The sequence below is a fragment of the Bidens hawaiensis genome, unplaced genomic scaffold, assembly GCF_021521415.1.
Source record: "Bidens hawaiensis isolate Kalapana, Puna unplaced genomic scaffold, B.hawaiensis_p1.1 tig00036540_1, whole genome shotgun sequence".
In the NCBI taxonomy this organism is placed as follows: domain Eukaryota; kingdom Viridiplantae; phylum Streptophyta; class Magnoliopsida; order Asterales; family Asteraceae; genus Bidens; species Bidens hawaiensis.
In genome coordinates, this window is record NW_027496386.1 from 32,589 (window position 1) to 104,677 (window position 72,089).

Consider the following 72,089-nt stretch of genomic DNA (forward strand, 5'->3'; position numbering starts at 1 on the left):
TTTCATCGTTCCCTAACTCAACATTCTCAGTTTCATCATGGCTGCAACATGACTGATAATGTGGAACACAAATTTAAAGTAAATAGATGAAACAAGAAGCTCTAAAATTTAACATAAACTTAAATAACAACAAAGATTACATTATCCCATACTACAAAGACAATGTTAACAGCTAATCAATAAAAACACACATAAACGAAGAACAAAAACCAACTAATTCCTAGCAACATCTTCAAGCTTGTTACTTCTTTGGTTTTCATTCTTGCAAAATCATCTTTCTTGTTCATCATCTTCACCATTGCTTGAATTACCTTTTCACAACTAGGGCATGTGGGATCATCAGCCCATTTTAGCCATCCACAACACCCCTTCGTAACGGACTAAATATATCAACAAACAAACAACCCTAATTCGGTTCACAATTCACAGATTACCCCTAAAATTGACCTAAGCAACACGACAGACCAAATCATCATCGATTAACAGAGTAGAACCCTAATTCGTGAGTAACTAACTTACACAGCACAAGAATCGACGCCCCGGGTTTGCATCGGTCCTGGATATCCGGTAACATGTCGCGGCACCACATGAACATCTCACACAAACCTCATCTGCACGGCAAGGCTTGGAAGGTGAACCCGAGGAGAATTGACTTGACTTGGATTGAGACATCCGTCAATCGGGTTGCCCGATAATGCCGTTCAATTACAGGTTGAGCTAATCGCCGGAGATGGTAACATAAAGGGAACGAGGGTAGATCGAGTAGTTATAAACGAATCAGGGGTAATAAAGTAATTTCCTTTTTTAAGGGTCAACGACAGGTCAACTGACGGTAGGAGTCAGAGGAACCCGCCGGAGAAACACAGGGGCCAAACTTCGTAAAATCTTTTTCAGGGGTAAACCCATAGAATGTGGATATAAACCAGGGAGACAAAATGCAGATTTCTCTATAATATACTTGATCAGGATTCCGTTTTTTATGAAGATTTCAGTTTGCGTTTTTGATTAATCATTCATATATTCACTGAGAATGAGTTTTCTATCTTTTTTGTGAATTAAGCATTCATATATTCCTCCTTAATCATTCATAATATTTCTCCTGAATAATAATAAAAAATTAATGATGATTTATCAGGAGAGCTGCAACTGTGTACTCCGTCATGCTTGGTATCGGTTTTGAGGAGATTGATCTCCTAAACTTCTGGTAGGTCATCCATTTTGTTGTTATCATAATGCTAATTAACCACTGACAGACTGACTGTATCATATTTTATTAATTTTTGGTTGCAGCACATCCTATATGGGAATGTCATATTATTTGCTCTCTACTTTCGGAGGGAGTAGCATTTCATTCTACAAGAAGAATATACCACTTCTAATATGTAAATTATCTTATAAAAAGAAAATTGGTTTTTATTGGTCCCAACTATCGTCTTTTTTGGTTACTGTCAGTCCCAACTTTTAATGTATTTGTTGCTAACGGTCCGCGACTAACAGAATTCTAACGTCGTTAGTTTCAAGTCGCCGGAAGACCGTTTTTGACCGGAAAACACACATTTTTTTCCTGAAAAGTCAACAATTTTGTCCCAAACACGGTAACTTTGTATCGTATATTTAGGAACCTTTTTTCTAGTAAAAGTTCCAATTATTGAGGTCGTCGAAACCCTAGAACCATCATCGGAATCAGTTGATGGTACTTAAGTGATGGGGGTTGGTTGGCCGTGAATCAATTGGTGGCGGTGGCGGTGTTCAGGTGGTGTTTTCCGGAAAAAAAATTGACTTTTCCGGCCAAAAACGTTTTTCCGGCGACCTGAAACTAACGGCGTTAGGATTCTGTTAGCCGCGGACCGTTAGGAACAAATACATTAAAAGTTGGGACCACCGGTGACAAATTCGTTAGTTGAGACCGGCAATGAATAAAACGCAATAGTTGGGACCACTAAAAACCAATTTCCCTATTATATATATATTATTTAGTGCTTTCACTCCCTCTTAAACATATTTCATTTCAGCCAAGGTGCTGGAGCTGAAGGCCTTACTGTATGACTAGGACTTCATCAAAAAATTTGAGCAGATTCATTCAAAATACAACACTAAATCTTTTGAAAATATGGACTACAATGAATTTTTGTGAGTTTGAATCACTTTGTTATGTTGGCATTTATTGATTTTTTTGTTTGGTTACTAACTAGTATAAATTTATTAATACAGTGAGGTCTATTTTACTATAAAAACTTTGGCACCAGAAGCATCATAAATACAAAGTAAGTTTTATCAATAAAATTTTTTTATTACTTGCTTATTGTTTTTCTAATGCTTATATAATTTGGCAGTTGCAATGGACAAAAGACGAAAGAATATGAAGGGGATTAAAGATCATGTTGTCAACCTAATATAGAAATTGGACGAGCTTATTTCAGTTGTTGCCGACACCTGCCACAGCCAATGTGCAGAATATTAACTGCTGTATATGATCATATAAACATGTTTGATACACAATTATAAACATATAATAATTTTGAGTTGAAATGTTTAGTTGATGAATGATGCTTAAATGTTTTTGCCTTATGAAGGAGGAACTTACCAATGCTCCATAACTTAGGCTATAACCTGTTTCGCTTATTAATTTGGGTTAATATGTGACTGTTGTAAGAAATGAACAAGGTGGGATCTCAGTGACCACTGTTTTGCAGCAAGCAAGTACAGATAGCATATTGTAATTGCTATTGATGATGCTGCCACTAATTACAAGGTTGTAATTTACACATGTCCCACATTTCAATATTAATTTGTAACTTCACTTTACACTGATCCTGACATTTTTTATATTCTACTTTCATGTATTATGCAGGGACAGTAGAACTGTACCGGGAGCTGCAGCCACTGAAATTGAATTGGCCAGAAAAATGAAGGAGTTTCCTTTCACAGCGACAAGGGTATATGCTTTTTTGTTATCTTGATTTTTAAGTAATGACTAACAAGAGACGTTTATTTTGACATTTTTTTGTTACTTTGTGTATTAAAAACTAGATCAGTATGATATTGCTAAATTTGGTGAGAGCTTTGAAACGATACCAAAAACGTTGGCTTATAATTAATTTAGACAAAACTGCCATTAACCGTTCTAAAACAATGGTTATTTTATCACTAATACCAAAGTGTATTTATATCGCGAATACCTCCTAAAACATTTATTCAAAAAAGTAGGTACTTATTGAATAATAGTTTTTGTCATCATAGATGAAACAGATTATTTATTATACATTTACTCAGATGATTAGAGGTGTAAACGAGCCAAACCCGAGCTCCACTAGGCTTGAGCTTGTCTCCTTTAGCATAATCGATCTTGAGCTCGGCTCGTTTCGAGCTCTATTTCTAAAGATGGAGCTCTGCTCGTGAGTAGTTCTTCAAGCTCGATACGGGCTCGGCTCAGCTTGTTTATTCTTGTTAAAAAATTTTATGTACATCTAAAGTTGTTTTTATATATATATTTTAATTTGAATATATATACAACACTTTATATATATTGTTTAGTTATTTTTTCATATTTTATGGATAATTGTATTTGTTGGTTTTGTCCCAACTCTAATCGGTCATATAAGAGTTGGTGGAATTTGAATCTGTTTTTAATTCAATGGAATTGGAATTGAAAGTTTTTTTTAACTTCCATGATACTTGCTAAGATTTTTGTATTACTCAATGTTTTTCTTTTCATTCTAATGTTTTAGTAATCATCACAGGGAGATGTTAACAATGACGGGAAGACAGATTTTTACATGAGAGGTGTTCAATGACGAAGCCACAATTCCCACCACATGAGAGGTAATTTACTTTCAGATGATATATTAAAAATTGAGCTACATAAATGGCCCCTTTTAGGAGTTGCCAAATATATAAAAATTACAAATTGTTCTGTTGGCTGTTAGGCTTTACTGTCCTCTGTTAATTTTTTAAACAAAATGATGACTTTACCCTTTTGAAAAACTCAATCGTTTTAGGAGTTACCAAATATATAAAGATTACTTAATTCCAAGAACTAAAAAATAAAAAACAAATAACAAACTTTATGGACTAAAAGAATGAGTTTCAAAAAGGGTAAAATTGTCATTTGTTGGGTTATTAAACCTGTTGTAAACATTCTTGCCTTGGTTAGGAGTTTATGTTAGAGTGCATTTTTACCTAAAAGTGTTGCAAACCTAATCATTTTTTACTCACACTTTTGAGATATTCTTTTTAGTTACTGCATTTTTTAACTTAATTTGGATACAAATGATGGATACCGCAAGTCAAAGCAGAAAAGTGCTTATTGTTTGTTGTTAAGTTGTCCTTAATGTGGCATTGGTGATCTGCTTATTTTGTGTACACAAGTAGTTACTTATTCACGACCCATTTAGATCTTTATGGATGTATTAACTGTGACTTGTGGTGCTTTTTTGCTTAGCTTAAAACATAACTTGTACTAAATAAACAAAGCAATAACATAGCCTACTTGATGGTTCTAATCATGTTTGTGGGTAAAATTGATGAGTTTAATCCTAATAGTCATGCAGTCAAAGTCAAGTCAGCCAAAGTTACTTAAAACAATCAATATTTGATGTCACTGTAAATCGTAAGCGGGCCAATACATGTCTGTTGATACAAGTGTGTTTCGGTCAGAAGTTTAGGATGTAACTTGCTGCTGTATTTTGCTTTTTGGGTTAATGGTATCTTAAGCCTAATCCAGTTTTTTTATCCTAAGTCTTACTGCTTATGTGTGTTTAATTGTTTATATGAAAAAAAAAATCAAGCATTGCCTGTTTTAAACTGTTTTTAGAAACATTATCTAACCTGCAGTTAGTTTTTTTTTTATTTTTGGGTCAAATATATATTTGTATTACTTTTAAGCTGTTTTATACGCACATCAAATTCAACTTTTGTAAATTTAGTGGTCCAAGTTGCAGACTTGGGAACTTATTCTTTCTGAGAATGAATCTGGGAGTAGCATCATGTGTAATGTCACTATTTTACAAATACTTATATGAATCGTAGATTATATGAGTGTGTGTATATATAGGATTGATTTCTTTTGAGAACCGCTTTGAGTTTTAAGAACTCGAAAGAACTCAACGTAACAATGTTTTTTAATTTTTTTTACACGTGTGTAATACGTAAGTGTAAGTAATGTATAAAAAATTACAATATTTTTTTACTCACCGAATCGACTTATTACACATGTGTAACTAACATTTAAACTTGTGTAATCATAACAAATACTTATTCTCTCTCAATATTCATTTTTTAATTACATTTAATCTCAGCCACATATTTCATATCATTTAATTAAACTTGTGGTCCAAAATTTAGTTCTCAAAGTTCTTACAACTCATCAAGTTCTCAAAATATTCCTTCCCTGTATATATATATTCATTTTGGACAATAAATCCAGCAACTTGTCTAATTATTTTGACCTTGTGCTATTACTCTATTAGGGAAAAGTCAAACTTACACAATGTGAATCCCTGACTATGGCCTGTGCTCAGGTACGCATCTAACACCTTCGTCGTGTTTTTTTTTTATAGATGATGAATTTGTTGATTATGGTTATGAAACAATATAGTTACCAACAGGCAATTGGGTGTTTTAGTGTTTTAAGGCATTGTCTAATATGAAGTGAAGTTGTGAATATGAAACATTCTTTTCTTATTTAATTGATTAGTCTTCTATAACGAGAAGAGTTCAAGAAACTGCTAATTTACAAGTTGGAATATGATATTCATTGAATTGTAAATAGATTATATTGGGAAATGGTGGTGTAGACTTGGAGTGAACTGCCTTTATCCTTACATGTAATAACTAATAACTTAAAAAAAAAAAAAACCCTTTTTGCTACTTCTTGTTGCACTCCAACTGGAGCCAGCAACAAATCTATAGTCTGAACAAATCACTGAATAAATGCAGTCCAACTATAATATAAAACTACTGGATTGGAAAAAAGAGTTTTTATAATTATATAAGAAATGTAATGAAACCGTCCTGGAATTGAGATATCATTGAAAAGAGAGATCTCAAATATTGTATTGTTCTAGATTCATAGCGTTCATGAGTTAAGCAAATAAACAATTAGAACAGATTTTATGTCACGTATAATTAAATGAAATTTAGTGGTTACAATATATGATAATCCTGTCTACCTCATAATATTACAATCTGCTCGAAAATAATATGATCCCAAAGGCTAAACAAAAGTCTCAACAATAATACATCAAACTCCAATGTCCAATCATAAGAAAAAATCAACCGTAATTAGAGTCACCTTCTCATCATCAACTCTAAACACGAAATCATTCTCTAATGGTGTCAAAAATTCAAATCCAAACTGAAAATCCATCTACTATTCACTTTCTTCACCACCGGTGATGAAGGTGGCGAAGACTGGTCATTAGTGGTACTCACAGCGGCCCTATGCCGCCTCATATGTCCACCCAATGCTTGTGTGATTTGGTCATCAGTGGTACTCACAGGCAGCGGCCCTATAGCAAACTCAAGCCCACAAATCGAGCACTTGATGATTTCCCATGTGGTCACATTCAACCAACCTATGTTTTTTACTTTTTTTTACTAGCTCTATGGCCTCTGAGTGCTTTGGAAAGACGAGAACTGACGGTTACACGTCTTGCACTCAAGAATTCACATCATAAGCTGATTCAGTGCCCCTGAGAAAGTAGTAGTGCTGATTCAGTGCCTCGTGAAAGTACATATAAATTGTTTTAAATATTTTGATATAAATTGTATTTGATTATCTTTTTATTTAATTAAATTTCTTTTGTCTGGTAGCAGGCTTGGGTTCTCCAGTGGAGAGTCAACTTCGAATCTCACTTGTGTCATTTTTGGGTGGATATTGACAATGAATTATCTGAGCTACACCTTGTACAAAGGTTGTCAATTCAAACCCGAGCCAACTCGGGTTTTCGCCCCCACCGTGTGTTACGCTAGAGAGTTTTACTCTTGTGATGGCACAATGACTGTCAAGTGGCAATCGGCGGTATGGTTTCCTGGGGGAACGCTCAAGCCAAACTCTGAAACCAGCGTAGGCCCGGTTAAGAAAACATAGTCTACAATAGTGAGACATCAGGGCTCTCCAAATTTAAAGAGTACGGTAACCTAAATATAAAAAAGTTGTCGTTCTAAAAAAATGTTTTAAGTAAATTGCGCTACCAATAAAAAGTTGTGATTTACATTTCTTTTATGTTCATGTGATTTAAACAATCAAACCAATAAAAAGTCACTCTTATTTACGTTTGATTAAGCCTATTAAAAAATTATGTTAAATTAATGGTTACTGGTTGATTGAGAAAATCGGTCTCAACTGATGAAATGTCTGTCAGTCTTAACTAACGAATTTAATAAATAAAGATCCCACCTTTTATCATATTTGCTCCCAGCTAGGGGTATTCAAAATCGAATATCCGGGCCTTTCGGATAGTGAATTTCACTGTCCGAATCCGTATCCGAAATCTCGGATATCCGTTCAGATATCTGAAAATCTAGAAAAAAAAAAATTAAATGTTAACATTAACAATTTAAGAATATGTGATAAAAGCTTTGACAAATCTGTAAATGTAACTTAACAAATTCTTGAGACAAACTTGTAATTACATATCTAACAAAATGTAACTAACGAACTTACATCAAATAAAAATATGAAATAGGAGAGTCGACTCGACGAGGGCTATGGTGATGATTGACGACGGTTTGGGTTGCGGTGTTTGATGTTGAGACAATGACTGGAGCAGCCTAGAGGTGGTGACGGACTAACGTCTAACGGTGAGTCGACTAACAGAATTTTAACGTCATTAGTTACATGTCTTCGAAAAAACGTGTTTGGCCGGAAAACTCACATTTTTTTCCGGGAAACTTAACATTTCGTCCCAAACATCTTTGTAACCTTGGATCGGACCTTTAGGAACTTTTTTCTAGTAAAATGTCTAATTATTAAGATCGTTGGAACTCTATAACCATCGTAAGAATCAATTGATAGTGCTCAGGTGGTGTTGGTTGGTGGTGGTGACGGTGCTCAGGTAGTGTTTAAGTTAAGTTTTCTGACAAAAAAAAATGTGACTTTTCCGGCCAAAAGTGTTTTTCTGGCGACCTGTAAGGGCGTTAGGATTTTGTTAGTCACGGACCGTTGAGAACAAGTATGTTAAAAATTAAGACTAACAGCAACCAAAAAATAACAGCTGAGATTAATAATGTATCAAATTTTAACATGCTCAAGTAGAGGTGGCAATGGGAGTGGGTTGGGTTGGATTTGGGTGATGGGTCAGGATGGGTATGGGTTAGAATGGATATGGGGTCAGGATGAATTTTTAAAATAGAGGGTTAGGATGGATATGGGTCAAGATGGGTAAAAGTAAAACTATCTCATTTTGACCCAAATGAAAGTTGACATACAAAGGATTTTAAAAACTCCTCAAAAAAATATTAAAAAAAACTATTAAAAAATAATAACTTAAAATATAAATAAAAAACGCAAAATGTAAAATAACTAAAATATTTCCCCCATCATCCTCGTTCATAAAAAAATAAAAATAAAATAAAAAATAAAACGTTTTGTACCGGTTCAGGTTCGAGTTTTTCGGGGGGTTTTTCGGTTTGGTTTGTTTTTTTTTTTTCATTTCGGTCGGTTCGGTTATGCTCGGTTTCAATGATTTCGGTTTCAATTTATCGGTTTTTCGGTTTCAGTGTTGTTTTGTTTTAAACAGTTTTTTCGGTCTCATTTCGTTTTTTTTTTTCGTTTCGATTCATTTGTTTTATTTTGGTCGGCTACGTTTCAGTTTTTTTGTTTCGTTTTGGTTGTATTTCACTTTTTTTTGTTTCGTTTTGGTCAGTTTTTCGGTTTCATATTGGTTTTTTTGTATCCTTTTGGTCGTTTTTCTATTTCGGTTTAATTTTATTTCAGTTTTTTTGTTTCGTTTGGTCGGTTCGGAGTTTTTGATTCGTTTTGGTCCGGTTTTTAAATTGCATTTAGTTTTTTTTATGTTTCCTTTTGGTCAGTTTTTGAGTTTCAATTCGGTTTTTTGTTTCGTTTCGGTCGTTTTTCTATTTTGGTTCAGTTTCGTTTCGGTTTTTTTGTTTCGCTTTGGTCGGTTCAGTGTTTTTGTTTTGTTTTGGTCAGGTTTCAATTGCATTTCGTTTTTTTTGTTTCGTTTTGGTCATTTTTCAGTTTCGTTTTGGTTTTTTTGTTTTGTTCTGGTCGATTCGGTGTTTTTGTTTCGTGTTGGTCGGTTTGGTGTTTTTGTTTTGTTTTGGTCCGCTTTTCAGTTGCAATTCACTTTTTTTTGTTTCGTTTTGGTCAACTTTTCGGTTTCATATCGGTTTTTTTGTTTCGTTTTGGTCGTTTTTCTATTTCGATTCAGTTTTGTTTCGGTTTGGTCGATTCGGTGTTTTTGTTTAGTTTTGGTTAGCTTTTCGGTTGCATTTCGCTTTTTTGTTTCGATTTTGTCAGTTTTTTTATTTCATTTCGTTTTGGTCGTTTTTCTATTTCGGTTCAGTTTCGTTTTTGTTTCGTTTTAGTCAGTTCGGGGTTTTTGTTTCGTTTTGATCTGTTTTTTGGGTTTCAGATGAGTTTTATTACACACATGATAGTTTGGTATTTTGAATTAGATAAATTTTGGATAACTTGGATATTTTGTTTTGACCCATTTTAACCTATAAATGAAACTCACTTGTATATTTCCAACCCATCCTGACCCACTTGAAGAATTTTTATGATCCATCCTAACTCATTTTACTTTTAAAATTTATCTATCTTGACCCAAAACAATCCATTTGGGTTGGGTTTGCCACCCTTATGCTCAAGTTTCTCGTAATTTTTTTTTCATTTTTTAATCCCAACTCTTTAGTTCAAAACCAAATGGAAAGTATAAATAGACCATTCAGGCCCGTAGCATATGTAAAGTGAGGCCCATTTAAAAGAAATTATTTTAAATGTTTTCTAGTTAGCTGCTTTTAAATATTTGGGCCAAGTTTAAGAATGTTCTAAGGCGGGATTAGCGGTAATTTGAGAATGTGGAGTATGAACCATAAATTGTATGTGTGGTTCCAGTTGGAGGGCATCACAAGGTAAACGTAAATATAATAATTTTAAGATTAAAATCAATCTATTCTTTTTACATGAGATGTTTGAAAGTTTATACTTTATCTATTCCTTCATGAGAATTAAGGCACATTGTTAACAATCATACAGTTCATGAGAATCAATATTATTTGTTTTGTCTTTACCATCTCGATCGATTGATCGACTTTACAGTATGATTCTCGTCCTAGATACTCTCAACACTCTCAACACGCTTAATTTTGGAACTTTTTTATTATATTAAGAAGGCAACGCGGACAAATTAAATCAACATTCAAATTATCATAAACCTCAAGTAGCGTTGTCTTGATCAAGAAAATGTTACAGAAACTCAAGAAACTGTATGTAATTTTAATTTTTTAATATAATAATATTCTTTTAAGTTATAAATAGATATATTGGGAAATGGTATTGTAGTAAACTGCCCTTATCCTTACATTTAAGGAGTAATCGTACCCGCGCGTTGCGGCGGGCCGAGTTTGTACCATATGCCTTGCTAAGTTAGAAGGTTGTGTTTTACATATGAAGCTTCATTGGTATAAAAGATAAAGCTTAATAAAGATTAAATAAGCTTTTGCTACAGAAAAAGAATGAACAATCATGAATTTTTGAAATGAAACAGTTACAACTGGAATGTTTGTAAAACATTGGTGACACAGTGCAAAAGCAATAAAATTTTATTAGACTGAACTATGCAATCATGTAATATTGTACAGAAAAAGCTAACGACGACTTTGACCTATTGCAAAAGTCAAAACAAATTTCATTAAGACTCGTCCTCCTGATATTAACAACTAATAACATATTAGAAAACACAAATAATCGTAAACCAACCCATACATTCATGTTAAGCCATGTATTTATTTCTGTATAATATAGGTTACTGATTCAAACTAAAATTATATGTATATTAGACCAAAACTAAAAGAAAATACATTACCGATTCAAGTGGCTTTTAACCCTTGGATGCAGTTCTATAACCATCACCAATGCATAGGGAACGGATGCTCTCTATTCCCTCCTTTTGACATGTGGCGCTCTCACTCCCCTTCCCACTCATAAAACCCATCCGAGCTCAACCTAATAGAAAGATGTTCACTTTAAGGATCTCCCCTCTAGCCCAGCCCTTCGAAAGGGCGGCTCCATGTCACTCCATGAACTGAAGAACCGGAATGTTTGCTTGCACCTGCAATATTCTAATCAAACACATGTTAAGTCATTGGCTAAGACCATGCTGGAATTTATATGGGCCACCAGTTAGTTAGTAAGAAACAACCACTAATCAAATCATTTTCAAACTACATATTGGTTAAACCAGGGACTCCTTTTGAAGTGATTCAAGAAGAAATATTTTATTATAAAGCAGAAAACCTTCACATGTGTTCCTTTAGAAGTTCTGTTTGTTGCTTGACCTGTTGTTTTATCTGCTTCTTTGCTCACCACTTGAACACCAAAAATAATATATTATTGATGGTGTTACGCCATATTCAATGAATAAAACCTACATTAAAATCACTTACTCCATTGTTGCCTGATTTCCTGGTTGTAGTGATAGTGTAGTATGTCCCTAAACATTAGCCTAAAATCCAAATCAGCCCGTTAATGAGTAAATATTGGAAAACGTCAATGATAAAGATCAAATGAGAATTTACCTGCTGAAAATGTCACGAATGTTTTTCTGAACTTGGCAAAGAAGAAGGATAATTTCATGTACCTGGTGCAAATATGGAAAGTAAAAAATAAACAAAGCTGAAGTTCTTTAATTTGTTTCACACATAAGAAAATTCACATATATCTTCAACTAACTCTATAGGTACATTCATGTTCATATTTGATGCATAAAATAAAGAAAACATCAAATGGGGAAAATTAACAAAGGAATGTACATACTAAAATTCAAAAGGGGAAAACAAATAATACTGAAACCCTCCCTAAACATGGGTATATCGAATAAATAAAGAAAAATGTTTTTAGTAATTAGCAAGCCGTGAGTATAGTCGAACCCACCTAAAAATCATTTAAGGAACAGGGATTAAAAGCTACAATTACGCCATAAAGATACCTTAGAAGATGCTGATGACGTAATCAGAAGACAATAGGAATGATTTTGATGTCCGGAATAGTGTGGCGAGCCTTAGAAATTCCACAATTTATTTATACAAATGTAATTGATAAACCCAAAATGTAGACATTGATAAGCATCCGTATTATAAATAACCTGAACCAACATAAAACCCTTAATTTCAATCAAAACCCACAATCTTAAAAGCAAGAATCTGTACCTAAAGAACATTAGCTTGTTTGAAAGGATGAGCCAATTTATATGATCAACATCATCATAACTCCAATCTCTTCTTTGCTGCGGCTTTACCAACCGATACAATAATAATAAAATACACGAAAAAGTATGAATCAAAACAACCGTAGATCTTAAGTTTAGAGAAAATGGAAGAAGAGAAGTGGTGTGTGGATATCTCTTTGACTGCAAAATAAGTACACACGTGTTAAAACCTGGCTGCAAAATAAGCACATTCATCAAATAAAAACCACGTGTAGCACCCAAAACACAAACTTTTGGTTACAAACAACTATAGCCTAAGTCTCCTGACATTGTATGTTTATAAATAACAATAAAAAATGAATTAGGTATTTAACTTTTATAAAAACACTTTCCTTTTTTTCTACTTTTTGTTGCACTCCAACTGGAACCCAGCAACAAAATCTAGAGTCTGAACAAAAATCATGAATAACTGCAGTCCAACTATAAAACTGCAGTCTAATGAAACTGTTGCTTGACTTAAGATCGATGTATATTATTGAAAGAGAAAGATCTCAAATATTGTTTTGTTCTAAGTTCATAGCATTCATGAGTTAAGCATATAAATGATTAGAACAGATTTTATGTCACGTATAATCAAATAAAATTTAGTGGTTACAATATAGAAAATCTTGTCTACCTCATAATATTACAATCTGCTCTAAAATAGTATAATCCCAAAGGAAAAAAATATGAAAAAAAAAGTCTCAACAATAATACATCAAACTCCAATCATAAGAAAAAGTCAACCGTGATTGGAGTCACCTTCTCATCATCAACTCTAAACTCGAAATCATTCTCTAACGGTGTCAAGTTCAAATCCAAACTGAAAATCCGTCTACTATTCACTTTCTTCACCACCGGTGATGAAGGTGGCAGAGACTGGTCATCGGTGGTACTCATAGTGGCCCTATGTCGCCTCATGTGTCCGCCCAACGCTTGTCCTATAGCAAACTCAAGCCCACAAATCGAGCACTTGTGTGATTTGGGCTTAGATGGCGAGACAATCTCGTCATGATGACTTCCCGTGTGGTCACCATCAACCAGCCTAGGCTTTTTATGACTAGCTCTATGGCCTCCGAGTGCTTGGAAAGACGAGAACTGACGGTTACACGTCCTGCACTCAAAAACTCGGGTAACTGAATCAGCACCATAAGCTGATTCAGTGCCTTGTGAAAGCAGTAGTGCCGATTCAGTGCCACGTGAAAGTAGCATCAAGTAATTCGCCATGTTAGTTATCGTCGTGTCGTATGAGTCTTCTCTAGATCTCTTCATAGGTATACACACCATCTTGTAAATGTAATGTACTAATGTCTAGTTTGGTTTAATGTTGTGGCTTGTCGAGTTGTGGGGTGGGGGTGTATTTATAGGTAACAAAATAGTGCTGACTTAGCTTAGTTTGACCAAAGTGTGTGAAAGACGAAAATGACCTTTTCTGCTTGTGGGCCACGGCAATTGCTAGAGATTTTGAATTGTGAAGACATCTAAGTGGGTGGGTTTGGTAGAAAATAATAAAAAGTAAGGGGGTAAAGTGAAACAAGTTGAGAAAAATGGTGTGAAAATGAAAATAGTAGGTAGCTGCTATGAACCATGTAAGCCTGACCAAGTACGTTGTGAGTAAAAGGTTCCAAGAATGTTCAAATGGTTCTGGAAAGCTTCAACTTATTGTGTCGGTTATGACATAAATAGCTAGCTTATCATGACTTGCACCCAAAAAGGAAACAAAAAGAATTTGATATTTGGATTCTAATTTATAATTATATCATTATATTAATATTTAGAATTTTGGGAGAACACTTTCTAGATTGTTGTTTGTTTTGTAATCAACTGTTGGGTTGTGACGCTGTTTCAATATAAATCATATTCCAAAGTTTTTATAATGTGTTAAACATTAATTTTCTGCGACGTATAAGTTATTGATGTCAATCGAGTCATACGCCCATTCCCATGAACACAAGCAAAGGATTAGGAAAGCTCGCTCGGCTCGATTTTATATGTGTATAGTTGAAGTTAAACTTTTTACCGTTATTTATAATGTATTCATAAGCCATATGTTATATGAGTAATTAGTTAATTACTTAAATAACCATTCAACTATCATGAGTCAAACAATTAGCTGTAAAATGATTAAACTATTTAATAAAAAAATAGATGAGATTATCACCAGAGAGTAAGGGATATAGAATAAAATATTAAGCCATAATATGTAAAAATATTTCTGTTTAGACTAAAAAAATTAAACATGCTTTTAAAAATCAAAAACCTAAAATCTAGTTTAGTCTATAAAAAAGACAAATGAGTAAAACATCTATCTATTTGTGAACAAATTCAAAATAACTTGACCTGTTTCAGGTCAACTTAATCTCCTTTTATAATATTTCTAATAAAATTAGGATTTTTTTAATAGTATAAACTCATTTTAACCAAAAATAAAAATGTGTAATTATATTAACTAAACAAAGAACCGGTTAAAGATGAGATTTCGAATTCACATAATCCTGAATTCAATAACACATTATCGGTTAAAGACGAGAAAAAATGGTATAAATTCGTTTTTTAAATAATATCTTTAAATTTTCAAATTAAAATCTGATCAATAACATGTCAACTTAATTCTCAAATTTTTGACTCCTTCAAATATTCCATAATTTTAGCGAAATATTATTCAAAATTTAACAACCAATTTTCCTTATTTACTTTAAAAAAAAAAAGATATTTTTTTTGTGTGTAATTTTTTCATAATAACTTTTTACACACGGTTTGTTTTAAAAGAAAATCAGTACCAGATCATCATCATGTCATTTTCAGAATACCAATATAGTAGTTAAAAAAATAATATAAAAAAAGGTGTAAATACTCAAATGCCCAACATTTTTTATACTTAGCACCCTAAATAGGAAGATTAAGATAAGAACACAAAAACAACAAACTTTAATCTTTTATTAACATATAATTTTTATTAACTTTTTGGTATCAATTCTGTTTGGGTCAACTCTGTTTGGGTCGGTTTTATTAAAATATACTTTTTTTTTCATATTATAAACTCTTTTTACCAAAACTAAAGATGTGTAATTATATTAATTAACGAATTTGGGATTTTTTTTTTCATATTACAAACTCAATTTAACCAAAAATAAAAATGTGTAATTAAATTAATTAATGAAAAAATCGGTTAAAGACGAGAATTCGAATTCACATAATCTTAAATTCGATAACACATAATCGGTTAAAGACTAGAAATAGATGGTATAAATTCGTTTTTTAAAATAATATCTTTAAATTTTTAAATTCATTTCTGTATATAACATTTCAACTTAACCCCAAATTTTTGACATGGAAAGCTTTCCATAATTTTAGCGGAATATTATTAGGAGGAATATGTCAACCGATTTTCCTTATTTATGTTTTAAATTTTCAATGAAGATGAAGATTTTTAGGAAACAAATACAAATTAATTTTAAAAGCTATATCACAGAAAATCAACTTTAACAAATCACACTATTTCTGGTTTCAATATCTTTAATTTTAATAAATTCGTTATATTGACATAATGTATATCGGTTTTTTTATATGCTATGTTTATTATAAAATGTATTTTAGGTTACGTTTAAAATGTTGTAACCTGAACTTAATATTGACTTTTTTTAATAAATTCTTAATTTAACATATAACAGTATTTCCGGTTTTTTTAGATTTCAAATAAAATTGGGAGTTTTTTTTTCCTTATTCCAAATATAACTTTACCTAAAATAAATTGTAGATAACTATGGAAGCAAGATAAATAAGGATTATTAGTTTATGTCTACTTTTTTTTTTTCAAAATTTCCCGAATTTTGAGTCTTCTAAAATTATCCCATTATTTTAGGGGAATAATTATATAAAGTTTTAAAAATAACATTCCATATTTACTTTTCTCAACACTATATATATCACATAAGCTTATTTCATCTACTGTCTCACACACTCACAAAAACCAACTTCAGAAGAACTATGACAAACAACAGGTTAGTATGTTTTTTTTTCATATTATTTTTATTTTCATTTCTTATTTATTACTTTCAAATATTTCATATGCTTATATGATTGTTAATTTCAATACAGATCGGTCGGTGACAAGAGCATCATTATGCTGAATCAATTTCCCTCATCAAAGGGCTGTATGGAAGACTCAACAATTAAAGTGCGTGTGATTCGACTTTGGGAAAATCATATTCTTGATAAACCCGAGCAACTAATCTCAATGGACATGGTCTTAATTGATGAAGAGGTATGTTATGTTATGTGTTTACATATATATGTCTTAGTTTCATTATATTTTCATTTATATTGCCTTTATAAATTGATATTAATTCATTTTATATGCTAGGAAAACATGGCCCATGGGAGTATATTAAAAAGATATATATACAAGTTTGAGAGATATTTAGCTGAAAAGACATGTTACATCATAAAGAATGTTTCGGTTGGTGACTACAGTACTAAATACAAGTATGTGGACAATGACAAAAAGGTCAATCTCTTCCTCAAATCAACTGTTACACCTTGTGAAGATTTTGGTGGTGATTTACACGGATTCAAGTTTCAAAGCATTGATGATCTTATTGACATGGTTACTAAACCGAACACCATTGTTGGTAAGTATTATGTAACTCAAAAAAAATATATACATTTCAATGATTTATTATTATTATTATTATTATTATTATTATTATTATGTGTACATGTTATTTCATTTTAGTTATTTCATTGTTTATCTTTTAGATACTTCATTTGATAAAAAAAATGTGTACTATTAATAGGTAAACAACCACTACTATTTAATTGCATCATAGGTAACAGAAATGAAGGAACGTACTCAGTTTATACAAATATGATAATATGGTATATATTACTTTTTTAGTCACTTAAATAAACAAGGCAATTAGATTTTTTTTTTTAAATAACTCAACAGTTTTTACTCTAACTTAATATTAATGTAACATGTTTTCTTTATAGTAATAATGAAAATAGTAGTGGTTGTGAAAATCTGGTGCATATTTATATTAATGCAAATCTGGGTTACAAGTTTTCATTATGGTCCTTTTTAGCATTAGTATATTTAATACTTATAACACAAGAATAATTTTTCGCAATGTTGTTGAGAACGGACCGGCCGGTCGAACCGGTTCGACCGGGATTCGGTCCATCAACCGGTCCGGTTCACACAGTTCGCTCGGCTGTCAGAGAACCGGCCGGTTCGAACCGGTTCAGCCGGTCGGACCGAAAAACCGGACCGGTTGAACCGGTTTTGTATGAAAAAAAATATTTTTTAATTTGAAAAATATTTTTTAAGCTTGACCCTTCATTTTTTGACCAAATTTGTTCGGCCGGTCCGACCGATTCGACCGGTTGAACCGGTGAACCGGTAGGCCGTCCAGTTCGGTGTCCGGTTCAGTTATGAAAACATTGATTTTTCGATCAAAATCAAAGAAATAAAAATTATAAATCAAAACAGAAGATAATTCATGTACTATTTGTTTCGGTTACTTGATTTCAAACAGTAACAGAATTTGTGTAATATCTATTTGTTTTGGTCAATGAAATTTGTAAAATATTGCAACTGGTCAATCAATTTTAACTAATTCCTTACGGCTGTTTAATTTAAAAATAGGCCAAATGTGATTTCTAAAGCCATTCGGTTTTTACGGTTTTCAAAATGGGTTTAGTTTGGTTTCGATCTTTTCATTTTTACCATATGACAGTGAAAAAATGGGTTTAGTTTGTAATCGATCTTTTCATTTTTACCATATGACAATGAAAAAATGGGTTTAGTTTGGTTTCGATATTTTCATTTTTACCATATGAGCTTGAAAATTTTCGATCTTTTCATTTTACCCAAAATAATGTATCAGGGTCTATATTTACTTTTTAATTAACGATTAATTGATTATTACATATTTGGAACTATAACCTTTTGGCTACAACATTTGTTGATTTTTACCAAATACTTAATAGTTATTTAAAAAACTCAAGACCAAACCATCATTCTTTACCAGGCTCGGTTATTTCGGTTCGGTTACGACTGGATTTCGGGTTAATGGATCGGTTATTTATAACCGTCGTCACTTATTTCTAATCTAATTTTTGCAATATAGATGTGATTGGCGTTGTAGCTAAATATCAACCAATTGAAGACAATGTCAAATCTAATGGTGTTGAGACCAAGATGATGTATCTAACATTAAAGGGTTTAAGGTAACTTCATTTTTATTTCAACTTTTAATAAATGTTAAATTTTTATATGATTAAACTTGCTCACATTTTTTTAGAAACAACAAGGAATTACCTTTAACTCTATGGGGATCATACGCGGTTGACATGTCAAATTATATTTTGTCAAATCCTGATCAAGCTCCAGTAGTTGTGGTGTTACAATTTGGGTTATTCAGGATACGTGAAGGTTTGATACGTTGATTATTTCTTATTGATAATGTTAAACTTAGATACCTTTTCAAAAAATAATTTTTTATACTTCTTTATTATTTTTGTTTCTTTCAAGGGCGTCCCGCTATTTCAAATTCGCTTAATGTTAGTAACTGAAATCAATGAATCCAAGACCATGTTTTGTTTTCATTTATATTTACTACCCGTTGTTTTTTTGTTATTTAGTATAAAACTTATGCCACATTTTATATAATATTTATTTGTCGTTTATTAGGTATCTTGGTTCATTGCCTTCTGAACCTTCATCAAGTAGCCGTCTTTCTGCACAAACTATTCGTGTTCCGTTTTGCGAGGAGTTTCTTAACTCAATCGAGTTCTGTCAAATCATTGAACTCGAACAATTTTATAAGGTAACTAGATCTGTTCAAAACATTTTTAATACTTCATTACTAACATTTGTCTTTCTATGTTTTCTCATCCTAAACAGGTTATTATATGTGAAAAGATTCTTCCTATGTCGAAATATATGCAATGGTATTATGTGAGTTGCAAGGTTTGCACAAAGTTGGTCAGAGATAAAGTCAACAAAGAAGGTGAAATTGAGGGATCACATATTCTGAATCAGTTTTGTGGGAAGTATATTTGTAATCAAAAGTGCAACGGCGCTGTTGTTGAAGCTGTACCAAGGTTTTTAAATTTTGTCCTTAATTCTACTTTTTTAATAATATATCTATGGTACAACTACTTTTTGTTGTATCTTTACTAAAATAAATATTTGTCCATATATGTAGGTATCGTATTAATCTTTCTGTCCAAGATGCCACTAGGGTTGTCGATTTGAGTTTATGGGAGGGGCATGCTAACAAACTTCTTAAGATTAGTGCTTATGACTTGCTGCTTAAAGTCATAAATGTATGTTTTAAAAATATTTAAATATTTTTTTTATGTTTGTACTTTATACATATCAATTGTTATTAATAGTTAATTACTAACTTATATGTAGGGGCCTCCTGATTCGGACCTATTTTCTGAGGAACTGAAGAACCTAGAGAATAAATGGTTTGCTTTCAAGATTTCCGTTAATCAGTTTAACTTGAATAATCAAGGCTCTCAAATTAACATTTCCAAGATAACTGAAGATGCTTTTATATTAGCATTACTTCAAAAGAAAGTTAACTCTAACCAGGTACTAACCATCAGTTTCGTTCAACAAAATTTGTCTTGTGTTTTGGTTAATAATTGAATGGAATATGATTTACTTTTAATTATCTTTTCACCTTTTACAAATATTTAAAAGTGGATTAAATTGGAAATGAAATCCATTACTATAATTACCTAATGTAAATTCAAATGTAATTATTTATTTTAGGTTAGGAAATGAAATGCATTTTTTTGATAGCTCCTGCAATTGTGGCTTTTAACTTTAATTTACAAAATTATTGGTATTTTATTTTCATCAATATCTTAGTATGTTTCACATGCCATAATGGTATTTCCCTTACATATATTATTATTAGACCTAAACCTCTCCGAGGACATGGTTGAGGATAGGAATTCGTGGAGAAGTAGAATTAAAGTTAAGGATTTTTAGAGAGAATTGAATACCTTAGGGCTTAGACTTAACTTATTTAGGTCACATGCCATAATGGTATTTCCCTTACATATATTATTATTATTATTATAATTTTTATTAGCTTTTATATTGCTGTTAAACTGTGATCTTATTATTAATATTATTATAATTAGTAGTAGTTTTTATATAACTGTTAAACTTTGATTTCCTTTATTTTGCTTCATTCACATGTACTTAGAGCCGAGGGTCTCTCTGGAAGCCACCTCTCTATTCCTTTGGATAGAGGTACGGTGTGCCTACATCCCACCCTCCCCAGACCCTACTTATAGCTTTGCTGTCGGTGGGATTTTACTGGGCATGATTGATTGATTGATTGATTGATCTTAGTATGTTTCAATTGTTATTTTAAACTTTCCATGATCAAACATCGCTTTAAGATATAGATTTTTTTTTGTAAATTTCAATTCAATTGATATTCAAATATATCATTTTTTTTTAAAATTCGTTTGTTTAATTCATTCAATAGCATCAAGAATCCGACTCCACTGCTGTTGATGCGTCCGTTGACACGTTTAGTGTAAAGGTATGTCACTTTTCATTTTATTTTAGTTTCCTCTATTATACAAAAACAATCTAACTAATATACAAGTAAATATTTTTTACATCATCCATTTATATTTGTTAATAGATCTTTTTTGTATTTACTTAAATAGGATGTTATCTCGGTGACCGACGACAATCTAAAAGCAGTGGAAAAAAGCACAGCAAAGACCATCGCATCCAACAATGAGAAGACTTCCCCGACCTGCTCAACTCCAACTTTGAAAAGGAATCTTATTGATGTGTATGATGTGGATGATCCTCCGACTCAGTCTACAACCAAGTCTCATTTGGTGGCAACTGTTGGTGGTGAACAAAATGGCAAGCCCAAGCTCTTGATTCCCAAAATGGAAAAATGAGGAAAACCCTCATTTTACCATTTTTTATTTATCGTATCGTCTGTTTTGAATGCTTTAAATTTTTGGTACTTATCGACAGTTGGGTTTTTTTGGTTTATTCACGCACTATTTTAAATATAAAATTCTAATGGTTTATGTTTTAATTATTTCATGTTTTAATTGTTATGGTTTATGATTTTGTTATTTCTTTACAAAATTATTTGTATTTACATTAATCAACAAAAGTTTATATCACAAAATTGGTAAATAATAAATAGTATTATTATGTTTTCCCTTCTAAGAATTCTTTATTTTACATTAACTAGGAGTACTCTATTTGACTTTACATTAACCAACAAAAGTTTATATCACAAAATTTTTTTATCTAATTTTCACAAATAAAATACGAATATTTTTTTTGAATACTTACTATTGCAAATAACTTTTTTTTGTTTATGTTTTGTCTTTTGTAGTTGGAACTTCAAGAAGACATTTTCATGACATTACCAATGGTATTAATTCTATATTATATCCTACTAAGAATACTTTATCACTTTCAATAACTTATTTGTTAATTATGATCTATATTTAAACAACGCGAAGCCAATATCACTAACTTAAATCTTAATACAAAAAATATGAGCTATACTTAAAGTGTGATTTTTTTCCTTTAGCCGTCGAAAACACAAGAACACCTTTTCAAGACATTACCAATGGTTAGTAATTTACGTTACCGTTTATTATACACACTATTGGTTATCCATTTAACATATACTTTTTTCCATACAAATTCAAATATTTAGGAATTCTAAATATAATAAATCTAAACTTCTATTTTTTTGGCCTTTAGTTGTCATAAATGCAAGAAGACCTTTTGAAGACATTACAAATGGTTAGTAACTTTTCTTTTACGTAACAATTTATTATACTCACTGCTGAGTTTCAATGTACCATTTACTTTTTTCATGCAAATAAAAACATATAGGTAATATATTGGGTATTTCCAATGCTCAACATGCCCGAAAGGTTCAAAAGCTAAATTTAGACAACAAGAAACGAAAAGGTCTCTCACCGTCATCAGACATTCAACCAACAACTCTACGCCAGTCTCCTGCATATGTCAAACATATAAACAAGAGTAACATAATTACTCCCCTCAACTTCAATCATCACTTATAATCTCTAAAACTAAGTATTCCTTTCTTATTTATTCGCACTCTAGGGGTTCATATTGATGTTTCCGTCTCACAAGATAATCGTAGATAGAGGAAAACATTAATGGATATGAAAAGGGGTAGAAACATATCAACCACATCAAATATCCAGTCTTCAAGTACAAGTCCGTCTTCTCAAACTACAGATGAGTCAAATCAACAGCCTCAAGTATTTGATGTTGATATTTATTCCGGCGTGTCTAAAGGTTGGTAAAAAACTACTATTTACGTTGTTCCTTATATATTTTGTTTATTACATTATTTTATTAACTTTATAAATAATCAGATTACTTGGATCATGATGATCAAAATGTTGCATGTGTGATATGTCATGCAAAACTTTGGAAAGATGAAGCGAAGAGGGGACAAAACAAAATCGCAAAAGGAAGTTACTCGCTTTGTTGTCGTTACGGGAAGGTCGAATTACCATAATATATCCCATCCAACCCTGAATATGAAAACCTATTTCGAGGCATTGACGCAACAAGCAAATATTTTTTGAAAAACATTAGACGTTACAACTCGATGTTTTCTTTTACTTCAATGCGAGGTAAAATCGATACAGCCATTAATCGAGGAAAAGGTCCATTTGTATTCAGGTCGAATAGTCAAAATTATCATTCGATTGGAAGCCTTCAACCTGAACCTGGATGCAAAGCCAAATTCTCACAGTTGTACATATATGACACCGACAACGAGCTAACAAACCGACAAAAAATATTTGGGTATATAATCACACTTACAAGTATCACACATGCTTTCTTTGTTTTAGTACCACGTCACTTTATTATCCATGCGATATTACATTTTTGAGAATTTGGGCATATATTCATATTTATGTGTTTCATGTTGTTTTTCAGTGACTCGAAAAATATGTCAACTGAGGCTGCAAAAGCAATGGATCTTCAGATTATTCAACGTTTGAAAGAATGTTAGATTCACAAAATGTTTTAGCTAAGACGTATAGAATGGCAAGAGATTCTTTGCAAGAGAACCCTCATATTGATTTAAAACTACGTCTTATTGCAAATCGACAAAAGGATGGAAGAACTTACAACCTACCAACAACATCTGAGGTTGCAACTTTACTCATAGGAGACGTTTCTGACTCCCTTCAGCCTCGTGATATTCTTGTAACTACCATGGCGGTAAAATAATACCTATAAGTGAGCTACATCCTTCATATGTCCCTCTTCAATATCCAATCATATTTATTAATGGTGAAGATGGCTATCGAGTTGATATATATCATAGAGGTGTTAACGAGGGTGATGACAGCAAACGGTCTTTTACTACAATGAGAGAATGGTTCGCCTTTAGGATTCAAGATAGGCTCAATCAGTTCTCAATTCTTTTAAACTCAAGGAGGTTGTTACAACAGTTTTTAGTTGACGCGTATACGATGATTGAAAGCGAAAGCTTTTTTTTATACGTAGTCAACAGACAAAACTAAGATCATCAACGTACGAGAACCTCATGAATCTAAGAGACCAGGGAACATCCAGTGTTTCAAAAGTGGGACGCACCGTCATATTACCTTCGTCATTTACAGGAGGTGCTCGATATATGACTCAAAACTACCTGGATGCTATGACACTATGCAAATGGTTTGGATACCTTGATTTTTTTATAACAGTAACGTGCAACCCAAAGTGGCCCGAGATGACAAGATTTCTTAAAGACACCACTCTTAACTCAGAGGATAGGCCCGACATCTTGTGCAGATTGTTTAAAATCAAGCTTGATGCCCTGTTAAAAGACCTGAAAGATAAGGCGGTCCTTGGCAAAGTACAAGCAGGTATGAATCATTTACATATGTTTCTTTCATCGTATTTTCTAATATAATATAGATTACGTTTTTTATAAAAACATATAACTGAAACCCGTTAATGTTTTTACTTATAAACAAAAATTTTCATGCAGTTGTTTATACAATCGAGTTTCAAAAGCGTGGTTTGCCTCATGCTCATATGTGCTTATTTATGCATGCCGATCATAAGCTTCCCGATGTAGAACACGTTGACCCTTTTATTTCTGCGGAGATTCCTGATAAGAATGAGGACCCTGAATTACATTACCTTGTGAGTGAATTGATGATTCACGGTCCATGTGGTGCCCATAATCGGACCTGCTCGTGCATGTTTGACAACAAATGTTCAAAAAATTTCCCAAAGAATTTCCGCGATGCAACATCTGTCGATTCACAAGGTTATCCCCAGTATAGAAGACGCGATTCAGGTCAATTTGTTCAAAAAGAAGACATTCAATTAGATAACAGAAGTGTGGTCCCCTACAACAAGTACCTATTAAAACGATATCAAGCACACATTAATGTTGAATGGTGCAATCAGGCGTCATCTATAAAGTATTTGTTTAAATACATCAACAAAGGACCTGATCGAGCTACTGTTTTTTTTTTTTCAAAAAACGAAACACAAGCAAACGTGGAACAACCAGAGGTCGATGAGATCAAACAATTTTATGATTGTCTTTATTTATCTGCTTCTAAGGCAGCTTGGCGTATTTTCGGCTATGATGTCCATTACAGGATGCCTTCTGTTACCCGCCTACCTTTCCATCTTCCTGGACAACAACATGTAGTTTATGGTGTGGATGATGATCTTGATAATGTCTTGGAAAAAGTTGAGAGCGTCTCCTCTTCCATGTTTACTGGTTGGATGAAGTGCAACGAAAAGTATGCTAGCGTGCGTAAATTGACTTACGTTGAATTACCTACTGAATTTGTTTGGCATGCTCAACCCCGTCGTTGGGAACGAAGAAAATCGGGGTTTTCCATAGGAAGAATTCATGTCGTGTCTCCTGCAGCTAGGGAAGCGTACTTCTTACGAATTCTTTTGAATAGAGTTATAGGTCCACAATCGTTCGAAGACATCCGTACCGTTAACGGTCGTCTTCAACCTTCGTTTAGAGACGCCTGCTACTCTCTTGGATTGTTAGAAGATGATCAAGAATACATTAAGGCAATTGAAGAGGCAAGCCATTCATCGTTGGGTCATGGAGTACGCGCGTTGTTCAATACAATGTTGTCAACTGACAGCCTTTCTAGACCAGAGCATGTCTGGATAAATACTTGGAAATGACTTTCTGATGACATTCTTTACAACCAACGACGTCTTTTAAAGTCACCAGGTATTAATACTTTGGTAGTTAGTTTTACAATCTTTATATCTATATATATAGTCATTAATATTTGGAAATCAATTCGTTATTCTATTTTAATAGAGTTATAGCTAACCGAATATCAAATCAAGAACCTCACTTTATTTGAGATTGAAAAAATCTTGCTACGCAACAACTCAAGCTTAAGAAAATATCAAACCATGCCTTTCCCCGATTCCGAGTATATATCTATTGCATCTAATAGTTTGATTCAAGAAGAGTTGGCATACGATCAAAACTTGCAAAAATTAGAGTTCCAAACTCTATTTAATTCAATTACTAATGAGCAAAAAAATGTTTTTGATCGTATAATGATGGCTGTTCAACAGAATAAATGGGGTGTGTTCTTCGTATATGGGTATGGTGGAACAGGAAAAACGTAATTATGGAAGACCTTATCAACTGCCATAAGATCAAAAGGCGAAATCGTCCTAACTGTTGCTTCAAGTGGAATTGCTTCGTTATTGTTAACCGGAGGTCGCACAGCACATTCCAGGTTTCATATTCCGATAAATCTTAGTGAGGATTCTACTTGCTACATGGATCCAGGTACAGATGAGTCGCAATTATTAGAAAAATCCAAATTAATAATTTGGGACGAAGCTCCAATGCACCACAAACATGGCTTTCAAGCTCTTGACAGGTCTTTAAAAGATGTTTTATCTTCTAATTTGCTATTTGGAGGAAAAGTTGTTGTATTTGGAGGAGACTTTCGACAAATTCTACCTGTAGTTCAAAAGGGCACTAGACAAGACATTGTAAACGCCTCTCTATGTTCTTCTTACATTTGGAGTGAATGCAATGTCTTGAAATTAACAAAAAACCTAAGGTTAACTATGGGTACGCCGTCATCTGATGTTGAGGAAACCAGATTATTTGCTAAATGGATTTTAGATATAGGTGAAGGTACTATTGGCGTTCCTAATGATGGTGTCGCAACGGTAGATATACCTGACGATCTACTTATAAAATATTCAGTTGATCCTATATCAAAACTTTTTGACTTTGTATATCCTGATATTCTACAGAATTACAAGAACCAACATTACTTTCAGGATAGAGCAATACTTGCAGCAACAAACGAAATTGTTGATGAGATTAATGATAGTTTGCACAAGTTTTTTCCAGGTGATGAAGTCGAGTACTTAAGTTCAGATACCATATGCAGTTCAGAATATATCAATGACACTGTTGATACAGCTTTATACTCTCTAGAATTGCTTAATGGTCTAAGAATATCCGGACTACCAAACCACAAACTGGTGTTGAAAGTTGGTGTTCCTGTTATGCTCCTTAGAAATCTTAACCAGCAAGAAGGCTTATGTAACGGTACTCGACTACAGATTATATCTTTAGGTACTCGTGTAGTTGAAGCCAAAATTATTTCGGGAACTAACATTGGTCATAGAGTTTTGATTCATAGATCGCCACTGACTCCATCAGACAACAAAATAGCCTACAAGTTTCAAAGACGACAATTTCCCCTTGCAGTATGTTTCGTGATGACGATAAACAAAAGCCAAGGTCAATCGTTATCAAGGGTAGGTTTGTACTTAAAAGAACCCGTGTTCTCACATGGACAACTATACGTCGCGTTGTCAAGAGTTACAAGCAGGAGTGGGCTAAAGATTCTGATTCTTGATAAACAAGGTAATCTGACCAATACAACAACAAATGTTGTGTACAAGGAAATTTTTTCTTATTTATAAAATACTTGTGTAATGTTTTTTTTTTTGTAATTATTGAAATTTTAATGTAATTTGTAATTATATTAACAATATATGACAAATGTGTTCTTGATTGTATTTTGCTTAATGTTTAAATATTTAAATTTTCATTTATTGTCCGTATAATACACGGGTCTCAAACTAGTATAATATAATTGATTATGTCATGATGATGTGCTAGTGGATCAACTTGGAGACGAAAATCTTGTAATAACGTAATATGAAGGGATTATAATATTATAAAGCTCCGTCATACACCTTCCACGCGGAAAATACACGCACCAGATTTTTCTGTTATGATTATGATTTGTGAATACACACTTAAAATATTTGACTCATTAAACTATTTTATTTGCTTCTTTTATTTATGACCGGATAAATCATTAAATAGTATTAAATATTTGCCTTAAAAAATCAGTTTGTTGTCATAAGTGGCCGGTATATATGTGATTTTGGTTTAGGATGTGGTGACTTTTTTTCAGTTGATTTTAAAATACTGCAGTCCTTATTAATAGAGGATTAATTATATCATGTTCTAAATATAAGACCCTTTTTAATAACCCTAACATGTTTAATTAGTAAGCTACACATCACGTTTAACATTATTAAATGCAATCGGTGTAGCAACGTGAATAACACGTCACATTTAGCACGATTAAATATAAAAAGTTCAATAAACGGTTGACAGGAAATAAAACATAATACGTTTCGAAAAAAAAGGAAATAAAACATAACTACCACAATAAAATAAAAGTTCCAGAAATTACGATCCATATAATTTATAAAATATGATTACACGTGATAAGGAAATATCCATAAAAGTATAATGCCACACCGCTTAAATAAACACTTTATTATGTGTCGTGTAGACTTGTTAACATATTTAAAATAATTAGTTAAACATGTTATCTTGTCATAAACGGCTAGCTTATTGAATTTCTTTAAACATGTTATTTACTTGTCTTATCACTTTTTGACTAAATTAGAGTACCCGAACTCATTTACCCCCAAACACTAACACGACTAATTTCGTCATGTTACGAGTATTGTGCTATAATTTATCAAACTCTACCAAAATACCATTTTTCTTATTTAATAATATTATAAATATTTTCCAACAATTTTAAAATAAAATAACCATATATGGTAATGTACACACCAAAGAGCTTCATGTAGTCTAGTGGCATGAACGTATATATATAGTTGTGTCTTTTTGTGAGACTGAGGAATCTGTCCTACAATGAATTAGCAGTTTTAACGGAAAAAAGGAAGAAAAAAAATATAATGTACACACTTGTTTTCCTTTTGGTAGTTAATAACCATTGATCATCTAATAAAAATATTTGTAAAAAAAACACGATATCTACGTGAAAACACATTACAACATGTCAACTAGAAACCAATCTATGATAAAATATTATTTTTACAAATTTCCTTCTACTTCACATATATTCAATATTGAGTGGTTTATAGTAGTTTTTTAAGAGTAGGTTAGCTTATCGTTAAAATATTTACCGTCTTTTTATTTCATGATAACATATATAGATTAATAGAAAAAATTGGTGGTTGTTAAAACACATTAAATTACCCGCAAATGTAAACGACCTTACGAGTCGGATTATAAAATTTAAAGTGGCTCATGTAGAGTGGTCTTGAATTTTGACCAACCCCTTGAGGAGTTAGACTGTTGTGGGTGAGGTAAGCTAGCTCCTTCAGTTACTTAAAAGGGTCACTATTTCTACACTACTAAAATATATAGTATTATATTTTTTGACCTGGGAAAATAGCATATTACTTGTCTACTTGGTGCATAATATAACTGCAATTAACAATTAAATATTAAAAAACTTTATAATTAGAAATACAATATAACTTTAATAAGTAAACGAGTCGAGCTTGAAATCAGCTAAACACGAGCTTAAGTTAGTGTTTAATGCTCAATCTCAACACAACTATTTCATTATTATTTAATAAACTTTTATACATAACTATAACTATAGCTCTATCTATTTTTCAATAGTCTTTTATCACAAAAGGACCTCTCACAATCAAGGGAGTGGACTTTAGCACTCTTAAGAGGACTTTCAGCTGGGCTAATAATACTAATAGAGAAGTAGTTGCGTGTGTATTAAGATTATCGAATACAAGAAGATAGTGGTATTAAGGTTATTGAATACAACAAGAGAGTGGACATTATTCTATATTATTTTATATGTACCGGTTTAACCAAAAAGTAAAAAACATTTGATCAAGTCACTATCATGTATGCATGAGGGCTCTCAATAACTTTCCATTAAAAACCCATAATGGTTTAACATACAACACAATTATTATCTATTTGATTATTTTATAAAGTGTGAAGGTTGAATTTGATTAATTGGATTTATAGTCTCGTAGTTGACCCCACACATTTGCGCTCTTTCCCCATTAATGCGGTTGTGCCCTTTGGGGCTAAAGCGCCCTTTACCGCCCCTTCATCCTTGGTTGTAAATGTTTAATTTGCTGTATTGTGTTGGTGAGGGGGTAGGAGCGCCTCTCCACACTTAAGAGGAGTAGAGGACTTCCACTCGCCTATGGTTTCTGGTTATCACATAAGTACATCACTAGTGTACCAAGAGGTCATAAAAAAAACATATCAACAATCGGATATGAAATGACAATAACTTTTGGTCATTAAATCCAATGTTTAATATTGATACATCTTTTTATGTACCAACAGTTTGGTGGTAATCATATTATTTAACGTATCAAAAATAACAAATATACAATTCACCTAATACCTCACTGCGAGAATCGAACACTCACCCCTTAGAATAGAGGAAGCAACAATACTGTTACGCCAAATGCCTTTTGAATTCATAATTCAAAAGTTCTATGAATAAGGTGTTAAATATAGTTGACTTGATGCTTTTATTATCAATGTGTAGTTATATATGATCCCTTTCAAACGGCATCATTTCTTCGGTAGGAAGAAATTTGTATATGTAATTATTGCGAAAATTGGAAGTCATTTTTAAACCTCTACCTAGCCATTGAAGCGTCGACACAATTTTATATACGATATTATATTTTATATAGGAAAGAAAGACTACAATTATTAACGTTTATAGATATATCTCATTATCATAATGCAAGTATAAAAACATAATAATATGCCAATAACAAACTATCACAGCAATATAACTCTTGATATATATATAATATAATATTTTCAAGTTACGTTTATATACGATGTTCTAAAGAAAAGTTACCTTTAATGGAAAACTGTATAGAAATGGAAAAATGTTCATTATATAGTAAGAAAATTATCTAACTTTTTTAATAATATAACTCAAAAAGTTTTCTTTAATTTAAAGTCACTTAATTTTCATTAGATGTATTTGTTTTTGTAAATAACTAACAAGTTTGTCCACTAAAACCACTCATACGATAGGGTGGGTCTGGTAAGACGAGAATACGCCTCTACTTTGTCCTAGCCCCTAAAAAACAGAGTGACTTAAATTTTATAGAATTAATTGAGGTAAATGAAAGTTACATGTGGTCTTGGTTACAAATCAGTGATGAATTATTGTTGCAACTAATTTAAGAAAGCAGAGCGTAATAGTGAAAAACATCAATAAATAACATAAGTTTCCTAATTATATAATTTAAGTTAAATTGAAGAAAGAAAAAAACAAAACATAAAACGGTAATCACGATTCTTATATTTTGCTTATTTATAAATATTTTTTATATTTATAAAAAAGATTACACATGATTTAAATATATATTGAAAGCTGATCTTTTATGTTTTTTTTATTTTGCTTTTTTATACTTTTTATATCATAAAAAAGATTACAAATGATTTAAATATATAAAGAAAGTTGAGTGACTTTAAGCGAATGTATATATTTTTTTAAACCAAGAAATAAAAATACATCTCTAAATTGGTCCACGTCAATATGTACGCTTATTCTTCTTCAAGTGACTTTAAATAAACGGAAAAGACTTTAAAAAAGTCACATTATATGTCAAATCATGTACATTTTCCTGATTAAATACGTATTATCTTTTAGACAGTTAAGCTTCTATTTTTAAATATATTAAGAAGTTTATTACCCTTTATAGCACATACTTCTAACATGGTTTGAGACACATAAAGTCATAAAACTGAACCGAGGAGTTTGTAACCCTTTAGTGTGAGACAAATAAAAATGTCATTACCTTTTAATATTTAAAACAGAGGGTTCCTTCGGTTAATAACAATATAACATAAAAAGCCCCTATCCTTTTTACAAATCATTAATTCAAAAAATGGAAATACATATGTTAAACAAGTTTAAGGACTTTAATATTATAAAAAAAAAGTTACAATAATTAGTGGTGTAAACAGGTTGAGCCGAACCCGAGCTCAACAAGGTTTGAGCTCAAATCTTTTGATTACAAAAGCTCGAACTTAGTTCTTTTAGCTCTACATTTAAAGCACGGGATTGACTCGTTTAGTATTTGTTAATTAAATTTTATGTAACTATTCATATATATTTTTATGAATAGTTTTTAAACAAAATTTGTCAAATAATAAAAATAAATAATGTTCGTTACTTCAAATAAATGAACAAAATAAAAGAATTAGCCATGGCAAATGAACAATTTTAACTCTATTTTTAAAGCATGAGCTTGACTCAATTCAAGCTTTTAACGAGTCAATCTTAAGTAGCTTGGCTCGTTTACATCACAACTCACAATAACCCCCCTACATGCCTACATGACCATTTTCCATCCATCGGTACATGCTTGGAACAATGTTGCATGCATCTTTTCTCCAAGTCAATTGATGAAGAAAAAACCCCTTCTTTTTCATGACTTGAAATAATTTAAACAAGTATTTCATACTCAATTTCTAAGGCTTTAGACTTATTCTACAAACAATATCCCCCGTCGTATACTTTCTCGTACTTTTATACGGTATAACTTGGCAAGATGGGAGTAGAGGAATCCAAAACAGATTTGGTTGGTGAGCAATGTGAACATCATTAGAAAGTGATTAAACAAAGACACTCTAATGTAAAGGCTCTAATTCAAATTGTGAAAGTGCTTGGTCAATGTCATGGAACTAAAATGGGAAAAAGAATATAATAAAAAGTGTATTATATAATCCTTGGTGGCGTGTGTATTAGGTACAAACTAAAGTCTAAACCGGGCTAAACAAGCCCATTTGGGATTTGGGTACACTCCAAAATGAAAATTCTTATTCGAATTTAGATGGTCGTTTAATGATAAACTAATTTTAAGACATAATTAAAGACGTATAAACATTTGTACTTATTGATTACAGCTATTAAACAACTGCATAACCGTCTCTTTTTCTCTATATCGCTATATCTAGCCAGCACTACATACAAATGTTAGGCACTACTTGCGTTTCCTACTTTGATTTTTGTATTGAACGTGCGCTACATATATAACTATATAAGTATATAACCAATAGCGAGTCAATATTTAACATTTGTTATACGTGTTTAGATTTTTCTTGTTTCCTTAAATTCCTTGGGAAATTCATGTTTTATAACAGAGATTGTTTGTCAATACCTTTTCCGTGTTCACATACACGATAATAAACCGTACCTTTAAAATCTTGGAAAATTCATGTTTTATAACAGAGATTGTCAATATCTTTCCCGTGTTCACAAAGTCAGCACGATAATAAACCGTACCTTCAAATGCTTATGTGTACGTACAAAGAGGTACAAAGGTCAAACACTCAAACTTTACGATGGAAACTTGCAAACACATGGCTCAATTTTCTTGATTGAAACCATATCATGGTGGGAACCTTGGACTGCAACTGCTCAAATCTCAACTTAGCCAAAACAATGACTCATCAAGACATGTTTGTGGTCCATACAATTGCGGTTTATAACAACCATTCCGGCTTTTGGTCCTGTGACACAAACAGATGTGCATAGGACTAATGTTGAACTTTAGGACAACCCAAAATAAAAGGAGTTGTATTTCAACTGAATGAGACAACCACAACTGATTTGACACATATATGGTATATAGTAATAAGATTAACAGCTTCCCCTGAAATTTGCGAGGAAAACTGTTACTAAGAAATCAACTGTATCGCTTCAAGATCGAAGAGTAGGTGACAAGGTAATTTCATAATGAAGAATCTTTATGACCATATACGACAAATGGGTAATATACTAATATACGGGTTATGTGCAAAAAATCTAGGACATAAATTTACCTAAGACCATCCGCAATAAGAAAACCTAAAACGCTAGAAAAGATTTCTAATCAGATCGCACATCAGAAACATACTCGTTCTTCGTAACACCCAAAACCCATCCGATATGGAAATCCAAATATATTGTCATATCATCACAACCTTCTTTTTATTTTTAACCACTCATCTCTCTCTATAATCTATAATTAAAAGCCCCATCCAATCCGGCTTATATAGTTTTTGGCCAACAAAGAAACTCCAAAACAGTGCCAAAACCGAGCTCCAGAATGGTGAAATTGGCCGAGGTGAAAAAACAAGAAAAACAAGGTTCTAGAAATGCCTTATCGGCCATGCTCCTAGAAAAAGCTAGTCTTTACTGTTAAGTAGTGTACAGCCACAAGATAATGATTGCAATGTTCGTCTGCACATAATCACAATCAGCTATTCTTATCAAGCAAACTCTTTCAATAAGGCAAGTGTATATCCTCCTTTTGAAACAACTCTATTTAGATACCCGTTATATCTCTACCCCGCATCTATTTTCTACCTTGTTTCGTAAAAAATATCTGAGTGCAGGTTTAGTAAAACATCGCCAGAATAGATCATTGGCACAAAATGTCCTACGTAGTTCCACCTACAGATCTATATATCGCAAGATCATGTTAAAACTAAGATATAACATCTTAAACCCGCTTCATCAAGCAAGCACTCATTGTCACACAAACCAAGGGCATCAATTACATGCATGGTTGCAAAAATCCCGTCTAGGCGTCAAATAATCCTCGATTAATCGCCAGTCGCCTAGTCGGTACCCCACCGATGATTGATCGGTGTTTGGTCAAATTTGAAGAAATTATATATAAAATTTGGTATGTATATGCCTATTTGAAAAGTTACATATAAATTCCAATCTGATTAATCTAGTCCCTACCCCACCGCCCAACTAGTGCCTAACGATTTCTACCGCACTAATTACATGTAAACTAAAACAAAGTAAAATTCACACATTATTTCAAACATGAACAAAGTGAAACTATAAATTCCATTTCTTTGATTTATCATTGTAAAAAGCAAAGTGAAAGTTACACATTATTTCAAACATGACCAAAACTTAAGGCTTAATGACTTAAAAGCCCTAACATCATTTCATAACTCACAACACTAAAACCATCCAAACATTCATGTAACAACAATGTACCAATTGGCTACAACTCCTCAGTTGACTCACTAGTATTTTGATCATCTAACGTTGTTCCAAACTTCTGCTTAAATGAATCTTGTCTCTGTAACCACATTATATCCAACAATTACATATTTTGTTCTTAGGGGAAAGTTAACGTACATATTAAATTAACGTGCTAACTGTGCGAACCAAGTAGTGTAATTATATATACATATAATTACACTACTTGGTTCGCACAATTAGCACGTTAATTTAATCAAATTGATTGAAATGATTAATGATTTAATGTCTTTCAAAAAAAAAAATTAATAATAATAATAATACCTGTAAAGCAGCAGCCCAACCGATTAAGAAAGAAGCGAACCAAAACTTCTTGTCGTTCAAAAGCTTCTTCACATCAAATTTATTAATCCCCATTTTCGATATTATAAACCCTAACCCCAATCTTTTATTTCAAAATTTTGATTCGATAAGTTTATGTTATAATAAATCACACAAAAGCCCTTCATGTTTTGCAGATTTGCATTTCGAACCCCATTATTTTCCGACTCTCTCTCCACAATCCGTATGGGCCCGGTAAACCAGTTTTTTCAACTAAAAACCGGTTTGGACCCCACCCAACTTGCCAGTTGGTAGTCGCGTTCACTGAAACCAATGTTGTACGCGACTCGGCTTGAAAAGAGAAAAACGGATTTTTGCTCCCAAAACGGTTTATGGTGTGATCCGAATCGATTTAACATGTTCAAACATTTTTTTCTCTTACTCTGATTTATAATTCAAACCAGTTTTTACAAACGGATTTAATATAACCTGTTGACCAACCCGGTTTGGTTTTCCTCCTAAACCCGTTTGTACACCTCTATACACAATCGCCATTTTCAATTAAACCATCGCTACTTTGGCATTTACATAAATGTAAACTCAAAATGATCATTATTTTTTTAACTTCAATTTTTAGGGACAATTTGATTTTTCAAGTGACGTTTACCATGAAAATAAATTGTACACGCAATCTAATCCACATTCTCAAAGATCAATCATGAACCCGACAGATCGTTCCTTTTTCCGGTATATGTAATAGGTGACTTCACTAAGTTGATTCTTAGAAAATCTCTAATTAAACCATTTGTTCTTATTTAACAAAGGAAACACATGCCTTTTCGATCTTTTTGTCTTGGTCGCGATTCAACATTAAACAAGTCCGAACTAACTGAATACTTGTGTCCCAAAATTACAGAATTGGGTCGTTCTAAAGGTAATTGACAACCCCAAGTTGTAGATTATCACTTTCCCAAGAGATCAACGGGGAAGACTTTGGTATCGAAAACCAAAAGTAAAATATACAACCTATCAAAAAAGAGTATGACCCACGGAATATTAAATGGCATATGAAACAGGTTTGATCCGGTTTGGTCCGGTCTTATCCTGTCAAGTCCAAGTTTTTATTCCGTAATAGACCAAACAAGGTCCATTATGAATCAACCTTGTATTTCTTTTATGATATCTTATTAATTTACATGACTAATATATCTTTAAAACGAGACGTCTTTTTTTTAGTACATCAAACATACGAGTTCGTACTTATTAAACTTGCCACCTTTATTGTAACACAACAATTGTAACCTGTTTGGTCATTTTAACATTACTGCAACACTATGACAAGTATAGTTAACTGTTAAAAATGACATGAAATTTAAACTGACTCAAAGTGGGGTCCACGATCGCTTATAGATATTCTCATCAGTATAATGTCCAGGATACCCGGCGGTGATGTTAAGAAACCTCAAAGTGGGGTCCACGATCGCTTGTAACGTCATGGATTGGTTTTTCTCTCGGTCATGCCAAACACGAGTTGACTGGTCAGCGAGTGCCATAGACATCAAAATGTGGGTGGTGTCGATCGCGCCACAGCAATTTGGGAGGCCCCCGATTTTCTCAAATTTGGATTTGATGTCCTCCATCTCGGCCTCGGTTGAAGGCCAGCAAAGATGGGAATGAATTTTTTCTATCAACGCATCCACGAAGTGTTTGGTTAGATGAGAAACAGTGGTTTTGCAAATGTTAAGTGAAGTTCCAATCGATAATAAAGATTCACCAGAGCCTAGCCGTCTTAGAGCGACAGCAACTATATCATATAGGTTCAACCCGTTCCCATCGAGGTCAGTGGGCTTAATTTTCTTGCCCATGATTTCTTTTTTAACAAGTGAGGCGATATGGTCAAATGTTTTCATTGACATCTTGAACATGGCTTCAAAAGTTTGCGAGTCCGGTGATTCTTGAATTCCCCTATGAAGTTACATACAAAGATCGAGATTAGCGTTTATCGAGATCTTTCATCGCACCATGAATAAAAAATCCAACAAGTTTTGACCTTGACAAATTAAGAAAAATATGAAGTTTAAAATGAAATGAGAACACACATGGTTGCAGCAAAATAAGGTATGATCAATTGATCATAACTGTTCTTTTTCGCGTAACATTAGATCTTACCATATAATGACTTCATATAACGGTTGTGTGTGTATTATCCGAATAAGCCAAAACGCTGACTTGAAAGATCTGAATCTAGTACTAAATGTTATTCTTAGCAAAAGTAATCCCTAGATTCGAATATAGTTGAAAATTTTGTCTGCACGTGCGTAAAGCACTGACTCTAAACACTAGATACGGTATGATGCTATCATTGAAGCGCGTTCTTGTCGTTTTTGTTTTAATGACATATTACATATTCCGTTCATATTGTGTTATGTTGTAACTAGGTGTTCTAGCAGCATTTCATGTTAAAAACAAACAAATGTAGATTACATGTCAAGAAACTTACTGATATTTTTTTTGAAATAATCAAAAGACTGATCATATATGTTTAGATGGTTTTAAAAAAGCTTAAACCCGTGACACCCGGATGCTTGTAGAGATCTACTGATATCATTGGGTCAGCTAAATATTACACAATCAGAACTTCTCAAAAAAGTCAACTGCAAGTCAACAGTTGAAATATGAGAAAGGTCATGGGTTCAAGTCTAGCAGACCGTCTATTTTCAAAATTGGGACCCAGACCGTAGCCGAACAATGAGACATCGAGCGCGGGTGCACCATGAATTCACCCAAAATAGGTGTAACGCAATTTACCCAAAATAGGGTTAACCCAAAATAGTTGTAAAATAATTCACCCAAAATATGGTTAAACAGTCAAAGTTTGACTTTTTAGTGTGAAAGGAGTTGATTCTTATGGTCAAAGTTGGTGGAAGTTTGTCTTTGTAACATTCAAACCATTAAATGGTATTAAATTAAAGCTATTTTGGGATATCATAAAGCAACTATTTTTGGGTGAATTTTGATTCTGAAAATCACTAGGTTAGAACATTTTAATCAAATGTTAAACAAACTATTAAAGATTCATGATTAATTCATTTTTAACAAAAACTCAAAACCTGCAGGTGTAATCTATGCTGCAAATCATCAACAACGGTTTCAAGATCGATTATTTTAACATCAAAAGTATCAAAAAAAGAAAAAAACTATTGAAATTGGACCAAATCACCACAAGAAACACATTCTACACACAGAAAATATATATATATATATATATATATATATATATATAATTAAATTATAAAAAGAAAAAATAATAAGCACATGAACAAGAAACATTAAATCATACCCACAAAGAATAAAATGATTACAAACAGATTAAACATCCACACAACAAGAAAACAAAAATCCCCTAAAAACATCATATGAATCATCCTCAACAATCACATTCTACACACACAAATATAAAAGAACAAGACACATTAAATCATACAAATATACAATCATACCATACAAACAGATTGAACATCAGCACAATCAAAATACTGCAAGAACATCAAACCAGACATAAGCAAGAACAAGAACACAAAGAAGCATATGAAGATAAAATAAAAATAATAAAAACATACCATGAAACCTTTTGGAGAAATCATGCCACCAATCGGACGGTTGAGAGTGAGTTAACGGCGGAGTATAAGTGGTGGCAGCATGCTTCTTTTTCGATTTAGAACCTCTGCTGGGCCCCATTAGAGCTACAGAATCAAAAACAACACAAGTCAACAACCTATGTTTTTTTTAAGGAAAAGTCAAACCGGTCTATCAATATGAAGAAAGAAAGAACTAGGTTGAGAATATATATAAAGAACAACTACAACATCGGATTATATATATATGTATATGTATAATATGATATGATGACTTCAGGTTCAGATATATTATTATGTCAGTATTGTTACAATTGTGAGAATTTGATAACTGGATTTAGTAATTTGGAAAACATTTATTAGAAAGAGAAAAGCATATGTGTAGTATATCACATGGAAATATGAAATGATATATTGTTGAATTTATTTTTATTGTACAATTAAATGTAAAGATTTATTAACTAGTTTGGAATTTGAATTGATTTCATCCAATGTGGACATAAGGGTATGTTTTTGTTAAAAGTTATTATGTTGAATGAATGGGGAAAGAGAGATAATGCACTTGATGATTAGTTAAATACTTTTATAAAACTTTATGGAAAAGAAGTATTTATTTATTTTTGTCGGATTACAGTGTTATTACTATGATAACTGGTAAATTGTTATATATATTTTTTAATGACCAGCTCATATGTCTCGAACTTATTTATAAATTTTTGCCATATTTTATATAACGGTTATAACGGGACATGAACCGTCACTATGAGAGATGAGAGACCACACAATATATAAAACCTTGGTACCATTAAGCTATAACCATTTGGTAAATTGTTATATAGTTTTAGGAATATAAACATCCATTTATTTTATTGTACAAACTAACAAAGCTATTAAACTTGTGATTGGTGGTGGAAAAAAGTATATGGGAAACATAACATCTAAAGTTCTTTCTTTAAGAAATAATAAGTTTTTTTAGGAGTAACTTTCTCAATTTCATTAAAGACATTTTTTTTTTATTAATTTGGAGGCACTTAAATTTAATGGGTGGTCCAATGTTGTAATTTTTCTTTTTAATGTGCTATTTTTTTTTTAAATTCTTAGCAAAAACTAAATGTTTTAATTAATTGCATTTCATATTTCATTATACATGTTGAGTAAATATAGACAACTAAGTATTAAATACATTTGCCTTTAAGAAACTAAATGTTTAATTCCCAATAGTGTGTCATCATCATTATTCATATTAAAACTATTTGATGATTACAAAATTTAGAATATAATGTGATACTACATGAATAATATGTCAATAACATGATAGTTAATTAAAGAAAATTTAATGTAGCAATTGTACCTTCTTTGTTCATCACCTAAAGGATTAGTTGTATGGTTAAGATGGTGAAGACTAAGGAATTTTAAATGGAAAAAACTTGTTCACACAAAAAAAGCCAATAAAATTGGTAAAACACAAGCATTGTGGCAGCTATTTGATGGAAATTCGGTATGTACATAGTGGTGTCACTTATCATGAGGTTGAGGATTCGAAGATGTGTAAATTTAGGAATAGAATTAACGAGTGTGCTTTTTACGCTCTAAAAAAAGTACTATTATTAATTTAGCAAAAATGTTCCCTCTTTTGTCTATTAATATTATAACAAGACAAAATGGCAAAAGACGTCATTTACGTTTGATCGTTTTTTCAGTGGTCGTCCTTTAGCAAAAGAAATTGCAGAAAACATATTTGATGTTTCAAATCTCTTTCACGTTATGTCCTTTATCACTAACAAAGTTAATTTTTCTTGTTAAATCTAGTCATGTGCTGTGCACATGAGGGTAATATTGTAATTTTACTATATATTTAATAATTAAAACTAAAAATTAAAATGTATCTCTCTCTCTCTCTCTCCACCCTCCCAACCATGATTTTCCGGTTCAAGGCCACCACCACCACCATCGTTCAGATCCTATTCCACAGCTACCGTCGCCGGAATCACCACAGCCACCGTCGTCTGGTGGTAGCATAACCAGACCCCTACCACCGCATCCGTCCAACTAAACCCCTCCCCCCCCCCACCGTATGTGACTGCTATTACCGCCGCCACCGTTTAAACTTGGAATTTACACTTTCTTTAACTAAGCTATTTTCACTCCTCAATTCCTGATTTATGGTTCTGCTCAAAAGTCGTCACAAGTCAAATCGGTCTTGCGCAAACAGAGATTGGCTCAAGCATAAATCAAGGTCGATTTATGGTTCTGCATTTTTTTGTTACGAATCTCAGATCTGATTTTCTTTTCTTTCAGAACGGAGAAAAAACCTTTTGATACGGCGATGTTGCGGTGTTATCGGAACTCTTCTACAACTGTACTCCTCGCCGTTTTATATGCGGTGGTGCTTCGCCGGAGAAGAAGAAAGAGAGCAATGTAGTTTTCTTGGATTTAGAGAGAGATAGAGATGCTTGATTTTTTAATACGGCGGTGGTTTTGGTACGTGAATAAGGGTTGCAGGTGTGTCTTTAATTGGAGGGTTGTGGAGCTTGAATATCACAATTGTGTTATCATCGAATCCAAGGCGGGCTTCGTTTTCATTTTTTCCGGTGAAGTTGGGACCTCTAGCTTCAATCCCCCAAATTAAAATTAGGGTTTACGATGGTGGATGTGTGTGTGAGAGAACAGAGAGTAAAAGATTTGGTTTCATATATAATTTTTTTATTTATTAAATAAAGTTATAAAATGACCAAAATACCCTTCAAATTGACCAGATTTAACGAAAAAATTAACAGAGTTAGTGTTAAAGGACGTAACGTGAAGGGAATGTGATACATGAAGTATGATTTCTGCAATTTCTTTTGTTAAATGACAACTACTGAAAAATCGATCAAACGTAAAGGACGTCTTTTGCCATTTTGTCTTGTAACAAAATGATTTATATTAGTCAAGAAATGAACCAGAGACATCTCCATCTCCAATCCAGCCCAAAAGTGCAACATGGATCCTTCTCTAGTTCAGCCCAAATATTGCAATACGGATCAACCCAGATTAATCAGTCCAACTGACCGGTTATGTGGTAAATGGTAATGATACTAGCTACTAGCTAGGTAACTAAACCCGCCACGCAAAAACGAGTATTCGGTAAGCTACGTTTAAGTTCGTTATGATAAATGGTATCGGATTACGGCACCACCATAACTAAACAAAATAAGTTAATTCTTCAACACCAAAACAAAACAAATTAGCATATTTAAAAAAACACGTGTTATGGTAGCAAACCGACGACACACTAAATCATAAACATAAATTAGCACAAGGATTAGAATACGCAATTTTTTTAACAAAATAACATATTTTAAAGAAGAAAAAAAGAGTCGTTGACATTCTACCACGTGAGCCAATCAACCATGGATCTCTTAAAAAAGCAACAAATGAAAAGTCGTACAGTTGTATTTATACTTAATTCCATAAATTTAATATGTATTTCCTTTCAGAAAGATAACATTTAACTAGTTGTCTCAAACTATATAATAACAAATGAACATACAAAGCCATTATACAACAAATCAAGCATACCAATTACAAAACAACCATTATACCCTATACCAAAACAATCAATCCCTCATAGTCCCATTGGACTCCAAATCAAGATCACTAACAGTCTCCATATCAACACTCTCGACGTCCGGAATCCGGTCAGGAATGTCGGAAATACCCCTCATACTATCCGCATCGTCCACATCCGCCCCCTGAAACTGAAGAGCATACTCCAAGTTCCATAACACATCACCCATTGATGGCCTTTGGTTTCCATTTTCACTCAAACACTTCTCAGCAGTTTCGCCATACTTTCTTAAAGATTCAAGATTCACTTTACCCATTAAACTTGGATCCATAATCTTTGCTAAATCACCTTTCTTTTGAAAGTTCATCGCCCACTCGGCTATATTCACTTGCTCTCTTGGTAAACTCGGGTTTATGGCCGGTCTTGCGCATAAAACTTCTAACATCACCACCCCGAACGAATAAACATCCGACTTTTCGGTTAGTTGTTGTCGACGAAAGTATTCTGGATCTAAATACCCGAAACTACCCTTCACTGCTGTGCTGACGTGTGTTTGATTCAAACTCGGCCCGGATTTTGACAACCCAAAGTCAGCAACTTTAGCTTCAAGATTCTCGTCTAACAGAATGTTGGTTGTTTTCACATCTCGATGTATGATCGTTTCCGATACACCTGTGTGAAGATAATGCAACCCTTTTGCAGCACCGATCAATATTTCAACCCGTTGTTTCCAAGTCAAAGGGGGGAGATTTGACCCGTACAAGTGTCGTCTGAGGGGCCCACCAGCCATGAACTCGTACACGAGTATCATTTCGTTTAGTTCCTCGCAGTAGCCGATTAACGAGACCAAGTGTCTGTGGCGGAGTTTGGATAGCATCTCGATTTCGGTTTTGAATTCGATTAAACCTTGTTGGGATCGCGGGTTCCCTCTTTTGATAGCGACCACGAGCCCGTTTTCAAGAACCCCTTTGTAAACTTTACCGAACCCGCCTGACCCTAATAGCAATGTTTTGTCAAAGTTTCGGGTTGCTTCACGGACCTCGGAAAATGATATCATTTGACCTAAACTATGTAAAACCGTGGTGGAACCGAACGTGCCTGATGAAAATTTGTTTCTTGAATCACCAACGTATGTCGGGAGAGGCGACCACTTTAAAGAATCGTCTTCTTTAAGCTTCGTTTTGCGTCGAAAACACAAGAAACATGTAAACGATAGCAAAAGTATAAAAACTACAAAAAGGCCACCCAAACATGAAACGATCAGAATCATCATTCTCGTATTCTTGCTTTTCTTGGCGTCAGTTGAATCAAGATTCACACCGAGTCTCCCATCAAGACTATCTATACGATTGCTCATTTTCATAATCTCCAAACCATTTAAAAGCGCGGTTGGTAAATACCCCGTTAAATGATTCGGGCCAACTTGAACCAAAATACTATCCGAATCCATCGACACATTGGTGAAAAAATCAATATAATAAGCAGCCTTTAACCCTTTTGCCCTTTGTGATATATCCAAAGATTCTATAGCAGATTGATTGTTTATATAAACATTAAACACCAGATCATGTAATCTTGTCCCAGCAATATCACAAAAATGCAATCTTATAAAGTAACCAAACCCGTGTTCGACTTCAAACCGCCACGAAATATTAAACCTCTGGTCACTAACACGCGCATCCGCCATTTCTTCAGCAGTAGCGTAAACCCAATTTGGGGCAATATCATTCAAAACCCCATTACGAAACCGAATCAAATTCGAGTTAACAGACACATTACGAGCCGCAGCCGGATTAACAAGAAAAGACTCATCCGATTCCCATTTCCGCCATAAAGAATCAATCTTTGGTGATAATCTTGACCCACCCATATCCACCCTATAAACAGTCTCAAACCCAACATGAACTGGCAGCTCAAAATCAAACCCTAACGGAATCGGAACCACTTTCGAGCTTAATACCTTATCGGGCACGTAAAGAACTTCGATCCCGTTAACGAAAGCAACCGAATTTTCCCATGGTAACAACCCAAGAACCAATTTTCCTGAACTAGAACCAGTAACTTCAATAACATATTCTTTAAAAACAGTTTGATTTTGACTTTGACTTTGATTACCCCTAAAGAATGCAAACTCATGAATCAATGTGATCCCATTTGCTTCAACAGAAAACACAGCAGAACTTAGGTCAAATCTGGTGCTCTTAAGAGGGTAAAAATGTAATCTTAGCCAATGCCTACCAACTTTCTTGGTACTAAAAGTATAGATAGAACTAGTAGTGAAAACCCTAGCTGAAGATAAGATTTTGGGTACACCCATTTGAGAATTGGACACAGTTGTGTGTGAAATTGGTGAAATATTGACATGGGTATTGCTTAAATCAGGCTCAAACACCCTACCATCTTCAGATTTTACTGGGTTTGTTTCACCACAAGAAATCAAGAAACTGTCAGTAATATGATGAGTGTTTGATGTGCAGATCATGAAATGAAGGTAAATGGAGCACAAGAAGGTGTAAAGTTTGAATCTTTTTGAGTAAATCATTGTTAATAATAATCAAAGATGTGTATTTTGAGCATATATGATATAATACCTTATGGACATTGCAGAGGAAGCAAGGAAAATAGGCCCATTACAGGCAAGTTGTAGGTGGAATGAAACAAATAGCTGGTTACAATTTGCAGGGGTGGGGTGGGGGGGTAGGGGTAGGGGGTAAACACACCTCATGAAGATAAAGGATTTGAGATGAGGATTAAAGGGGGTTTATGGGTGGCAGCTGGGAATGCTCTACAGTCTTTTATTAGCTTTTATTGTTTACAAACTACATGTTACTTATTAAATAAGGCAAAACATGTTGGTTTAAATAAATTTATGTTAGTATATTTATATATTTGTTATTGTTTATATTCTGACTTTATTCATTTTCTTTTAACGGTCAACGAATTCTTTAAATGGATCACTGGTTAAATTCATCACATCAGGATGCACTCGTCTTTCGATCTTGAAAAAACTCTCACCTATGGTCAATGTCCATAAACACTCGCCTGAAAGCACGATAGTGCGGTGAGATAAAGTCCGTTTAATTCAAGAATCCAACTAATGAGAGTCATCTACTCGCATAGTCTCTCATGATCACTCTGATATCTCTGAAATTAAATGCTAGAGGGCAAGAATCGAGCCTGTATTCCTATTGATGAGACTTATAAATAACTTTTGTTTAATTAATTACCATGTATTTATTTTTTCTTTCCATGTTTTATAACCTGTTTTTATTTTATTATAAAGGGCGATGATAAACATACATGATAGGCCACTCCTAAGACTTCATACCGGTATGTTTAAATGTTTATCCTTTCATACAATCAGCATTAAGTTATACGATATGTATGATTTTTGCAAACCTTGACTGTTCACACTATATAAGACGTATAAAACAAACTTTTACATCATACGAGCATGTGACTCCTCGCACGATACATCATTGTCAAATTAGTCAATGTCTATTAAGGTATACAAACACGTATAAATAGCTCGTATAACATTTTTACGGGTCCATATAAACTATTTTTTGTCATGTTCTTGGGTTCATATTATTTGAAGGAAAATAACCTGACCAGCATGACTTATTTTTTGTCATGTTCTTGGGTTCATATCACTTGTTTGTTTAGCATAGAAGAAACCAAAATTGTTAGGGAATCATTTTATTATATTGACATACTAGTTTTTATCTCTTGTATTACGGGGTTGTTTTATGTTATATGTTAATATTTATATAATTTTTTAGATTTTAATTTTATTTATTGTAAATAAGTTAATAATGTAATTAGGAAAATTGGATTTAAATAATCTCACCTTTAATGGATTGGCCAATAATAATCCCACATCCGGTATTTCCCGCTGGCAGTCCCACCTTTTCAAGGTTTTTTGTTTTATGATCCCCCGTTAAAAATAATTAACGGGGTTAAGTTTTAGCTGACTTGACATTTTTATTTTCCTACATGGCTTTTACCTATATTTTTATTTTCCTACATGGATTTTACCCACTTTCCAATTTCAATCTTTCTTTCTCCTTCATCAATCAAACCCAGATTCAAGAAAGCCACCATGAACGACCTGTTGACCATCGGACCCGACCCCCACCTTCAGATGCAACCCATCCAACTTCAAACACCAAATCCTCACCACTAATCTTAATCCCAGTGATCCCCCACTACTGGAAGAAAGCCCTAACCCCAATTCCATTCAACTCAGCGATCCGATTCTCCACGATCTTACCGGTAACCTTCTTCGAGTATGTGGCGAGGTAGTTGTCCGGCGGGAGGATGAGGCGGCATGGGCGGCCGAGGTGGACGGCGAAGTCGCCGGAAGTGGTTTTGAGGTCGTAGGAGTGGACGTCCGTTGGGAGGAGTCCGATTGGGAAGTCGTGGTAGGTCAGGATGGAGTGAGCCGTGAGGAGTGAGTTAGGGTTAGGGTTTGAGGATGAAGTCGTGGTAGGTCAGGACAGAGAGAGCCATGGGGAGTGAGTTAGGGTTAGGGTTTGAGGATAATACAGAGATGATGAAGGTGATGAAGATGATGATAGATTTGGACATGGTGAGTTTACAGAGTTGAAGATATGATTATTGTTATTATTATTGTTGGGATAATGATGAAAGAAAAGCCATGTAGGAAAATAAAAATATAGGTAAAAGCCATGTAAGAAAATAAAAATGCCAAGTCACCAGCCACATCAGCTAAAACTTAACCCTGTTAATTATTTTTAACGGGGGATCATAAAACAAAAAACCTTAGAAAGGTGGGACTGCCAGCGGGAAATACCAGAGGTGGGATTATTATTGGCCAATACGTTAAAGGTGGGATTATTTAAATCCAATTTTCCATGTAATTATGATTTGATGATGAAAGGGTTTTACAAATAAAATGAGATGTTATAACCCGTTTTAAAAGCTATATTAGGTTTGGTGAGGCCCATGACTCACATATTTTTTACTATAAAATTGTTTCTTAATTATAAATAATTTTTTTAAAATAGGATATTAGTTTTTAGTATGTCATATATTATAGAATTTTTTCATATCAAATATTTGGTTAGATTAATTTTTAATTAATGAGATGTTATAACCCGTTTAAGAGCTATTTGGGTTTGGTGAGACCTATACCTGTGAATTCGAGTCAAATGTATGAAAAATCTTCATTTACATATAAAGCAATCCGGTAGCTTGAGAGACTGTAAAAAATAACCAGAGAGCTTCTAAAAATTACCGTTTATATATATTATTATATATTGCTATTTTGTATTAGTCAATGTTGTAAGAGTTAGTCAGATGACAGTTTTTCTGTTTACTTGCGGCTCGGAAAGCAATGGAAAATCTAGCTTCCACTTCACTGTTTGAATAATTGTTTAATTGACCGACACAAAGGTGGGAGAAAGAAAATATTAAACTATAATATTTTATTATTACATGTATATTATATCTATACGTTTGCAGATTAATTTATTGTCAACCTTAAATATATGACTTATCACAGTATTAGTATGTAGTGATAAGCACTAAAGGGGAGATATTTTTCTATTAAGATTAACTTTAGTATTTGAATAATAAATCTTTAAACAAAATGGAACACGATTTAGATTTTTCTGATGGAATAATTCTATTCATGTAGTCTAAATTTTAATACAAAATATATTCCTAAATAGCTTTAAAAATCGTGGTACCACTTATTGAAACATGTTTTTACATGTTTTGTTTGCACTTGAATGAATAAATAAATTTGATATCTTTTCATAACATTAAGTTTGTTTGTTACACGCTTCACATAAGTCCATAAAAGTTTGAAGATGGTGAATAGAAAATCAAAAGTTTGAAGATGGTGAATAGAAAATCGTTTTCCTTTGATATTACATGAATGCGGTTTCTCATTTATGTGACATTCTTTTTATCGATTTTTCTTGACCAAATAAACTTCCACCAATATTCATTAAAATCCCCCAACATTGTTTTGAAATAGTTGCAAACCATGGCTTTTTTTTTGGAACGACAAACGAAAGCTAACATAAAATAGGAATATAGTACATGTGAATCGGACCTAGAAAGAGGCTAGTCCCCGGACCAAAAAACACGCTCTGTGAACATCCATAAGACTTATAGACAAACCCAATTACACTTTAAACCTACCTTAATCCTCCTATGTTAAAGATGGCATGCCCAACCTATTTTTATCAAAAGATAGCTCAGGTCTTTTATATCCCCCACCATGCTTTTCGCCAAAACCACCGGCCCGTTAAACACCATATCATTACGCGCATTCGACAAACCGCATCAAAAGACTGCTTCTTATTTTCCTAGGAAACTTCAAAAATTTGTTTTGATCAAGAATATCCCGAATATTAAAAGCAAAAATAGTTGACTTTACACCAAAGTGAGATAGCTTACCAAACTACCTGAGCCAAACTACACGAAACAAAAATATGCTCAATCGTCTCCTCCGCCTCTCCCCAAGCCGGACAATCAAAAGAGGCTACCACGTTTATTTGGCTCACGGAGCCATGGCTTATGATTGTTTATTTATTTCTATTCTTATTTTAATATGACACGCTACCAAAAGTATAATGATCATTTACTGGGAGATATTAGATAAAAACGTAAGAAATATTACAAAGATTTATAAAAATATATAAGTAAATTGACATAATTAAAAAGTATAATTCAGTTTTTTTATTTTAAAAAATATTTTCATTGGGACAATGAAAATATAGAATATACAATGTCATGTGTTATACACCGTGAAACAAGCGTCGTGCCAAGCAAAGTGAGCATGATAGGCTATATACTGCCATAAAGGGGCTCAAATTTGGGTGCGAGAGCGGGTGCTACTAGGAATAGCACAATCTGAGTAGCCGGAACGGGGCATGTGATTATTTGTTTTTTTTAATATTAATTATATATAACCAATCATTTTACTCACCCATCCCACAATCACATTTTACATTTCATCCTACCATACCACATGATTTTCATGTAGAATGTGAAACCCAACCCATAGTCTAGGTGGCGTTTATATAACTAAAGCACCTCTCACATTTCACACCTCTTATAACACATGCATTAATTGAAATTAATATTTATCAAACATTGTCAACAAAAAAAAGTTTTCACATCAAAAGGCAAAAAGATTAATTGATTACTTATACTATAATTAGAATATGTTAATAAATAATACATTTTCATTTTTATTTGACAGATAATGAGACAAATTCAAAAGGCATGTAAACTTTAGTATTATGTTAGAAACGAGTAAAGAAACCTTGAAGTGCTTACTTCTTGTTAAAAGGCCTTTAAAAAAAGAATGTCTGTAAAAGAAACATAAAAACATATCAGAGATAAATAGATAAACTTCTAAATTTGTCACTAACTTTTAGACCGTTTGGTTAACGTGTAGATCTTTGTTGAATTTCATGCCACTTTTAGGGGTTTGAACTTTTAGGAGATGGATGGGATAAAATCTAAAATCTTTGGTTTTATTTATTGATATTATCATTTTTTGGTTATTGTCGGTCTCAACTAAAAAATTGGCTGATAACAATCTCACATTTTATCATATTTGTTTCAAAAGGTCTGTGACTAACAAATTGCTAACGTCGTTAGTTATAGGTCGTTGGAAAAATGCTTTTGGCTGGAAAAGTATCATTTTTTGCCGGAAAACTCAACATGATTGCCCTCACCACCAACCAACCATCACCACTTGAGCACCACCAACCGATTCCGATGATGATTAATTCTAGGGTTCTGACGACCTCAATAACTAAGACTTTTACTAGAAAAAAGGTTTCTAAAGGTACGATCTAAGGTTACAAAGACGTTTGGTAAGAAAATGTTAAGTTTTCAGGAAACGTTTTGAGTTTTCGACCAAAACGCATTTCCGGTGACCTTCAACTAATGGCTTTAGTATTATGTTAGTCGCGGACCGTTAGTAACAAATATGATAAAAGGTGGGATCATTAAGCCAATTCGTTACTTTAGACCGACATCGTCCAAAAGATTATACTTGGGATTAATAAAAACCAATACACTTTTTTAGGGATCAATAATACAAAACTATGAGCCTATAGAACAAATCATGTTCAAGTATGGTCGTATCTAAAAGCTTAACTCCGTGATTTTGGCCAAGAAATAAAGAAATGATACAAAAAAATGTATATCCAAACATCCATAATATGATTAATAATATCCTAAGTTCATAAATTGTTAGAACATGATTGATTAAGCTTATGCCTTATTATTATTTGTATTTACATTTAATGCCTTTTGAATTAAGGTTGTCAGGTAGATCCGAGATGGCGTGGAACCACGTGCCGTCACCATTTACTAATTCTTAAGAGCAATACCGTTATACCGACTTGTTTAGTTCGTTAAACTATAGATATAACAAGCAAATTATTTAATCATCAAGTTGGCTATAACTATGTTCAGAAGGACATTATTGTTTTATCTGTTAAAAATAAATAAAAACAAATAATTATAGATTCTTAATTGAAGTGCAACTATTCTTTATCGGTTTAAAACTTAATAACATCTTTAAAGGGCGTGGAGGGTGTCCATGATCTGGATAGAATGGCAGCTTATTGTGGTCGATTACAGAGAGGGGAAGGGTTGTGTATGTGCGAGTGTCTGTGAAAAATGGGAGAGATCTAAACGGGTTGAGGGGGCCACGCCAACATGGTAACATGTATGAGAGGAGGAGCGGTATATAACCATTCGAGGTGTTCCAAAACTAACTAATCTCAAAATGAGATGTTTCTGTGCAGCTTCACGTTCTCTAGGTACTGCAACTCTTAACTTTGGGGTATTTTGAACTTCTTGATTTAGCGCATGTGATCAATAACGAGATATATCGGCCATTGTTAATATGGAAAGTGTCATTAACAACGTATTTGGTAGATCTTTCTTTTTCTTTTTAGTTTACCCAACAAGCATTTAATAGAAATGAATAAAAGAATACACGCAACAACACGACTAACTAAGCCTTATTGCTAGTTTGCCGGTTTTAATGGAATGATTGGTGTAATTTCTCCTTGTAATTTTGTATGTTTGTGTTGGCTCTAGCTTCTTGCTAGTTTGCCGGTTTTAATGACTTGTTTGATAAAACATGTTAATCCATTAATCTGTGACCGAATCCTTTGAAATATAGTGCAAGGTGCTCGATTTATGATTGCCCGTTATTTTCGAATTTCACAACAATATACAGAGCATAAAGTACACTACTACACTCAAAGCTGCATGCTTTATCCACCAAGTCAAGTCATTAACAAGTTAATGATGGACAAAAAGAGTGAGCCTTTAAACCTCTTTATATACAAAAAGGATTACAACAAATACGTTCACTTAATCCTCGTTAAGCTTCTTAAAACTTCCACAAAACTTAAACTGATATACAAATGTACAAAAAGTCGAATAATAGAGAAATACACGATGAGAGCTTGACAAACAACACAAAAACGCACGCACACCTCAACACTAAATTCTATGATCCACAAATCAATATATCATGTAAACTCACCAACAGTCTAACCTGTACCTCCAAAAGAATAATATGCAGCATAAAACCCTAAGCCTGAATCCACCGCCCGCCACCACCTGCCACCGCCATCACCGCCACCATCTATAAGCACTTTCAGAACCACAGATGGTTTGAGTTTAACAAACCCCATGTATTGTATCCATCTTATCTATATAAGTCTATGCGGGCGCATACCCTTTCCAAAGTGAGGTTGCATTAACCGAACATACAAACCGTTTTTCGCCATTAAAGAATCATGGGTCCCGTCTTCAACGATCCGACCCCCGTTTAGAACAACAATGTTATCAACATGTCTCATCATAGCAGCCCTATGAGCTATAAGAATGGTGGTTTTGTTTCCCATGACTAAAGTATCAAGTGCTTCTTGAACCACCCGACTGGACTCTGACTCAATTGATGAGCTGGCTTCGTCTAATAATAATATTGGTGCGTTCTTCAACACGACACGAGCGATTGCAATCCTCTGTTTCTGACCCGGGGTTAAATCCACACCCCGCATTCCCACGTGGGTATCGTACCCATGAGGTAAGTTGCTGATGAAATGATGAGCATTTGCTATTCTTGCAGCCTCTTTAACCTCCGCCTCACTGGCATTATGCCTCGCATATATGATATTTTCCCGAATTGTTGTCGAAAATATTATCGGTTCTTGTTGAACTAGACCAAGGTGATTTCTCAACCATCTCAAATTAAACTGCTTTAAATCCCGTCCGTCTAACATCACTTGACCCGCAACCGGATCATAAAACCGTTCAATCAATGATATTATTGTGCTTTTCCCAGATCCCGAAACCCCAACAACCGCCACTGTTTGACCACCGCTAACTTTGAGACTGAAATTACTCAGTACAAGAATCTCAGGTCGTGTCGGGTAAGAAAAGTCAACGTTTTTCAACTCAATGCTTCCATAAACATTTGGAGGTTTTAAAGCCAAAGTATCGTCGGGCTCAATTTTCGGTACTCGATCGATTATCTCAAAAACAGAGATTAAAGATTTTCTTCTTTTGAGAATATACGGAGCTAAACCAAAGGGTTCCACAAGTGCAAAAGCGGCAAAAGAAAATACCATGAATTCTTTGAGGGCGGTTGGTAGATCCATATAATTGTTTTTGACGCAAAGGCCCGTGTACCATAAAAGAACAGCATTGCAAGCAAATAGAAGAAACTGAGAAAACCCGAATGCAAAACCGATAGCCATCCCGTGAAAGAAACTTTTATAAAATATCTTGCTTAACTGTAATCTGTAAAGCTCCATAACTTTGTTACCAGCACAGAATGCAACAACAGTGTAGATATTTCTAACTGCATCTTCAAGAACTAATGATGCTTTCCTGTGCATTTCTTGTATTCCTTTTGAAAATCCAGCAAGCCATAATTTCTGTAAAAATTCAAGATTTTTTAAGGTGTGTTGTAAAGTACTTAACTTTTAAAGATTAGTTTGAACAAAAAATATAACCTGAGCAATGGCAGAAAGAGTAAGAACTGGTAGAGTGGCTAAAGCTACAAGAGCCAATCGCCAATGTAGAAGCATTCCTATTAATATTGCAACGATAACTGCTGAGCTGTCTTGAATTAAAATAGAAAGTCGGTTACTAAAAGCTGCTCTAACGAATGTTGCATCATTTGCTAATCGCATTGACAGCGTGTCAGCGCTGTTTTCTTCTTCATCAAACCATCCAACTTCATTTCTTAACATCGCTGTACACAAATAAAAATCTAATTACATTCCGGTTGTATTGATTAGTTATATAATCAAAGGTCTGACCCATTTGATATGTAATATGCTTCCTTATGAACTATTTATTTAATTTGGCACATTTGATAGATTAGAGATTTGACAAACTAACCCAAAATCGATATTGATTATTATAGAAATTACTAACCAGAAAACATCATTCTTCTCACACGTTCAGTCATCTTTTCTCCCATAATACCGAAGTAAAAATGCTGCAAAAAGTTTGCAATTACAGTCACAACACCCATGCAGGCAATGATTAAGCACCACTTGTCCACGTCATCACGTATGTTAACGTGTCTGTCGATTTCATTTCTGTAATATGCTGTCACTATTAGGGCAATCACATAAGCAAGAAGTGGGTTAAACGAGCCAAATATTGCAGCACCCGTACTTCCTAAAACAGCATAAAGCCATTCAGCCAAACTCAACTCTATAAGTCTCCATATTGATGGTTCTTTTTTCTTTTGTTTTTCTTTTACTGTTACTGGTTGAACCTTAATTGGTTTTTCAGTAAGCTGGGAATTTGGTCGACTAAAAGTTTGTGAATGCGAGCGTTCACTTTGGGGATCAGACGTCAAAAGTGGTGATATTGGTGACTCGGGATTAGACCCGTTAGATGTTTGTCTGCGGATAGCATGAATATCAAGTTTTGGTAATTCTGGTAAACGTTTTTCAAAACTATCTTGTCTTTTTATTGCCGGTTCTTTGTCTGTTCCATCTAAAGGCAAACCGTTCTCCTTTTCAGCAGGACTTGGATTTCTTGGTGATTCATGGGACCCATAGGCGGAATCGTTAGGCCTTGACGCATGCAAGTTTGAAGCTCGTTGAAGCGATGGCGATTTGGCAAATTTAGGAGATGATGGTTCTTGAAAATTTTGACTTTCTGAAGAATCTTTTTCAATTTGCAAAGCTGCAGTCTCGTTGTAGTAGGTCCTTGCTGGCATCCTACAACAAAAATAAATTTGTTTAGTCAAATAATAAAGTTGAGCTAAAGGTGGTCAAACCTAAAGTTTGAAAAGCCAACCTTCTAGGGAGTTTAGCTGCTTCTTCACATCTTAAAAGTTCTGCATAAAGGCCATCAGAGGCTATTAACTCATCATGTGTTCCAATCTCCATTAACTGACCATCTTCCATGACAGCAATGAAATCAGCATTCTTTATAAGAGAAAGCCGGCGAGCGATTATAATCGTTGATCTGCCTAACATCAAGAGATCCAACGCCTCCTGAACCGATCTTTCAGCTTCAAAATCTAGTCCACCAGTGACCTCATCAAGAAGAAGAATAGACGGGTTTGAAAGCACAGCCCTAGCAACCGAAAGCCTTATCTTTTGCTCTTCTGTTAATGATAAACCCGCCCTACCAACCTGAAATGTAAGAAGATATTTTTTTTTCTTAAAAAAAGATTTTTAAAATAAATAAAGATAACCCACGTTGAAATTCTACCTGTGTGTCATATCCTTTCTCGAGTGAGGTGATAAATGTATGCGCATGAGCGATTTTAGCAGCATCTTCAATTTGAAGTTGTGTGGCGTCTCTGCCATAAGCAATGTTATCCCTGATACTCAGGCTTAATAGTGCAGGTTCCTGAGTCACTAACCCAATTTGGCTTCTTAACCATTCTAATTTCAGGTTTTTAATATTCTGGCCGTCCAGAAGAACTTCACCTGAATAAGACAAAAAACAAAAAAGAAAAAAAAAGATTAAGATGATAAATAGTTTCAGGAAAAAAATAGAGATGAAGTTTAATTAATACCTAAAGTGGGATCATAGAACCGTTCCATAAGGGGTATGATGCTACTTTTACCAGAGCCGTTTCTGCCCACAAGTGCCACTGTTTTTTTGGCCGGAACAGTTAGGTAAAATCCACTTAAAATAGGAATTTCGGGACGAGACAGATAACTGAAATACACGTTTCGAAACTCGATGTTCCCTTGCACAGTAGAGAGAGTGTCTCCATTATGATCAACGGCTGAAGATGAACGACTAATCATTTCAAAAAGTCGATATGCAGCGATTCTTCCTTGCTCAAATGAATAGAAGTTGGTTGCAGCTTGATTGAGTCCACTGTGAAAACCAAATGGCATTGTAGGAAATCATATTCTTAGTTAACAGTATGATTACAATAATGTGTATGCTTTCAAAAAAATGCTTACAGGCCACTTAAAATGATAGCAAACAAAGCGGTTATAATTTCTCCACCGTGAGCTTTTCTGTGTGTAACCAAAAACCTTCCAACATAAAGCTGCAAAGCACAAGAGCAAATTGCAAGCCCATATGTGAATCCAAGCCCAAGTCCTTGCACAAGACTAATTAATATACCATATCTTAATGTAGCTTGTAGTGAATTTGCATAAGAATACTTTGCTAATGTTTCATTTGTAAAAGCATATAATGTCCTAACAAAAGAAATTGCCTGCGAAATTAAAAGTACTACTGCATTAATCAATCGGAAAGGCAAAAGGGCAAAACGCTAAAAAGGAAAATAAAGTAACCTGTTCAGCAACACTTGCTGCTTCAGCATATGCATCTTGAATATTCTCAGCAAGCCTATGAAGAAATATATTTGATATTCCTCCTGCAGCCACAATGAATGGGCCAGTGGCTAAAGTGATGAGTGCGATTTGCCAACAGTTTATGAATCCAATTGCAAGGCCACTAAAGAATGTAGCCATGTTATGAATATAATTTCCAACCTGCAGCAATCAAACTAATCAGATATAAGCAAAATATTGGTGAAAAATTGAGAACTTGTTACTATTAAACTTACTTTTTCACTTAGTGCTGACTGGATAAGCAATACATCACTCAATACTTGGCTCACAATGTCTCCATTATTCCCATAAGTGTCAAAGAAGCTCATATCTTGATTAAGTAATACTTGCACATATTTTGACCTGATAACAGCAGTCTGCCTTTCTCCAGTAAGAATCCAACATGAAACCTCTAAGTGCAAAAACATATATAATAAAGAAAATGTTAGCTGATAAAGAGTCAAAAGTGAAAAAGAAAAGAGAAATGAAAGTATTCAATTAAGCTATTTACCTATCCAACCAGCAGCAAAAACACCACCAGCAATATAGACAAGGATGAGAGCAAGCTGCAAATATTGTGAAAAAAAACATCACTTGATTGGAAGATAATCCACGCTTCAAGGAGAAACATCAATATAAATGAACATAAGCTTATAAAAGAATGTTGCAACTGATAAATCAGCTCACAACAATCCATATAATAGGCTAAAAGATAAACATCAAATCGTTTACCAATACTATTACCTTAAGTAGGATGTGAACCACTAAATGATATAAATTGATAAACAAAGTTTAGCATCAATAAAGATTACTATGAACACTGCAGTGCTTTCTTTGCAGATGGTCATTTAAGTACCCAAACAAATTGAAGGTTATACTATTCTTAATGGATTTACATATGTTTCTCTAATAACAAAATAAATGTATTTGACATCAATACACCTGGCATATTCTATATAGAGAAACTCAGCCTGAATACTATGTCAAAGGGTAGATAACCGACGGTTTGAAATGCACAGAAGCCATGCATCATGTAGGGACCTCACCATAAGAACCAATACTAACAAGTTAACTAATACGGTTCTATTTGGACTTCCCAATACTGATAACTTGTAATTAAGAATTGTAAGCTCGAGATCACAAATGTCATTATCTCACTATTAAAATAGATAGCTACAATGTAGAGATGAGTAATAGAAACCATGTCACAATTAAGATCATTTGAAGTTGGAAGGTTAATATTCATTCTTGTAGTATGGTTTAGAAAGATAGCGTATAATGGCAACACTGGTTAATTTAGTCATGGGAAACTTTACATGCATTGAAATTAGATACAGTGTTAGCAGGCATTGTATTTAATTCCAATACCTGTAAACTATTAAACTCTCACACGACTAATTTGCCAATTGTTATATGACTCATTACACTGCTATCATTTTAAGCAATACTGCAGCAAAAAAACTCAACCTACAGCTTTCAAGTAATCCCAAATTAAACACAATTGGCATCACTCGTTACTCGAGATTCCATCTCTACATTGCTGCTACTAATCTTAAAAGCGAGATCATGCTAATTCGCCATCACCAGTCCACAACTCCTAACTAACTAAACTTCAAATTCAGTTACAACAAACCTAACTAACTAACTAACTAACTAACAAATTCAAATTAACTTGCCTCTTTAAACCTATGAAACAACACATCCGCATCCTCCTGACCGCGCCCGAGCATCTGCACAATCTTCGCAAAGTAATGAAGATAAATCACCAAGGCCGTCCCATGCGCCGCGGCTGCAACCGATCCGACAACCATAAGCGCCCAATCGAGCCTATCCGCACACACGAACAGTTTCGAGAACGGCACGGCAGCGGGAGGCGGTTCGATCTCCTCAGTCTCCTCCATCTCATCCTCAGCTTCAACAGCCACGGCGTCGGTACTTGCTTCCATGTACGGCGACGGTGACTCCGGCGGCTCTGATACCTCCGACACCGGTGTTAGAGGTTGTATGTGCGGTGGGGACCACCCGAACAAACCTCTGGATACCATCATAATAATAATAATAATAATAATAATAATATAATAATAATATGAATTTACAAACCCTAGGAAAAAGTTGTTAAGAGTGATTAAAAGAGTAATAAAACCCTAAAAATGATCATTGGATGTGCAATTGAATGGCCGAATTGTGGATTGGTGTTGAAGATTATGAGGTTTTTGATGGTCTTCAACTGAGAGAAAGCTAGTGAGTCCGAGTTGGTGACTCGGTCAAATAAGGCGTGAAATGAGAGAGTTGACTCGGAATCGCAGGTTTCTTATTGGTTTTTTTTTTTATAAATTGGGTGTTGTCATAAATGGTCCTTAAGTTTATTATTTGTTGTGTAGTGAACTGTTTATGAGTTGAGACAGGGTGGGCTCGAACTCGAAACTAAACAAGGTAGCTTGATTAGGCTATAGCTTGATTTTGAAGTTAAGTGAGCCTAAGATCAAGGTAACAACTCGAGCCATGATCCGAGCCGATCTTGGGTCGAGTTTCGGTCGATTACAAAAATGAGCCAACTTTACTAATGTCGTTTGGGACGTTTGTTTGAGGTGAATTAGATAGCCCAACTAAATTCTCGACATCAACTGAATCTTCATACCTCAATCTAACATTATAATGTTACCCTAAGTTAATATTTTAAATTAAAATTTCGCTTCTAAATTGACCGAGTTCTCTCACCGCTCATGAGTGCTCTTAGCCACTACTCGAGATAGAATGGTTCGAACATTACATATCCACAAACTCATTCGTTTCTGGTGGAATTTAAAAAGTGTTTTTTTCTTGATATCAAAGCATGCTCTTGTTTATATTGTTAAAGTGAAATTTCGTTCTCATGCGAGATAAAACTTTAAGCGTGTTAGAAATCCGATTAATATATTCTATTATATGCAACTCAGTTTATAAAGATACATATGAAATTTTATAAAGATACATATGAAATTACAAACAAAATACATAGCAAAACAAATTAGACGTTGTCATCTAGTGGAAAAATCCCATGCCACGTCGATATCAACTAATTGAATAGTCATGTCAACGATTGCTACTATCGATGTCTGTTATCAAACTTACAAAAAACATTGAGTTAAATAAAGATATTTGAACAACACAAAAACATTTAAAAACATTTAAAAGAAACACTAATATAAGAGCCTAAGCAAATGAACTAATATGCATACCTAGTTGATTGTAATATTTTTATATGTATAGTCAAATTTAATGAAATAACTATCTATGATACACTTCCATAAACTAAAAATAGCATAAAAATTATAACAAAAAAAACTCGAGGTGTAATACTAAAAATTTGAAATTTAAGGGGTGTGTTATGAAACTATTATTGGTATGGGAAGAATGGACGTACAGGTGTATCATTCCAGTCCTCGAGGACAGCTGTCGAGTAGTTATTGGGTAACGGGATTAGCAAAAAGTGTATCGAGACCAGAAATTTTCATCGTATTTGTTTTTTTTATTTTTATATTTAGTTTTTATTTTATTAAAAAATAAAAAAAGTGGAGTGTGATGATTGAAGGTGCCAGTCCATTTTATCTGTTGCATTTGCCCTTTTATGGTCCATGACACCATCATTCATTTCCTACTCAAGAAACATATTCATGTATTTATTAAAAACAGAAGAAAAAGATATATATGATTACTTAAAAGTTAAAAGGTCTGTATTTTATAAAATGGTTTTGAAAAATTGTAACTATTTTCCTTTCACACATGTTGTTGATCTATATGTTTTGAAAAAGAGCTAGTTTATTAGGTCAACAAAAAAATATCAACCTGCTATCCATGTCAGATTGCAAGCGTAAGGCAATAAAAATGTATGCATGAACATACTTGTTTATGGGATTTTGGGTGCCCAGTCGAGTACTTAAAAACAAGTCATTATATATGGTTTGTTCACCTAAAGATCGATAAATATTTTGATAAGTTATTTGTTATTGCTTTAAAATTTTAGTATGTAGGTTTGTAAAGTTCACGAGTTAATGGACTTTAATATGCTATGAGTTTTATTAAAAAGGTCTTTATAAAAAAACAATGTTAGCTTTTTATGATATGATTTATTGAAATTTAAAGAAATATTCATATGCTTATATAACATAAAATAAAAAAGAGAAAGAAAAATACATATCTAACTTGTAAATTTACCTGAAAACAGCATAAACCAAATAAAGAAAACTTTGGTCCAATTAACTATTTTTATGATACTTTTTGGATATTATTTCCAAACAAAAACGTGGCCTTTTTTTAAATTAAATTAATGTTTGGTGCAGAAAACTACATTTCAATATTGAGCCAATATATTGAACCTTATATGCCGTGAGTTGTCGTTTTTATTTTTTAACTACTTTGACTCGATACTTTTCTCGTTCAGCTAACGAATCTCACGCAAAATGCGACCGCTAGGATCCAAGTTAGTGAGTTACTAAATACTTTATTGTAATAACTTTTACTATATACTTTTAAATATATACAAAGGTCCATTTCGATTACTTTTAGGCATCTATACATTTTTTTTTCATGTTATTCAATTTTCAAGTGTGATTTGTAAACAGTTGATTAGGTTGAATTTGGCTTCTTCCATTTGTCATTTGTGTTTTATTTTGACTTGTTTTGGGTTCCTAAACAAACAACTTTTTATGTAGTATAATGTAGTGGTATACCAGAAAAAAAAATTCACAAAATAAAGATACATAAACTATACATTTATACGATAATATATAATAGCAAGTTTTTATCTTTATCTCTATAAACCATGAGAAATAAGTTCGTAAATCATCTACCACGTTTTAAGTTCGTCTTTTGTTTATGATATCTTATGTCCGATTTATCATTCGTGTTTACTTTATAATTATATTTTCAACAACAATTTTTAAGGCCCAAACATCACCTAACCTTGCAGTACATATAACGTTATCTTTAGGAGTAGGTTTGTTCATAATTCAACTAACCTTAATCTCTCTTAGCAGATTAATTGAATGTGAAGACGAAAGTAGTGCGACATGGTGAAGGTGACAAGCTTAACCAAACCCAAGCTTACAGAATCAAGCTCAATCTTGGCTTGAGCATGGTTTTTAATTCAACTATATTTAGTTATAACCAAAATTTGTATATAACCCAAACATATAATTTATTATTTTTATTATAATGTTATAGAAATAAGAAAAATTACATAAACAATTAAACATAGCTTAATATACTGATAGGTGAAGTATGACATGAGCATGTTTATTAAATGACTACGAATATAAGCTCCAAGTCATTTAAAGGAGACTTGATTAGAGTTTTTAGCAAAGCTCATCTCAAGTACCAAACAAACACCTCAGCTTGATTACATGTTTTATCGCGACGACAGTGTTTACGGCAGACATTAGATAGGTTGACAAACGATGACTGTGAGTAGCAATAACCTATTTGAACCAATTACATTCATGCAAGTTTCTGGCACATTAATAAGCAGACATATCAATCTACTTAACAAAGAAGAAAAAATTTGATTTCACTTATGGGTGACTCTTGAAAAAAAAAGGCATACATGCATTGGAGGTTTTAAAACTCTCAAAAATAGAGACAGCAACTCCAACTATTAAAATATGATCCATCAATATCTTTGATCAAACATAAGAAACTTTAAACTCTATTCCAGACAACAAAACTAACAAAAGTATCGAAAATGACAATACAGGTTTTGAAATGCAATAAAGCTTTAACTTAGATGATTCCAATCTTGTTAGCAACATCCAACGCATCATAATCCGGAGTCAACCGCACGTATGCTTTCTTCGTTCCATCAGGCCTACATTACATTCAAACAAAATATAAACATATGTATTCTCAAAACACAATAACCAAAAACAAATTAAGTCGATAAATGGCAAAAAAAACCTGATCAAGGTGTTGACTTTCTTTGTCTGGATGTCATACATCTTCTTGACTGCAGCTTTGATCTTCTTCTTGTCAGCACGGATGTCAACGATGAAGACAAGAGTGTTGTTGTCTTCAATCTTCTTCATTGCGGATTCAGTAGTCAAAGGGTATTTAAGGATCTGGTAATGATCCAACTTGTTTCTTGGTGGGGCGCTGATACGGGGATACTTTGGGTTCCTGTCTGTCTTCAATGTCCTTGGGCGGTGGAAGGTGACCTTGGTTCGGATCTTCTTTGCCTTCTTCTTAAAGGTTGAACCGGTTTTCACAGCCTTAGCTGCCTTCAAAGCCTGAGACTTTGCATCTGCTTTCTTTGTGTTATCAGCTATAAAAAAAAGAAAACAGTTTAATGTTTCGGAAAAAGTAGGAAAAGTCACATAATGAGTAATTAAATACGAAAAACCAAATGAAAAAAGAACTGAAAATGAGTTATCTAATCAAGACCTAGGTTCTTAAGATTTTATCTCTTCAAGAAAGAGATGAATATTATGACCAAAACAGCCAAACAATTTGAATAAACGATCAAAATCTAATGCACGCTAGCACGCTACTATCAAAATTTCAAGAAATAGCTAATTCTGATAGCGTAAATGGTTCTACAAAGATTCTATGCAAAATCCAAATAAGAACACTTATAACCATAACAACAAAACAAACTATCTAAACTCCGCACTCTTACAAGAATAATTTCAAAGAGTAGTTTCTGGTAGAATAACCAGTTGTAACAACATCACATGCAATATCAAAATAAAATTAAATTAAAAAAAAAACGAAGCAGCAGACATGCTTGGAATGAAATCACGAAAACATACTGATACAAAAAAAAACAAAACCAAATAGTACCAATACCAAAAACATGAAAAATAAATAATAGTACAGCTGTATAGGTACCGATTGTGTTCAGTCGGTACCAGGCTACTAGTTTAGAGCAGTTACCGGTATTTGGTAAAAAAATGCTCATCAGTCATCCCTAACAAATGATTCTTTGACTAAGTAAACTATATGAACACAATATGCCATTAAAAATTCAAGTTAATATTCTATTAATTTATGTAAATACATCTACAATTGCCAAAACACATTTTCAACAATTAACATCCCTTCAAAATCAAGCTAAGTTAGCTTCATAACACCTAAATTATTGTAGCTAACCAATGGCCTTAAACTAACAGGTAAATTGCACTTAATATATTCATTACTCACTAGCTAAACATATCTACACATATACAAACCAAACAATATTTTAATTAAATAGAATTGCAAACCTTTAGGCGCCATTGCAAAGAGAAGCTACTCCAATAAGCAAATAACTGAAACCAAATGAATTGATTAATTAGAACTAGAACATAATCAATCCGTATCTTAAGATTTGTGAACCAGATTGAAACGAACAACAAATAGGGCGGAACATACCCTGGAAAACGGTGGCGCGGCAGCAGCTAGGGTTTGTGAGAGGAGATTTATATAGCTAACAAAACAAAAATAATTGTTTCAATGGGCCAAAGGGTTTCACTATCTACACCCGATCCAAATACCCAATAGGGTGGGTATAAGCCCATTTATTTAAGGGAAAATAAAAAAAGCTATTTTAGGTAAAAAAAAATAGGTTTCAATTTTACGATATTCTCATGATCCTCATACCTAAAACATATATGAGTAATGAGTTCACTATATACTGGGGATGAGTATTTAATTCCTATAACTATTCTATATAATTTCTTTTAACGACCAACAAAGCTCGGCCACCTAGGTACACCTATTGGCAAAATGTCACATTCGGCCGCGATCGCATACAAGGGTAGTGACCTAGCCTGACTCCAATTCAAGGGGAAACCCACCGTTGGAAGTCTCATTATGGTAAAATCCCTGACTTGACAATGACATTTTGTCACTGACGAGACTTGAACTCACGACCTCCTATAAAAAAAGTCATGAAGTTATCATTGGACCAAGTGGAAGGATAAGAAGTACTTAATGTAAAAAAGAAAAAAAAAATTATTTAAATGAATAAAGATAAATAGATAAATATAAAGAATGAGGTGTGAGTTTTTTTTTAAGATATTTCAGTTTTTAGGGATAAAGTTATTTAAATTATAAGGATGCGGAAGCTACCGTGAATGCTTTTAACGCATTTTTAAGTTAACAAATATACAAAAAACATACTCTCGTGATTCTCAGTTTAACCGAACAGTTAACCATGAGATAAATTTCTATAATCAAGCTTCTTTAGCTCCATATTTCAATTGATCCAATACGGATGGCGGTCTAGATGGTATGACTCCGAACCCAACTACAAGGATTGCACTCCGGATCTCATGAGTCATGACTTGTCCACATGACTTGTCCAATACAACCGTCGATGAGACGAATAACAGTGATCGATGCATAAATCATTGCAGACCCTCTGTGGATTATAAATAGAACTCCGACCACAAAAAAAACATTCACTACACCATTCACATTCACTCTTAGTACACACATAAGATTGGTTTTGGTTCTAAACCATCCAAGTGTAGTAGTCTCTCCATTGATTCGAGTATCTCCGGATACCCCGTTTCAACACAACAGTCATGGACCATACGTAGGAGAAGAAGGCAGGTTATGTGACATGGTTTCGTCGGTTTTTGGCCTTAAAACTCCCAAGGTTCATGGTGTCCAGGCATTTCAAAGCATTGGTGTCTCTGACTGAAAACACAAATCTCAATTTTGAACAACATAACACAACCATCACATTACATGTAGGTAGTCAATACAAAGATGATTTTACAACATGTTGACCCGGCTTAAAAAGTTGCCAAACCAAAGCACATAAATTAACTGCATACCAAATTATTGTCAGACAAAACCTCAAGACACATAACAAGAACATCCGAAACACAAGCACCAAATTCTCTCTCTGACTAACACATCATTAAAAGAACTTGAACACTGTACACTTGTGTCTAACGAAACTATCTGTCTTTCCAACAATATGTTGTATAACTACAGAGATGAAAAGACAAACTCAAGGCCTGCCGCCTCTGTTTCTTCGAGAAGAAACTACAGTCCAGCCATCTGCATCCACCGTTGGTGCTGCCACTGGTGCTCGTGGTGGCTGGCTAACAGTCGCATCTGAGACGTTTGAAGACGGATCAAGTTCATCTGCCGTCTCCATTGATACATCCCCTGAACTTGATGCTGAATCTGAATCAGAATCCGAATCATCTTCACCACCATTCACAACCTAACATGTTACACATAAAAATTATTTTCGTAAATGTGAAAACTATTTACTTATTTATAGGAAAAATCAAACGTGGGTCTTAAAACGAATTGGACAAAATACCTGTATGTGTTGATTGGAAGCAGGTTTTGATTGCCTTAGGCGTCCGATGGAGGCAAAGTTACCTTCCAAACACTCTTCATGCATGATCATTAAGTTATCAGCTATCTAATTACAACATAAAAAAGATGAAAAATGTTAAAACGGTATAATCAAGAGCTCAAGAAACACATGTAAACAATCAGTTAAACAGAAGTGTGTTACCTCCTCAATGCTACCATCATCAATCTCGGTATTAAGAGAGAGCATAAAATCATCAAGTAAATTCTCCAATTCATCAACATATAATCCCTCTAACAAAATAGACAGATAAAATATAAGTCACAAAACAGAGGCATGTAACACTAGTAGGGGTGTGCGCGGTGAAATGTGGTGCGGGCTAAAACCGAACTGAAAACCAAATTTACGGTTCATTGATCGTTCAAAACCAATCGGTTCCGATTTCTTTGGTTTTCGATTTCTGTATCGATTTGGTTATGTATTCGGTTTTGCCAATCGGACAAAAAAATTGACCCAAGAGATTGCTATTGTGCCTAGAATATTAACAGCTAATAAAAGATGGTTACATTCAAAATTAAAGATAAAATGTCATAAAAATAACATTTAGTCATTTGTAGGTTCGGGTTTAATGGTTAAGGTTCGGTTATGGTTTTCTCGGATTTTTTTTTTTTTGGTTATTTCTGTTCTTCACAAAACACAAAACCAAACCAAAACAAAACCAATATTTTGGTTATTACTAAAGTTCAAAACCGAACCACCAGTTTCTAATTCAGTTTGGGTTTTTCGGTTTCCTGCACACCCCTGAACACTAGTGTCAATAATAATTTGAATATAAAGATAATACTTTCAAACAAATAAAAACATTTTAAAATTGAGCTAATTACCAGAAGGTCTGATTAGCCATTGATAGACATCAAGAGTAAGCTGCTGTGCTTTCTGACGGGTGTCACGTCCACCCCATTCGTTCTGAATAGCCATCTGCAGTGCACTCCATCTACCCAGAAGCAACTCAATACCTTCTCTTAGCTCATTACCAGCCTCCGCCGTCAGCTGACCTGGCACCACCATTGCCAATTACCCTACAAAACCCACCCAACCTTTTGTTATTATTGTTGAATGAATCATATCACAAAATCACATAAAACTGACAAATTAATTTATTTGGAGAATTTGATTAGATGACATAAACAAAGGGTTGTAGATAATAGGAAGTGATTTACCGATGGTAATAATAATAATAAGCGGCTGCTGTGGCCAAAGTAAAGTAAAGTAAAGAAAAGAAAGGTGGAACTGAGAGTTATTATTATATATTATTATATTTTTTCAGATGTAAACAAGGGCATGCCCAAAACCATCGTGCATCGACCAAAACATGTCTGTATTTACTCCGTCGACAATATTAATCATACCCCCTTGTATTTAACATATCGTAGCGAACATCTGGGTCGAAATCAACATCAGGAGGTCGATTACTGTTGATTTTAACCCAGATGTTCGACCTCCTGGAAATGTGGGATATTCGACCTCTTGATGTTGATTTCGACCCAGATGTTCGCTACGATATAAAAGAAACGATTTTTAATTTTTTCTGTACAATTCAGTTTCAGGGAATTACCTTGACTATTTTACAATTGAATTCCACCATATGGAAAAGTTTAGGAAATGTCTAGAAACTAAATATGAGGGGGGGTACGATTCCTGTTGTCGACATAGTAAATGCAGACCTGTTTTGGTCGATGCTCGATGGTTTTGGGCTTAAATTATGCTCTTAGGGGTTATAGGCCAAAAAAACACTGAATTAAACTAAACATTAATTTGACAAAATTTCAAAACTTTAGACTGAAATGACAAAAGTATCAAACCACATGGACGAAAATGATCATTAACTCAAAATAAAAAAAAGAATGACAAAAACACCCTTAAACTAACGGCATAGCTGGGTGGTGTTAGACGGAGGAGACGTAATTAGCTAATGTTTAAAATTATGAGAATAAATTGACAAAATTTCAAACTATGAACTGTAGTGGGAAAAGTAACAAACTGTAGGAACGAAAATAACCTTTTAACTCTTAATTTTATCTTTGTAAAATATATATTTTATAATAATTATTTTGTCCATATTCGGCTATTCGTGTCTTTCCCTTTCAAAAGTCAAGACTAAAATTACAATTAATATTTCCTGAAGGTACATAAAAACAAAATCAGAAACATTACTCATGATTTATTAATACCAACCAGAAAATCACAGTAGATAATAACTCAGAATGATAAACATGATGACTGCAAAAACAAAACACAAAATCCATTATAAGTTTCCTGATCTTTATTCAAGCAGAACAACACCTTCAAGACAGGAATACACTGGTAAGCACATTCTTGCACTGCAACGACGCCTTAAGCAGCATCAGACCCTACAAACATCCACATATGTTTCTAGTTTAGATCAAAACATGTTTTGTCAGGTTGACCATATAAGGAATATTACCAAATCATAATTAAATCATAAAGAATATTGCTACATCATTGCTCAATCTCAGCCATATGTATATTTAGGATGTATATAATTGTAATGATTGTGATCCTTGATTTTAGCTAGGACCATAGAATTAGCTCATCTCCTTTCCCAGTATTGTCTATATATTAAGTTTGTATCAGTTAGTTTGTATCAATGAAATATATCAACCATACATTTCTTATATGGTAATCAGAGCCTTCACACTCCTTTGAGTTTTTCGATCCAAAGTCATTCCACTACCTTTCTTTTTTGCTTCAAAACCCACTATTCATCATGTCAACTTCTTCCACCATTATTGAGCTCTCTACCCACACTCACTTTTCCATCAAACTAACAGCCACCAACTTTATCTCAAGGCACAAACAAGTTTTATCCACTCTCATGAGTCTCGAACTCAAGCAGTTCGTCGATGGCCGAACTGAACCACCACCAAAAACACTTGAAGGAAAACCGAATCCTGCCTACCGTCTTTGGTTTCGCCAAGACCAAAACCTCCTCGGAGCACTTCTTGGAAGTTGTTCGGATACGATTCAACCAATCGTCTCCTCTGCTGAAACATCTCACCAGCTTTTCACACGTTTGACCGAGAGCTACGCTAGCGTCTCGCGATCCCGGATCATCTCGCTTCGCTCAAAACTTGACACCCACACCAAAGGAACCAAACCTATTGCTGAATATCTCAATGAGATGAAAGCAATTGCTGACGAACTGGCCCTAGCCCACAAGCCGATTGATGATGATGACCTCATTGTTCATATCCTCACCCATTTAGGCGAAGATTATAAACCTATTACTGCTGCTCTAAAAATTCGAGATACACCCATGAGTTTTTCTGACTTCTATGAAAAGCTAGTAGATCATGAACGAACTCTTCAACAATCCCATTCCACACCTCTTGTTACCACAGTTAACAGCACTCAAAAACAAACCCCACGTTCCTACCCTCGCCCCAACTATGGAACCCGGTCTTATAATAGGCCCAACTATTATGGCCCACGCAATAATCATTCTCCAAATCAGAATAGTGGCGCCACACAACATGCTCGTACTAACCGAAACAATTCTTTTTGCAATTTTTGCCAGATTCCAGGTCATGAAACAAAAGGCTGTCGGAAGCTCCAACGGTTTTTACAAGAAAACAGTGTTGCTGTGAACTCGGCGGGGCCACATAACAACCCGACAGTAAACTCTTCAGTGTCAAGCTCCTCGTTACCCACATCACCTTTAATGTTTGATACCAGAGCGTCTCATCATGTCACACATGACCGGTCATGTTTACACAACCTCTCAGAATATGGCGGGCCCGATGAGATCGTGCTTGGGAACGGTAAAACTCTTTTTATCTCTCACACCGGCCATACTTCCATTCCCACCTCCACTCACACATTATCTTTAAACAATGTTTTGTTTGTCCCTCATTTACGTAATCATCTCATTTCGGTCGCTAAACTTTGCAAAACTAATAATGTTTCTGTTGAATTCTTCCCTTCTCATTTTTTTTGTTAAGGATCTTCGCACTGGGGCGCGACTCATGCGGGGAGTGAACATTAATGACGTCTATTATGCTTCATCGTATCCACAACAACCCATTCATCAACTCAACTCAAGCATCAAGACATCCGGATCGCTTCTCTCTTGGCACCACAAGTTTGGGCATCCCTCCATCAAAGTTCTAAAACTTTTGCTCAATAATTTATGACTTGGTTATAATAAAATGTCAAATGTTTCTTTTCATTGTGATGCTTGTTCGTTAAATAAAAGTCATAAACAACCATTTGGAGAAAATTCATTTCAGGTTTCAAAACCACTCGAGCTTATTTACTCGGATGTTTGGGGTCCGGTTCAAACTTCAAATAATGGATACACATACTATGTCATTTTTGTCGACTTTTACTCTAAATACACATGGCTTTACCCTATCAAGCGAAAATCAGATGTTGCAATCTTATTTCCACAATTCAAATCTCTAGTTGAAAAATTCTTTAAAACGCCGCTTGTGTCCCTCTTTTCCGAAAATGGAGGCGAATACATTGGCTTGATTCCCTATCTTCAAAAGAATGGGATTTCTCACTTTACCACTCCCCCACACACTCCGGAACAAAATGGTGTCGCCGAAAGACGCCACCGACATATTGTTGAAACCGGATTATCCTTACTTCACCATGCAAACTTGCCACTCAACTTTTGGTCTCATGCTTTTCAAATAGCAGTTTATCTTATCAACCGACTACCCACACAAATCTTAAATTTCAAGTCGCCTTATGAACGACTATACAAAATTCAACCAACCTACACAAAACTAAAACCATTTGGTTGTCTATGTTTCCCGTGGTTGCGACCGTATGCCTCATCCAAGCTCCATCCGCGCTCCATCAAGTGCATCTTTCTCGGTTACTCCGCCTCTAAGTCGGCTTATAAATGCTATGATCCCGCCTTAAACCGTCTCTATCACTCTCGTCATGTTGAATTCATTGACCATATTTTTCCATTCACCTCACATGGTACCCATATAAATTCCCTTCCTACACCCGAAACATTTATACCTACTAAAAAAAGAAAACCAAAACCTCACACTATACCCAACCCTCACGCATCACCTTTGCATGTTCATGCACATGCTTCACATCCCATGCAACCAAGCCCCACTTCCACTCCACTACCTACTGACAATAACACCATTCCTTCCATTACAGAATCATTGAATCCATCTACTCCCACACCTTCCTCACCATCAGCCTCCTCACCGGAAACCATCTCATCCATGATCACCCCTCAAACCAACATCACACCGCCTCTCTCTCAAACTGCCACACATGATGCAAACATTTCCTCTCCACCCCCACCACCACCTCCACCCTCTACACACCCTCAACGAGACCGTAAACCCAATCCTAAATACTATAACTCCAATACCGTAAACACCACCACTCTTCACCCGCTCCCACCCACCCTTGAACCCACCACTCATATTCAAGCTTCTAAAGACCCGCAATGGCGCAATGCAATGAATGAGGAATTCAACGCACTCATTCAAAATCAAACATGGGAGCTTGTACCCGCGACCTCTCATATGCCCATTGGTTGTAAATGGGTTTTCCGGATCAAACGTAACTCCGACGGTTCCATTGCAAAATACAAGGCTCGTCTTGTAGCGAAAGGCTTTCTCCAAGAACACGGGAAGAACTACTTTGATACGTTTAGTCCCGTCACTAAACCCATCACCATTCGCACGTTTTCTCTATTGCACTGTCCAACAATTGGTCATTGCGACAACTAGATGTTAACAATGCTTTCCTTCATGGCACTCTTCATGAGGAGGTTTTCATGACTCAGCCACCGGGTTACATAGATTCTCAATACCCACATCATATTTGCAAACTCAAAGTCTTTATATGGCTTAAAACAAGCTCCACGCGCTTGGTACATTGAGCTCACTCAATTTCTTCTTTGCTTTGGATTTCGTAAATCTTTAGCCGATGCCTCTCTTTTTATATACCAACATCAAACAATAACTTGTTATTTCATGGTCTATGTGGATGACATAGTCCTTACGGGAAATGATTCACATTTTCTCGATCACTTCATTCGGTCTTTAAGCCAAAAATTCTCCCTTAAGGATCTTGGCATGCTTCATCAGTTTCTGGGTGTTGAGGTTATTCCTACACCTACGGGTCTTTTCTTGTCGCAACATCGCTACATTCAAGATATTCTATAACAGTTTCACATGGATGGTGCAAAGGATGTCACGACACCTCTTAGTGCCACCGAACCCTTATCGCATATCGACTCATCTCCTTCGGTGGACGCAACTCCTTTCCGGAAACTTGTAGGGTCACTTCAATACCTCGCATTCACTCGACCGGACATTTCATATGCCATTAACAAGTTGTCTCAATTCATGCACAGTCCGCGCCAAACACACTGGCAAGCTCTCAAACGAGTCCTTCGACATCTTAAAGGCACCATCCATCATGGCCTCTTCCTCAATCGCAATTCCGCTCTCACTCTCTCGGCCTTTTCCGACTCTGACTGGGGGGTGTAAATGACGC

At 34.1% G+C, this 72,089-nt stretch overlaps 6 protein-coding genes and 2 pseudogenes across 8 annotated transcripts in view; 2 read left to right on the forward strand and 6 right to left on the reverse strand.

Annotated features, from left to right (window-relative positions):
• Nucleotides 1-13,054: 13,054 nt before the first annotated feature.
• LOC143588620 (zinc finger protein ZAT11 pseudogene) lies at nucleotides 13,055-13,978 on the reverse strand (annotated as a pseudogene).
• Nucleotides 13,979-16,421: 2,443 nt separating this feature from the next.
• Nucleotides 16,422-19,010, forward strand: LOC143588626 (replication protein A 70 kDa DNA-binding subunit C-like). The gene is made up of 6 exons (XM_077069583.1): nucleotides 16,422-16,435; nucleotides 16,533-16,698; nucleotides 16,798-17,065; nucleotides 18,566-18,665; nucleotides 18,740-18,870; nucleotides 18,970-19,010. The coding sequence occupies exons 1-6, from the start codon at nucleotides 16,422-16,424 to the stop codon at nucleotides 19,008-19,010; spliced, it is 720 nt and encodes a 239-aa protein (XP_076925698.1).
• Nucleotides 19,011-23,547: 4,537 nt separating this feature from the next.
• On the forward strand, nucleotides 23,548-29,641 carry LOC143588627 (uncharacterized). The gene is made up of 5 exons (XM_077069584.1): nucleotides 23,548-23,727; nucleotides 24,023-24,377; nucleotides 24,503-25,599; nucleotides 26,152-27,300; nucleotides 29,507-29,641. The coding sequence occupies exons 1-5, from the start codon at nucleotides 23,548-23,550 to the stop codon at nucleotides 29,639-29,641; spliced, it is 2,916 nt and encodes a 971-aa protein (XP_076925699.1).
• A 12,644-nt stretch (nucleotides 29,642-42,285) lies between these two features.
• Nucleotides 42,286-45,018, reverse strand: LOC143588611 (receptor-like protein kinase THESEUS 1 pseudogene; annotated as a pseudogene).
• A 6,681-nt stretch (nucleotides 45,019-51,699) lies between these two features.
• Nucleotides 51,700-57,666, reverse strand: LOC143588612 (ABC transporter B family member 6-like). 2 transcript variants are annotated; one of them, XM_077069569.1, is made up of 10 exons: nucleotides 56,745-57,666; nucleotides 56,470-56,645; nucleotides 56,195-56,395; nucleotides 55,856-56,115; nucleotides 55,456-55,766; nucleotides 55,146-55,366; nucleotides 54,726-55,066; nucleotides 53,847-54,646; nucleotides 53,420-53,661; nucleotides 51,700-53,341 (listed from the first exon to the last, which is right to left on the reverse strand). In XM_077069569.1, the coding sequence occupies exons 2-10, from the start codon at nucleotides 56,560-56,562 to the stop codon at nucleotides 52,112-52,114; spliced, it is 3,699 nt and encodes a 1,232-aa protein (XP_076925684.1). In that variant the 5' UTR covers nucleotides 56,563-56,645; nucleotides 56,745-57,666; the 3' UTR covers nucleotides 51,700-52,111. The 2 variants fall into 2 exon arrangements, with proteins under 2 accessions (XP_076925684.1, XP_076925683.1); XM_077069568.1 differs by having other exon boundaries at nucleotides 56,470-57,666.
• Nucleotides 57,667-61,805: 4,139 nt separating this feature from the next.
• LOC143588621 (large ribosomal subunit protein uL23-like) lies at nucleotides 61,806-63,690 on the reverse strand. Its single transcript, XM_077069577.1, has 4 exons — nucleotides 63,617-63,690; nucleotides 63,469-63,513; nucleotides 62,165-62,528; nucleotides 61,806-62,075 (listed from the first exon to the last, which is right to left on the reverse strand). The coding sequence occupies exons 2-4, from the start codon at nucleotides 63,479-63,481 to the stop codon at nucleotides 61,991-61,993; spliced, it is 462 nt and encodes a 153-aa protein (XP_076925692.1). The 5' UTR covers nucleotides 63,482-63,513; nucleotides 63,617-63,690; the 3' UTR covers nucleotides 61,806-61,990.
• Nucleotides 63,691-64,907: 1,217 nt separating this feature from the next.
• On the reverse strand, nucleotides 64,908-66,767 carry LOC143588615 (uncharacterized). 2 transcript variants are annotated; one of them, XM_077069572.1, is made up of 5 exons: nucleotides 66,746-66,767; nucleotides 66,410-66,604; nucleotides 65,730-65,818; nucleotides 65,529-65,633; nucleotides 64,908-65,426 (listed from the first exon to the last, which is right to left on the reverse strand). In XM_077069572.1, the coding sequence occupies exons 2-5, from the start codon at nucleotides 66,591-66,593 to the stop codon at nucleotides 65,208-65,210; spliced, it is 597 nt and encodes a 198-aa protein (XP_076925687.1). In that variant the 5' UTR covers nucleotides 66,594-66,604; nucleotides 66,746-66,767; the 3' UTR covers nucleotides 64,908-65,207. The 2 variants fall into 2 exon arrangements, with proteins under 2 accessions (XP_076925687.1, XP_076925686.1); XM_077069571.1 differs by lacking the exon at nucleotides 66,746-66,767 and having other exon boundaries at nucleotides 66,410-66,640.
• Nucleotides 66,768-67,810: 1,043 nt separating this feature from the next.
• Nucleotides 67,811-72,089, reverse strand: part of LOC143588613 (uncharacterized) — a 25,180-nt gene continuing 20,901 nt past the window's right edge. The window contains exon 2 of the mRNA XM_077069570.1: nucleotides 67,811-67,936. Within this exon, the coding sequence (XP_076925685.1) occupies nucleotides 67,871-67,936 (66 nt within the window). The 3' untranslated portion in view covers nucleotides 67,811-67,870. The remainder of the gene's footprint in view (nucleotides 67,937-72,089) is intronic.

Bases quoted from the DNA above. Each gene is read 5' to 3' on its own strand.
- LOC143588626 (XM_077069583.1), top strand. The intron at 17,066-18,565 runs GTAAGTATTATG...TTTGCAATATAG, and splicing joins TAAACCGAACACCATTGTTG to ATGTGATTGGCGTTGTAGCT. The intron at 18,666-18,739 runs GTAACTTCATTT...ACATTTTTTTAG, and splicing joins CTAACATTAAAGGGTTTAAG to AAACAACAAGGAATTACCTT.
- LOC143588627 (XM_077069584.1), top strand. From the start codon at position 23,548: ATGGCAAGAGATTCTTTGCAAGAGAACCCTCATATTGATTTAAAACTA. The intron at 23,728-24,022 runs GTAAAATAATAC...CGTAGTCAACAG, and splicing joins TTCTTGTAACTACCATGGCG to ACAAAACTAAGATCATCAAC. The intron at 27,301-29,506 runs GTAGGTTTGTAC...ATTTTTCAATAG, and splicing joins AAGGTCAATCGTTATCAAGG to TCTTTTATCACAAAAGGACC.
- LOC143588612 (XM_077069568.1), bottom strand. From the start codon at position 56,661: ATGTTTTTGCACTTAGAGGTTTCATGTTGGATTCTTACTGGAGAAAGG. The intron at 54,647-54,725 runs GTTGGCTTTTCA...TTTTTGTTGTAG, and splicing joins GCAGCTAAACTCCCTAGAAG to GATGCCAGCAAGGACCTACT. The intron at 53,662-53,846 runs GTTAGTAATTTC...ATTTGTGTACAG, and splicing joins GAGAAGAATGATGTTTTCTG to CGATGTTAAGAAATGAAGTT.
- LOC143588621 (XM_077069577.1), bottom strand. The intron at 62,076-62,164 runs GTTTTTTTTGCC...AATGTAATGTAG, and splicing joins AAAGTCAACACCTTGATCAG to GCCTGATGGAACGAAGAAAG.
- LOC143588615 (XM_077069572.1), bottom strand. From the start codon at position 66,593: ATGGTGGTGCCAGGTCAGCTGACGGCGGAGGCTGGTAATGAGCTAAGA. The intron at 65,819-66,409 runs GTAATTAGCTCA...CTATTTTGTTAG, and splicing joins ATGGCTAATCAGACCTTCTG to AGGGATTATATGTTGATGAA. The intron at 65,634-65,729 runs GTAACACACTTC...TGTTGTAATTAG, and splicing joins ATGATGGTAGCATTGAGGAG to ATAGCTGATAACTTAATGAT.